Source organism: Dama dama, chromosome 19 (assembly GCF_033118175.1).
Source record: "Dama dama isolate Ldn47 chromosome 19, ASM3311817v1, whole genome shotgun sequence".
Classification (NCBI taxonomy): domain Eukaryota; kingdom Metazoa; phylum Chordata; class Mammalia; order Artiodactyla; family Cervidae; genus Dama; species Dama dama.
The window spans coordinates 2,726,708-2,798,796 of NC_083699.1; the positions used below are offsets into that span (position 1 = coordinate 2,726,708).

Here is a 72,089-nt window from a genome sequence, read left to right on the forward strand (position 1 = left end):
AGGATACAGAAATGATACCATCATCTTTAGCGATAAGAATCTCAAACAGAATATGGAATAAAGAAGAAATTCATAAAAATGATAACAGATTTGTTTGCAAAGGTCAGCAAAGGAAAACTATTCTTCTTCTATAATACAGTCAAAAGAAAAATACATTTCTTCAACAAATTATACAGTCAGAGAATAGGAAAGGACAGTAGAAGAAATTTAATTCCACAGCATTTTATGGATGATTAAATTGAGAGGACCAGAGAAGTTAAGCAGTCAGCCCCAGGTCACACAGAAAGTTGCTGGTATTATATGGAATACAAATCTAGTCTCCAAACTCTGCTTTGCTCTGGTGTCTTTTATAGATATAAATGGGAAGTATGCTATAAATATAATTTCTAATATATTTTGGTGCAAAACAATTTCTAACTTTTTTTTTTTAATTATTATTTTTTTTTCCAGTGGGTTTTAATGCAGCCATGAAATTAAAAGATGCTTGCTCCTTGGAAGGAAAGCTATGACAAACCTAGACAGCATATTAAAAAAGCAGAGACATCACTTTGCCAACAAAGGTACAGTCAAAGTTATAGTTTCTCCAGTAGTCATGTATAGATGTGAGAGCTGGACCATGAAGAAGGCTAAATACTGAAGAATTGATGCTTTCAAACTGTGGTGCTGAAGAAGACTCTTAAGAGTCCCTTGGACAGCAAGGAGATCAAACCAGTCAATCCTAAAGGAAATCAACCTTGAATATTCATTGAAAGGAGTGATGCTGAAGCTGAAGCTCCAATACTTTGGCCACCTGATGCAAAGAGCCGAGTCACCGGAAAAAGACTGAGGGCTTCAGGAGAAGGGGCAACAGAGGATGAGATGGTTGGATGGCATCACCAACTCCATGGACGTGAATCTGAGGAAATTTCGGGAGATAGTGAAGGGCAGGGAAGCCTGGCATACTGCAGTCCATAAAGTCACAAAAAGTCAGACACTCCTTGGCAAGGGAACAACAACAGTGGCTTCTTTCAGCCTCATAGGCAGAGTTGGGTAGTTATTGCTGAGGCAATATAGTTCAAAAAGCCTAAAATATTTACCATCTGGCCCTTTAGAGAAAAAGTTTGCATATACATTACTTAAACTCCCTCCAGACAATATGTCAGGATGCCTTTCCTGGTAAAACTCCTTCTCCAATAAGGGCCCCCCAGAGCTGCTGTGAAGATCACACACAACAACGTACTCAGGGCACCTAATACAGCATCTGTCCCACAATTTGTGTCTCAATCAATGCGAACACTCTTGTCTGCTAACTCCTCCCCCTCCATCTATCCCTTAGATGTGTGTTCCTCAAGATTCATCTTCATTCTGTGCCTCTTTTCTCTTCACATCCTTTCTCATAAACCTCATTTCCTCCCATGGCCTTGGGCATCTTCTCCATACTCATGACTTCCAAAACTACAAATCCCGGGCCACGTCTTGCTTTACTTGGATGCCCTTCAAGATAGCAAGCTGAGGACACCCAAAGTTGAGCCCATCCTTCCTCTGAAAACATGTTGCCTTTTCATACTCCTGATCTCAGTTAATAGCGCAGCCAGCCATTCACTCTCCCAACCCAGACATCTCATCCTTTCCTTTCCACCTCTCTCTCACCCTTCATTTTCAACTAGCCAATGAATCCTTTCCGCTGCATCTCAGAAGCTTATCCCACCATCCACAAAGTCATCATGCTAAGTCTTCTTCATTTCTTTTCTGGAATTTCAAAATCAGTAAGCGTGTAGGCTGGCCCCATTTGGATTTATCCTCTACATTTCCACCAGAATCACTTTTCATCTTCTTACACAACTAATTCAATTATAGGGACTGCCTGCTCAGTGACCCCTTCAACTCTTCCTACCCACAGGATGAATCCAAACACTTGCACCTGGACTTTCACAATCCTCCATTCATTCCGTCAACAAATATTTATTGAGCATATACTATGTGCCAAGTGTTACGCCAGACCATGGGCATAGCAGTGAATAAGACCAGAACAGTCTCAGCTTGCTGAGGCATTCCAATCCAGCAGATGAGATCAAGATTAAATTAAGTCCCATCGCCTCTCCCCCAACCCATTTTAGGAAAGGCACATTGCCGTAGTGCCATCTGCACGTGCTGCGATCTCTCTTTAGAATACCCTAACTTTCTCGGAATGGCTAAAATACCTCCTCTGGTGTGGAAACTTTTTCCAACTTGAGGATATCAGAATTAACGCTGGCCTTCTTTCTGCTCTCTGAGCTTATCTCTGTCATTTACACACCTTTGCTGCTCTTCCTTCACCGGGTGTGGACATCTTATATTCAGGGGCTGTGTCTTTCTGAGGTCCCCACGCCTAATTCAGCGGCATTATTGGTGCTTTGATTAATTAGTTATGTCTCTTCTGTGACTAAAGGCCGAAAGCTGGTTTAACTGGTTTTACAGTTAACTGTAACAAGCAATATCGGGAGAAATTACACAGTAAAATATACTTAGACAACATATATTGCTCGTGTATAAATAATATGAACAAAATCATATGCTATTTGCATATTTAAGTTATAAACTTTTAAAATTTTACTTTTATACTTTGTTCATTCAGAAAAAGCTAAATGACCTGCCAATAAAGACATATTTAGCTGTTAATGCTTAATCTCTAAATTGTTCCTCCTTTTAGTATCTTCAAAGCATATTTCAGTGAAATACAAATATCTTTGCTAAGAAATATTTGAGAATATTATTCTTACAATAAGATATTTGCTTTATATGAATAACACATCTATATTCTCTAGACCTTTAAGTCATAAACAATGCAGAAAATAGAGAAGGATGGATGGGCTGCAGAAAGATTCAAGAAAATAATTAAAACTACTCTCATCTTTAAGACGTGCCAAAGGGGAGATCCAGGAAATTACCAAGCAGTTAACATCAATACGAGGAAAGAAAAGAACAAATAATAATGGAATTGATCAGGAAGTACTTAGGCAAGAACAATTTAATGAGCAACTGCCAGCATGAATCCAGGCAGAAAGATCGTGAGATACACAGCAAACAAAAAGTGTTAGTGTAAGCAGAGTCAGCCAAGAAAAACCTGAATCTGTCTATAAAATTATACCAACAGTCAGGTGGAAAAGTGTTTTCAATTAAAATAAACCTATAAGGATAAGTATAAATTAACATTTGACTGCTATACTAGAAAAGACAGTACTTATTTTAAAAACTTGCTAACAGAAGATATCTTCAACCCAACCAAACTCCAAGTAATGCATATGAGTGCCAATGGCCTTACTTCAATATTCATACTTCATCTCCCAAAAAACAATTCGCCCAAATCCTGCTAATAAGTGGCTTTCAAGTCAGCTAAATATGGGCTTCTTTGTGCATGACTCCAGCATGAAAACTAGTGGAGACGGAATCCTGACAAGATGAGAGCAGCTAGCAATCCAGGTGAGTGCATCAAGTTTTACTTCTTGAACATAATTTGCCTGTGTGTTAGGAAATATTCGGACTGCAGGGTCAAGCTGAAAACTCTAAGCATTGGGCCAGGAGAAGCTTTATTCATTAGGAGTTCTCTCTAATCAGTGGAGCTCAGATCAGCTATAAGGATCTCCCTCTGTCAAACACAAGTCTTTCACTGACTAGGGCAGAACCTTCTGCTTGGACCAGGAATCATGCAGCCCAACAGCGGGGCAGAAGTGTGCCGTGAGCCAGCAGGGTGTTCTCAAGGCGGCCGTGTGCCAGAGAAGTGCCAGCCACAGCGGACAGTCTGTGATCGTGACCTCTGCTGTGAGTACAGAACTGACAACACGATTGTGTGAACAAACTATGTGACAGGAAAGAAGGAACCACTCACCAGAATTGAACAAAATAAGAAATACAGTGAAAAACATTTGGGTTGTATTCTGAAGACAATGGGAATTTAAATTAAATTGGGACAGCTTCCTCTCTGTATCTTTCCTCAGAAAGTTAAATTCAAACACAGTTTTGCAAATGTCATACATTTTTCCAGAATTTTTATATCTGAAAGTCTGTTGAGCTTTCATGTGGGTCAAAATATTAATATATCCTCCTTGCCATCCTATATACTGACCTTGCTTTTCCCAGATACTTCATTTTTAAGTATCTCCATTTTTTAGCATTTACTATATAAAACTTCCTTCTCTTAAAGTTAAATTCTAGGAAATTGATTCAGCTCTTAGTATGTCAGTCCCTCTATACAGAGTATGATGGATTTATTCAATGTTTATTAACAATGATGTTCATATACAAGAAACAGTCATATATTACAACTATCCAGTTGGGAATTATATTTGTGTAGCAAATAAAATGTTTCATTCTTTCCTATTATCTAGCAACACTTAATTGGTGAATATAGCAACCTTGCTTTTTTAGAAATTAATTCTATGCAAAATTGATCCATCTTCATTTGCTACCTCTTACTTCATTTCTAACATTAAGAATAGCTTTGTGCCTGCCACCTTTCTCCTCTTTCCTCATAAGCATTTAAATACTTTTTAAAATTTAATTCATACTTAGAGCAAAATTAACTTTATTAAACATATTTTTTTCTTTTACAGTCTTCCAAGCCTCTGCAAATGGTATCACATTTTCCAGTATTATTGGCTAATATTCACTGAATAATATCCTTAAGTTCTGGTGAGTTACAGAACCTTGAAAATATTCATTCTCCCTCTTTATAAATGGGGTGGTAAGAAAACAGAAAGCCTGTCTATGATCTATGGAATCCACAGACATGATCTATGAAGTTTAGAACTACTTTTTTAAAGCAGTGAGATTTATAAAACTTAGAAAGTAAGAGGGGTAAAGCAGTTGTTTATTCACTCCACACATCAGTTTCTGCAGTATACTATATGGACAACTGAAATAAACCTCCTGAGGCACAGATCCTCATTAAAATACATGGTATGTAAAATTCAGTTATTTTTAATGAGGCTATTGACATCCCCCAGTCAAGAATGCTAACAATGCTATTTGGTTGTCATATTCATCTTTTTATATTCCTGTAAAACTAAATCAGGGATATCAATTTTGGTAAAGTATATTGAGTAAGATAAATCCCTGTCTTATTAAAAGGATTTCCTAGACTAGTGACTGTTATTTGAATATTTGGACAAAATGCATATGTAGAATTATTACTGCTAACTTTTTTTTTGAGCTAATATGTATTGAGTACTAACAGAGCAGGTACTGTTCTATTTGCTTTACATTAATTAATTTAATCCTCATCTAACTGAATTAGATGCTATTAATACATTTTACTGATAAGTAAGTTAAAAGATAGGAACTTAAATAACTTGCCCAAGTTCACACAGCTAGTAAATAGGATATTGGAAAACCTTTTTTTTAAGGAGAGCTGTAGATGTCAGCGAGCTTAGCCTAGCTCCACTGATGTCTCTAGAGATGATGGAGAGTGGGCTCCAGGTCTCTGAATTCCAAGTTAACATACCATCCCATAAAGTCATGCAACTTTATATATTCATAAACAGTACAGGTATAGCATATTCACAGAGTTGAAGCCATGGGGCCTTCAAGTTTAGTGTCAGCAAGAACTGTCCCCAAGAGAGGTGCCCCTCAATGTTCCTGGATCTTCAAACCGTCCCTGCCTTATTGTTCATTCTACTAACTTTTTTATGGTAATTTAATTATAATGTAAAATTTGAGCAATACAGACAAACATACAAAGAAAATACAATTTTAAAGCGTCCATAATTATGCATTCTTCATTCAGAATAAACCACTGTACATATTTTAGTGACTATACATTGATTTTTTTCCCATGCATATGCGTGTGTATGTATATATGTGTGTATATGTGTGGGTGTGTGTTTTACTTAATTTGGATGCATGCAAGCATGCAAAGTCACTTCATCCATGCCCAACTCTTTGCAAACCCATGGGCTGTAGCCCGCCAGGCTCCTCTGTCCATGGGATTCTCCAGGCAACAATACTGGAGTGGGTTGCCATTTCCTTCGGAGGTTCTTCCCAACCCAGGAATCAAACCCAGGGATGGAACCCAGGTCTCTTGCATTGCAGGCAGATTCTTTACTGTCTGAGCCACTAGGGAAGCCCATGCAACAATCCTACAGCGTTGTATGTATATATGTGTGTGTGTGTGTGTGTATATATATACACACATACGTACACACATGTATATGTGTGTGTATATACACATACATACACACATGTATATATGTGTGTGTATATACACATACATACACACGTGTATATGTGTGTATATGCACATACATACACACATGTATATGTGTGTGCATATATACACATACGTACACACATGTATGTGTGTGTATACATATATGTTATATATATATATATATATATATATGTAATACACATTATACTTCCGAGAGTACCAACTAACCTACTACCTTGTAAAAATTGAATTCTGGTGTTATCTTTTCTCTTTAATCTCTGATGCTTTTATAGGCGAAAAACTGCAGCGTTTTGCTTTAAATTTCATGTTTATTACTTTGAAGAGTAATCACTTTTTCATGTTTATTGGGCATGGCACTTTTTTCCATGTCCTGTTGTGTTTCACTCCAAACTGAGCCTTCCTTGAAAGATCTATCATCTGACATGAGCCTAGCTCCGGCCTCAGCAGCAGGGAGGCTCTGCATTCTGCTTTTGCTCACCTAGCATTTCAACAGCCCACTACCCTTTCCTTCTGTGTTCCCACTTCCAGCTTCATGCTGATGGTTCACTGATTCTGCCTCACACGGCATAGACAGAGAAGAAAGAGGGAAAAAAGGCTACTCCTTCGTCCACTGTATGAGAAGATTTCATTTATGCAAAATTTCAAATTTTAAATACCAGAAACAAATTTAATCATCAGAAGGATATCAAGAGGTTTCTCTCTCTTTTTCAGAGCATCAAAAATACATCAGTACAGTCCTGACGGGCATGGACAACAGCCAGTTACTCACTGAAAATGACGCCAGCTTATTAAGCACTTTACTAGGTACCAGGCACAGAATCTGAAGCTTTTATATGTACACTTTCTCTTAATCCTAATCAGAGTTTCAAGAACATTATTACTCTATATAGTTTAAAAATCCATATCAGAGCATAAATTTGTGTACGAGGCTAACAAGCAGCAAAGCCGGGTTCAGTTTAAGTGTTGGGTGTTTAACCCATCCTATTTCCCAGCTGATTCAGCACAATAATAATGATGCCATTAATTTCTTGGAATCTTCTCCTTTTCATCTGCTTGTGTCTGATGATATAACATTCCAGCGAGTCAACCCCACCCTTTTGAGAAGTTTCACCCAAAACAACTGACTCTGTAACAAACTTCCAGTTCTCAAAACTATGATCATTTCTAAAATCAAGGTGGAATTTAGTACAGGTATGACTATGGTTAATGATTTATAACACTAAATACATTTGAAAAACATAAAGCTCCCCTGATTCTTAAAACAATAATCACAGGAACATTTCCTGATATCACTCACAAACTCTGGAATTTGTCACCTACTTTTGGCTTTTCTACAAAAAGTCTTAGGATAAATGATTCCAAATGTCTATGATATTATGAGACAAGTTATAGTCCTCCAACTTTGCGCATTCTCAAGATTATTTTGACTATTCTGAGTCCCTTGTGCTTTCCCAAATTTTAGGATCACCCTGGTAATCTCTTCAAAGACAACTTGTTCAGATTTTGATATAGTTGTGTTTACTCTGTATATCACTTGGAGGTTATTGCTATTTTAACAATACTAAGTCTTCCAACCCATGAACATGGAATGTCATTTCATTTATTTAGGTCTAATTTAATTTCTTTCAACAAAATTTTCTGTTTTTAGAGTACAACTTTTGCATCCATTTATTCAATTTATTCCTAAAAAGTTTAATATTTTTGATCTATGGTGAATGCAGTTTTTTCTTAACTGTATTTTTTGATTGCTCATTGCTGACATACAGAAATACAACTGATCTTGTATACTGCTCTTGTATCCTGAAGCCTCTCTAAACTTGTTTATTAGCACTAACAGCTTTTTAATTGATTCCTTAGGATTTTCTAAATACAAGACCATGCTATCTGCACATAAAAATTGTTTCATTTCCTTTCTAATCTGGATGCCTTTCATATCTTTTTCTTGCCTAATTGCCCTAGCTAGAACCTCTAGAACAATGTTTGATAGATATCTGGAAAGCAAAGAACTTTGTCTTTTTTCCTGATCTTGGATGCAAAAACATTTTTCAACATTGAGTATGATGTTAGTGAGTTTTCACAGATAGATTCCATAGTTTGAAGAAATTCCTTTCTATCGTAGTTTGCTGAATGATTTTATCATAAAAAGTGTTAGATTTTGTCAAATGCTTTCTAATTTATTAAGACTATCTTGTGGCTTTTGTCCTTTATTCTGTTGACATGGCATATTATAACAATTGATTTTTGATAAATTAACCTTGCATTTCTGGGATAAATCTCACTTGGTCATGGTGTATAATCTTTTTAATATGTTACTAGATCTATTTGCTAATATTTCACTAAGGATTTTTATCCACATTCATCAGGGAGATTTTCTCCTCATGTCTCATCTTGTTTTGGTATAAAGGTGATACTGACCTCATAGTGTGAGTTGCAAAGTGATCATCTCCATCTTCGGAAGAATTGAGAAAGAAGTTATATTAATTATTCCTTAAATATTTAGTCATATTTTGTTCTTTTAACTTTTTACATTTTAAAAAATGTAACTCCAACAGCACACCCCAATAGAAGGAAACGAATGTCCACCCTTTCACTTTGTAGCAACTCTGAGATTACAATCTATGGCAGCAATCTGTGATCAACAATGGTATTATCAAAGTTTGAGCTACATCCAGGTAAGAGAAAGAAGTTCCTTAATTCATCCTTAAAAGTTTCCCAAGTTTATCCATTCGTCTGCTGATGGGCATCTAGGTTGCTTCCATGCCCTGGCTATTATAAACAGTGCTGCGGGGAACACTGGGCCAAGTTTAAAAGGAAAAGGTGGAGTAGCCCGGATCTCGGCGTGAAGGACTGGTCCCGCAGCCTCGGCTCTCTCCCCGTCCTCCACTCCCGCGCCCGACGCCGGGTCCAGTACCGGGTACTCGCAGATCTAGTTAAGTGACCTCGGGGATGACTGCGGCATCATCCCGCTTCCGGCAGCATCTGGAGCGGAAAGGGGGTTGGGCCGAGAGGGTCTCCCGGGCGGGGCGGAGGAGGAGAGAGTGCAAAACACAGCCTCGCCCCTGGAGCCCTGGAAGCAGCAACGCCCCTCGCTATAAATTTGGAGCTGCCGCAGCGAGGACGGTTCCAGCGCCAGTCAGCCCAGGGCCCGAGGAGACTGCGCGCCCGGGCAGACGCGCGACCAGCAGCTCTGCCCACCCGCGGCGGCGATCCAGGGGGAGGGACCCAAGCGGACCCCGGCGGGAGCGCACACCCTGAAGCGGCGCCGCCGGCCCGCCCGACGCCGGCACAGCGTCCCGAGTGAGTGCGGTGCGTGGCGCGGACCGCCCGCCAGCCTGGGGGCCGGGGCGGGGGTGTCAGCTGCGGGCGCGGCGCCGGGAGGCTCCCGGGACGGTGCCGAGAGCGAGCTAAGTTCCATCCGGCGCCCGCTGGGAGGTGGGGGACCTGCCCCAAATCAGACGTGGGAAGAAGCCATCTGATCTTGTTTGCCGCATGCCCCAGACGTTTCACTCTGATTTGACCAAACTCTGTCGAGCACAAGTGAGGAGTCTGCAGAGATGGGATGCAACCAAGGAAACTTTCTTCCCGAGGCTTTTAGCTAACTCATGTCTTTAAACTGTGATCTGAGCATATGACTCCTTGAGGCGGGAGTCCCTTTAAAAGTTGTGCCACTTTAAAGGCGCACTTGATTGTCCCCACGTTCTGTTAACCAGGCCGGCCAGGCACCAGCAAGGCTCACCTCCCCACCACCCGTCTTTACAAATGATAACGTTGGGTCCTTGGCCCGGGATGCTGAGTCCGCCTCGAATTAACTGGGGAGAAGGAAAACGGGGCTTCTCCACACACGCCAATCCCCACAACCCTGGCCAGAGCACGTTTGTCACTGAGGGGGATTTTAGGAGAAATTCTTCTGCTTCCAAGACCAAGCAGAGCCTCTTGCTGACGCCTTCCCTTCATACACCCCTCTACCTAGCACCCCATTCTCCAGTTCTCGTAAAGGTCCAGGCCGATCTATCCACAGTGCCAGATGCTTTGTCTCCAGAAGAGTCTCCTGCCCTGAGTTATTGAACACATCGCGGGCCTCTTAACCTGATCTTTCTTTGCTGATGGTTTGATTAAGAATCAAACACCCAAGAGCCCTCTCTTCTTGGTGAAAGTTTGGGTGCTCACTTTCCCTTGGGATCACATTTCCCACCTGGGTACTTGTAGTTTCTTTCCTGGAAGAGAGTAACAATGAGGCAGGGAGGCAATCTGGCCCCCTGCTGCTCTGTTTTATGACTTTTTGAGCAACCTCTATCTCCTCTTCAAGTTGCTGTCATCCCCAATATGATTCTCTTGGTAGTTACCCCGCCCTGGGTCTCCAAGGTTTAGTCTCCTTAGCATAAGCTGTAACACCTTTATAAGTCTTCTTTAAAAAGGAAACTGCCTGTTTCCCTTGTTGCCTGCTCGTGTCTTCCTAGCTCTCAAGGCCCCACCACATGGATAAGCTCTCTGGAGACTGTGATGGATTCCAACACCCATCTGGAAGATAGAGCAGGGGCAAGGAAGCAGAGAGAGCTGGGAATGGAGACTCCCACATAACTGACCATGTGCTGTTAGAGTTTATTCACAACTCATACCTCAGGTCCCTCCAGTGATAAAACTCCTTGATTCCTTTTGTTTCCTAGCTATTGCTTTAAAAAATAAAGTCTAAAATAATTACCCTTTTAGCCCATGTTTGTGCTCCTCAAAACTGTCTAAATAGCTCTCCTGGTAAATTATCTGCTCTGGAAAATCATTAGGTCCAAGTGTCCATCCCCTAGATTACAGTTGGCAGTTTCTACAACCTGGCTTAAGGCTCAGGGCGTGGCCCCAAGTTGCTGGATCTCAACACTTTGCTAAAGTTTTCGTGATTAGTAGTATCTAGTCCATTATCTACTCTATTGCACCCCCCCCCCTTTTTTTCTTCCTGATTTCCTTGTTTTTTGTGTCCATCATGAGGCCTCGATTTCTAGCTCAGTTCTTCTTTGATCTTGAACTGAATCAACTGTCCCATCATCCAACCCGAAAGAAAGCTGGTTTGCTTCCACTGAAGCCAAAGGGAGACAAGTGTTATAAAGTGTCTTCCAGTCACTCTTGCTCTGGCAATGCTCTGCATCCCAAAAGCTCGGAGCTGAAATCTCTGTTATCCCCCTTTTACCCGGCTGTAGTGCTCAGACTGTGACTTTGTGAATTGTTCAGGTTTCGTCTCTGTTCTTTCTTTTCCTACTTTGAGTGAGAGTTGTGTGTGTGTGCTGGTATATAATTTGGGGTTATTTGGGGGCTGCTGCTGCTTATTACTGTTGTTGTGGTTACTATGGCTAATTCTTGTCCTATGCTAGATGAAAAATAATGAAAGAAAATTTGCTGCTTACCCAAAGCCCAGGTAAAATACTTGAGAGCTTCTCAGGTAGCTCAAATAGTAAAGAATCTGCCTGCTATGCAGGGGACCTAGGTGCGATCCCTGGGTCAGGAAGATCCCCTGGAGAAGGGCATGGCAACCCACTCCAGTATTCTTGCATACAAAAGTCCATGGACAGAGGAGCCTGGCGGGCTACATACAGTCCATGGGGTCTCAAAGACTTGGACACGACTGAGTGAGTTACACATCCGCACGTTCGAAAAGGAGTTTGAAACTCACAGTTCAGACGCACGATTCACGCCTCCTGTGGCTTTATCTGTCTGTCACAGTGTCCTTCTTATGCCGCTGACAGTTGCTGTGTTTTGTTCTCAAGTTTCCAAATTTGATGCAGGGACCAAGATCCAGACCCAGCACGCTGAGATGCTTTGGCTGCCTGATGCAGGCGCCTGGTCTTTTGCCCCAAGCTCACTAGTTTGCTTATTCCTTCTCCTGCTCGGTCATGACTGAGCAATGCCAGAGTCTCTCAAGAGCAGGCTGAAAAGCTAAAAATTTTATTTAGAAGTTTGAAGTACATCCAAGTGTTATAAAAATTAAAAAGCTGTTTTGAAGACAGACTGTGGCAATAAACAAATACAGAGGCAGAGCAAAAAAATATAATGAAGTGTCCAAGTGTAAAAAAGTGACCAAACACTTTCCACCTGTGTTATCCAGCAAATTGGAAAAGTCAGCTTCTTAACCCATCACTACTGGGAAGTACTATTATTTTCTTCAGAATGATTATAAATTTTCTCTTTCAAAACTGTCTGAAGTCATTGGATAACACAGTTTAGTGTCTATTAAAACAGTACACTAAAGCTTCCACAGCAAAAGTAAATTTTGTTCCATTTCCCACCTAAATTTAGCCATCACTTTACATTTTTTATTTTTAATCACAATATGAATTTCAGCTATGAAAAATCAACTTTTCAATGGCTTAATATACAAAGCCATCTTATCTAGAAGTATCTGTATGGATTTAAGGTAATAGGCAAGTGATTTGGCAAATTACTACTATTACCCTATTAAAGCTCTAAAATACGTCTAAAATACATCACAGCAAAAAAAAATTTCTAAAGAGTTATAAATTTGCCAGATGCTTTGTTTGGTGGTTACTTTAATGACAAACTTGACAATTAGAAAACAAAATGTATGTTTAGAACAATCATAACGTGACAAGTGAATCTTAGCTGTGGTTGTATTAACATTAAAAGTTTTCCATCTGATTTTGATCCTTTCTCTTCAGAGCAGATGATCACTGTGGGAAAAAATTTCCTTGACTATGAAAACCAAAATTTTTTTCAAAATATTTAACTAACAAAGAATGTATGTGTGTGTGTGTGTGTGTGTGTGTGTGTGTGTGTATATGTATATATATATATATATATATGAAGTAAGTGTCTAGAATCTAAGTGTCTAGTTATCATTTGATTTTCCTTCCTATAGTCAAGAATATTTTAAATTGTGTTGCCCATTTACTTCCCTAACACAAAATGGAAAAATGGGTAAGAAATAGGTATGCTTTATTTTTCATAGTCTAAGTCCCAATTCTACATATCCTTAATATTTAAAATCATAGCATTAATAACCATTCAGTTTGGGTCAGGTTTTATGGGATTTCTTGTTCTCGTCATATAATCAAAGCTGCTTTGTTCTTCATCAGATGATGTTAAAGTCTCATTTAGATCAATGAATTAAAGTACTTTGACTACATAGTTAAATTAACTTCAGAGTAAGAATACTGAAGAATACACATTTGGTTCTGTACTTTTTTAATAGAATAATTGTAACAATATACCATAATAAAAGTTATATGGATATGATTCCGTACTTTTAAAGAGAGTTAATGATTGCTCATTTCCTCTGTAAGTTTTCTTTAGTTATTTCTTATTTTAATCAAAGCTCCTCTTATCTGCCTTGGAAAAGGAAGAATTATATGTATGAAATATATCAACAATAGTAAAAGATATTTACTGAGGGAATGCAATGGATCTGACAGCCCTGAGGCCCTGAGGACACACCACAGTGTTAAAATGGTCTTTGTCCGAGAGATGTTGGTCAAGCTAAGCACGTATTTGGATACAGGTCTCGCCGTCATCGGTGCCGCTGGGGTCGGAGGCCATTTAAAACAGCACTCCCTTACTGCCTTTCAGACCGGGCGGAGTATCTAATGCGGTCGCGTGTTTGATTCTGGCCCCTTCCATAGTAACCACCGTAGAAATCCCCATGGGGTTTTACCTCCTTTTATAGTATGCACCACACCCAACTGCAACCTTGTATTCTGTTATTAAAGTCACTTTCTTGCTTGTTTGTCTGATTTTGGCTTAATTTGTGGAAAACATTAAATACATTTTCAGATCCTTATATTGTAGAAATGTTAGAAACCTTTCCTATTACAATAAATGACTTAAAAATGTTGCTTTAGTATTACTAATGGAATAACTAAGCATTAATACAGTTGCTTTAAATCTAAAGCTTTAAGTCTAAGGCAAGGAACCTCCAATTAAAATAAATAAATTAAAAAAAAATAAGACAAGGAAAAGGTAAAGAATAAGAAAAAGAGCTATGAAAAGAATAAAAGGTTGAAATATCAAAGCAGTGGTTCTTCAGGCATCAAAGAGCAGGTAAGGCAAGCATATGAAAATCACCTGGGAAGTGTTTTAAATCTGTACATATTGTCTGCAATTTCCCTTTTTCTCCTTTCCCCATTTCTTCCCTATTGAGAACCGCCACATTACCTCAGGTGTCAAGGTCCCCAGACTAGCGTCATGAGTATCACTTGGGAGCTTAGTAGAAATTCAGACTCTCAGACCTCACCTGGACCGACTGAATCAGAATCTGCATTTTAGCAAGATCTTCACATGATTCAAAAGGACTTTAAAGCTAGAAAAGCATAAGTGACCGTACCTCTGGCTTGCTCAAATGATTATCTAGAGGCTATTTTCTTGGCTTTTTAATAAAATAACATTTTTAACAAAACTAACATTTATTGAGCATATACAATGTGCCAAACAATGTTCAGCCTTTCAATACTGTGTTTTATTTAATCCTCACAACATCCCTATATAAAAGTCACTGCCTCATCTGCATTTTATAGATCGGGATGCTGAGTAATAATGCAATAAGTAGCTTACCCAGATTTGCCAACTGTTAGAGCCGAGATTTGAACACTGTTTTGATTCTGTGCTCTTTGGGGCCACCCACACTGTCTGCTCTGCATCAGGCTGTCTGCTTTTTAAGATCAGTTTAACCCACTCCAGAGTTCTTGCCTAGAGAATCCCAGGAACGGGGGAGCCTGGTGGGCTGCAGTCCATGGGGTCGCACAGAGTCAGACACAACTGAAGTGATTTAGCAGCAGCAGCAGCAATTATTGGACCAATTAATTAGTTATTAGTTATTGGATAATTATTGGAAATTTATAATTGGAAATCAAGTTCTGTTTTCCTCATAGAAAAAAGCAAGATCTATAACATTTTCCTGTCATCTTACCTTTAACTTTAACAATGAGGAATTTTAGGAATTCCTTCTTTAGTTGAGAAACAAGTTAGAAAACTATGATAGTTCATAATGTAAAACTTAAGATTTGATATCTCTATTTTCCCAAAACTTACCTGAAATTTATCTTTTTTACCTTTGTGTTCTGAAGAACTTTTAAAAAAAGTTCTTGAGTTGAACAACCCATATCCTACATATATAAACTGTTTATCTTTCCAACTCAAATTATATATCACTTTTTCAGCTTTTACTATAAACACATATTTATCTATAAGCATAGTTTTAATATAAACACATTTATCTATAAGCAGAATTTCTAAAACTTTAGTTGAATATAATACTAATCAGTCAGTCTGCAAACAAGGGTGCCTTATTTTTAAGCCAGTGACTCCTCAAATGATGAGTCTCTGAAACATTTTTCCCGGTGCACATAGACTGTCTGAGAGCTGTCAGTTGGATTGGGTCAAATGTCTGTTGTTTTGACAGGGGCTCATTGATGGGGGTCAAAAGACCGTGGTGAGTCTGGGCTCCCTATGATCGTGTTTTTTCAGAGAAGGGGTATGTCAACAGAACTGAGCAGCCACGATTTTCTCTGTGATAAAGGGACATCCTTGGGAGACAGAATGTCACCAGCTGCTTAGATCTAGAACTTTCGGCAGCACTAATAGTACAGTGTCTAACTTGTAAGTTATAGATGAGGGCAAAAATCAACTCAGGGATGCCATAAAACCACGCGGCGAGGGCTCAGAAGGGAACTTGTGCCCAGGAGACATCCTGCATACTAGCAGGCAGTCTCTTAGTGCTCATCAATGATAAAGCACTGGGGATTCTCCCGTGACTCTCTACCGTCCTGCTCGCCTCACTAACCCCAAATAGTGAGTGTGGCTGAATTTAATCAACACTAGGGTTTTTCCCCTAAAGAAACTGGGGGGGGGGGGAAACTCACAGCATTTCTTCTAAATTTCATCCATTTATAATTTCATCATCATATATGCTTTTCTTCCCTTTTGAACCCAAACTCTTCTTGCTATACAATTCAGATACATCTTACATACTTGTAAATTACGTGGTATGCTGCTAGAACAAGAACGTTCCATTAACCCAGCTTTAATCATCTAATTCTCCTTCCATTCATTCAAATGATGTCATGTCACATAAAATACATTGTACCATGATGTCTTCCAGCACTTAACCTTCACACAGTTAATTGCTGCCACTTTATCAGGAATGGAAAATAATCTGATGTGATTCCTATGTAATAATTTCCTGACTGTGTTCTAGCGTTTGATCTACTGGGTTAACAGAGTGGATTTTTGCAAGAAATACAAATCTATTCTTTTAAATTCCCATTACATTAAGCCATATGATGGAATATTATACAGTCATTGTGTATTTTATATGTATATATTTTAAAATACCTAGTGACAAGGGAAGATAATCACAAGTGAATACATTAGTGTATAAAACATAAACCCAATGAGAGTGTGTGTGTATGTGTGTGTGTGTCTTTGATAGATTCTTGTCAAGCTGCCATTAATTTCTTATTTGGGTCATTGGTGTTCTAATGAAAATAGTTTAGTTACACTAGCACTGGTTTGAGAGCAGAATCACTTAGAGGTTTTTTAAATGCCTGCGTATTTGCAGAACAGATAAGAAACACTAGGCAAAATATACAACAAATCGTTAAAGCTTTGAGGATTATTAAGATCAAGGCTAAGATCAAAGGTGACTTTTCTTCCCCTTTTTCGGCATGTACTTTCAGACTTTCCTATCGAGCGCCTCTGTTCATACTTCTGTTTACCTTGGACTTTCTTTTCCTTTCCTTCTAACTCACTCTAGATTTCAGATCATAGACAACCACTATTAACCCTCTGGAGAATGATCCTGGCAAGTCAACCCTGTCTCCATTTTTTCCCTAAGGTACACTAGAGCCCTATAAGAGTTCACAGATTTTACACGAGAGTGGCATTTTATAGGAAAAAACATCTCATGGGAAAATTTTTGCTATGACAACAAAACCACCAAAAAATAAGTTAAAAATATATTCTTCTAATGCCAAAATTCTCCTGTACCACAATGTGATAGTAAAACTCGTGTATGTTCTTGCTAGAAAAAAAAAAAAAAGAAAGAAACCTCTACACAGTCTGTTTGAGTAATTCATTAACTTTAAACAATTTCTTACTTAAAAAAATCCCCAAACCATAATGAAAAATATTGATGAATTTGGCTACATAAAAAATTTTAAATGGTTGTGTAGTAAAAAGCAGCAGAAACAAACACAAAAGATAAACAGGGACTTAGGAAAGGTATTTGCCACACATTACATGTAAAATGCCAATTTTCAACATGAACTTTTTATGAAACAATGAACCCAGTGGGAAAATGAGTGAAGGCCATAACTAGGCAAACTAGTAGAAAAATAACTGCAAAAAATAAAAAGAAGCTCAACCTCATTCATAACCAAAAAAATGTCAACCAAAACAAATATTTATTTTTCACTTATCAGACTGAGAAAAAAGTGTAAAATTTTATACAAGTCAGATTTTTGGTATCTTAAATACATATAGCCATTATAGAGGACATTTTGTAAGTATCTTCCAAAAACCTAGAGTGTATGAACAATTTGTATCAACAATTATGTTTGGAATTTATTCTACCAGTATAATCATATAAGTACAAAAATGCATATGTATAAATATGATCATTGAGGCTTTTTTTTTACATCCAGAAAAGGGAAATAGAAAAAAAAAAAAACCCTTAAGGCCCATGATGTGTGCTGAGTCACTTAGTCATGTCTGACTCTGCAACCCCATGGACTGTAGCCCGCCAGGCTCCTCTGTCCGTGGGATTTCCCAGGCAAGAATACTGGAGTGGGTTGCCATTTCCTCCTCCAGGGGATCTTCCCCACCCAGAGACTGAACCTGTGTCCCCTGAGTCTTCTGCATTGGCAAGCAAATTCTTTACCTCTGAGCCACCTGGAAAGCCCCCAAGGCCCACAATAGGGGCTGATTATATCAATTATCATATTTCAGTGCAGTGAATAGAATACTATATAGCTATCAAAATGAGTGAGATGGATTTGTGTATCTGATGTAGAAAGTTCTGCGAGCGATATGACTGTTCTTTTTTTTAAAGGAAAGCAAAGTACGGAACATATCATGCATAAAATGAGAAACTATGGATATACACATTTATATGCATGGGTGTACTTTTTTTTAAAAGTTCCAAAGGGTACATAAAAAAACTATTAGTAGTATGTATCTCTGGGAAGTAGATCTGGAGAGAATTAGAGAATAAAGAGATGTGTACTTTTACTTTATACATTTCCATAACTAGGCACTTGTACCACATACATATATTACTTCTATGAAAAATTAAAACAGAAAAAAAAACTTTTAAAGAGATTTCTTCTCAAAATTATGACACAACAACACTTGTATAAGCTTTATATGCAAAGAATTATACATCACACTACCTACATGTGTAAAACAGAATCACACCACCGTGCTATAAAGCAGAGGGCACTCAGCTCATTGTTCTGTGGTGACCTGGATGGGTCGGATGGAGCCGGGGGTGGTGAGAAGGAGGTCCAAGAGTGAGGGGGCTATATGTGTACAAATAAATTACTCACTCCGTTGTACAGCAGAAACTAACAGGACGTTGTATGGCAATTATACTCTAATAATCATATATCAAAGTTTGCTAACTCACAAGTAAAAATCTAATCTATAAGGATGTTTCTTATATTTAGTAGTTATACCTACAGAAATGCCTAAGAAATTGCATTATTGTTGACCCCAAAACTCCTTTTCTCCTTCTCGAGCCTTCACCTACCAGGGTGTGAGGGAAGATGTTGACTATAATCAGGACGAGGACGAGGTCCCTTGACAGATAGTCACCCAGCAGAGCTAAGTCTGAATAAGGAAAAATATGTTCTTGATGTTGACAGATGGCTTCATTCCATTCAAAAACATTCTTAAGATGTAGTGTTAATGTTTATTTTATAAATTAGAAAATAAAAATCTGACCTTTTTTAGTGAATCAATTAATCTTTCTTTTTTCTTTCTTTCCAGATTTGACACATGATAAGCTGATCTACAATGACTGAGGTTTTATCTGACTAAGTCACTGAAGTCATCCCAGAAGGTCTGCATCCAGGTAAATGTCTTACACCTGCAACACTGCATCTCAGTAATTTTCTCTAATGTGGCAACAGTGAAGGTAGCATAAAAAGCCGTACAGACTATTGTCAGGTGGCAGAAACAGAGGCAGTAGAAAAGAATGGCATTCTTAGCCCATTCCTTCCAATATATAAAGAACATACATATTATTAATAATATAAATTTATTGTTTTAAGATTTTTTTGATGTGGACCATTTTTAAAGTCTTTATTGAATTTGTTACAAGATTGCTTCCATTTCATGTTTTGGCTTTTTGGCCCCAAGGCATGTGGGATCTCCTCTCCCCGACCAGGGATTGAGCCTATATCCTCTGCAACAAAAGGGGAAGTCTTAAGCCACTGGACCACCAGGAAAGTCCTCCTAACATGATTTTAAGTATAAACAGTGTCAGAATCGGAGAAGGCAATGGCACCCCACTCAGGTACTCTTGCCTGGAAAATCCCATGGGCAGAGGAGCTTGGTGGGCTACCGTCCATGGGGTCGCAAAGAATTGGACACGACTGAGCGACTTCACTTTCACTTCTCATTTTCATGCATTGGAGAAGGAAATGGCAACCCACTCCAGTGTCCTTGCCTGGAGAATCCCAGGGACGGGGGAGCCTGGTGGGCCGCCATCTATGGGGTCGCAGAGTCAGACACGACTGAGGTGACTTAGCAGCAGCAGCAGCAGTGTCAGAATTACCAAGATATTCATGTACTGATGGTAAACCATGTGAGAGATTTGCAGCCCCTTGGCAGGGATCTCCTCACGGTCATAGGTGGCTGTTCTGAGCAGTGCTTTCTATGCGATGTAGGGCTTTAGGAGGGAAATGAGCATGCTTTCTCATCAGCCACCAAATGGGCCACTGGGGCTCTGTGATCCCAAGATCTCACTTCTTGAGGCATATGTCTGAAGACTATAAACCCTGAAACCACCTATTCACGTTCAGAAAACCCGAATGTCTCAGAGTTTCCTTCTTACAAAAGTCTCCCTTACTCCTATAAGGTATAGGGGAAAGGTCTCTGAAACTGGGTACGGAGGCACCCTTTAACTGCCAAGCAGTTTAACCCCTGGTAGACGTAAGGCAGTGGAGTCACACCGCGGGGCATTCCACTCAGAACCTCAGAGAGCAGCTAAGGGGGTGCTCTGTCGGTTCAACTCCTATCAACAGACCGTATGATATTTTTCATAGAAAGACTCCTTGATTTACCCAGCTGGCAGGATTTTTTCCTCCTGACATAAACTCAGCTCAAAGAACAAATCCTCAGCTTCCCAAATTAACAGGAGAGGCATTCCCTCGTTCCTCCAAGGAAAATGAAAAGAGTAGCTTGTCCCTTTCTGAATGTGTCATGGCTGGATTTTTTCAAAGTAGAAGGTAGATAAGATAGGTGGTGGGTAGGCAAACATATGTTATAGGTAACTAGTCTTTTTGACTGACAAGTAGGAAACACTTGCTGGAAGGCAGTCCACAGTGGTGTTAGAAAACTATTTAGGACTGCTTTAATCTTGGAAGACAAAAATAGTAACGTTCTGCAGAGTTCTGCCGCTGGAAATCTTTAGGGGTTTTTTTTATTAGGTGTAGTTGAAATTTCAGAAGCTGGGCTATGCACATTTTCAGCAAAAATCCAACTCTGGGAAAATATATTAAAATATATGTCCCAGTTAGGAAGATACAAAAACTAGAAGCTTTCTTTTACATCCTAAGAGTACTGGACAGAAGTAGCTCTTTACTTATTCACCCCCTCAGCCTTAAAGCAGAAGAATCAGGATAATAATGCAGGGGTGTTCCTCCTGGAAATGGTCCTTAGATCAGCCTCTCCTCCTGTATTTTGGAAGCCCCTAAGTTTCTGATTAACATTCACACATCTGTAGTAAAACTTTCCAAATAACCATGACATTTTGCTTACAAATAAGAAAACACTGAACAAAAACATCCTGTACAATGTTAAACGTTTTTAGACTTTTAAGTTTCAGATGAATGAGCAAAAACATGCTTAATTCTAAGAAGTTACTTTCCACTGAAGAACTAACATCATACAATTCTTCCACTAACTAGCAACTTTGCCTTTGGAAGAATCTCCAAGCCCCTTCCCAACCCACGGTCATTATATTGAAATACAAAAAGTGTTTTCCGAGGGCCTTCTGAACTTTGTATTGTCACTTTAAAACTTTCATCAGCTTACAACTACAGAACTTTGATCTTTTATTGATTTCAACCAGTAATGTGTAAACAGCATTTCAGAACTTGTTTTATATTGTAGAAACAAAAATACTTAGGCTGAAACCTACTTATGATAAATGGGAAAACGTGGTTAATACATATAAAAGAATAAAAATATTCAGGGGCTTAAAATCGATGGTAATCATCTGCCCCATGTAGCTGTTTACATTAATTATAAATGCGTTTAAAAACTGAGTTCCTCAGTGATCCTAGCCACATTTCAAGTTCTCAATAGACCCATGTAGGTAGTGGCTACTGTGCTGAATAGCACAGATATAGAACCTTTCTATCATTATGGAAAGTTCTACTGGACAGTGCTATTATAACAAAATTATTAATAATGCAGTAGACTTTCATTGCTACTTGGTAAGAAAGTTTTGGGCTCTTTTATATGTCTTCAGAAATTTTAAAATATTTTTTAAATGCTAATTTTCTTAGCTGTAGGTTATCTGGTGTCTGGCTCTCACAAGCCCCTTTTCTCTTTCCTATTTATTTGCATACTAAGATATGTGGAATTAAATGTTTTGCTTAAATGTTTATTTAAATATTTTATGTATTCTTACAAAATTAGAGGGCTTTGTTTCCTTAAAAATTGTGAAAAGTTGTACACGTAGTTATGTTGACCTAATATATGGCTGTTAGCTTTTTTACTGAATCACTGACGTCTCCAAGTAAGCAAAAGTAGAAAAGATGTAGGATCATTTTTAAAGGCCAGTATTTTTTCTTTGTTCTTTATATTCTGTAAGATTTTATTTTTCCTACAATGACAGATGGGTCTCAATCATACCGACTTTACTAAAGCTTCATTTTTTTAAGCAACTGAAGAACCAAACAAAATAACTATTAGATCATTTATTTCCATATCATTTATGGAAATGTGTAATATATTAATAGTCTCTGGATTTCCAACTAATTGTATAACAAAGAAAAATAGCTTGTTTATAATTTTAGTTAATATAATCACCCCCTCTACAGTGTAGACTTAAACTTCTTATTCACCATTGTTCCTCTACTATGATCCCATCATTTAACATCAGTTTCAATTATTTTCCAGTCACTTATATCTAGTAGTTCAATTAAATTTGGTTCCTGGACTAATGGTTATATGTTACATAAGGTAAGAAATTAAAAGCAAATTTATCTTTGAGTCACTGACACATCAAGGATTTGAAATAGCTATATAAAAAGCTATGAAAAAGACATAACTACTCAGCCAATATTCCTCTACACATTTAATAGCATCATTTTTCAGTGAAAGCATAAATAATAGAGGGTAGATCCAGTTTTGAATTGTTAAATATGAATCCAAATCTTACCAATGAAAAAAAGGCAGAGTAAAGGTTAGCCGTCTGTGGAGTTTTTGGGTTTTTTTAATAAACCAAAAAACAGCTTTTCTTTATAGAATAACAGGTTTACTGTAAATAACCTATTACCCATATAGTTTATTCACAGTAACATTCATCCTAGGTTTCAATAATATAGCTAGATATGCACAGCATACGACTATATAGGAGATTCTAATTTAAACTGGATTACCATTAATATTTTTAATAATTAAAAGAGCTCAGAGAATTAGCCTCTAAACTTCACGGTTTGGTTTTGCCGGCAGGAAGCACTTTTCACCAGTACTAGAAATGCTGTCATCCTCTCCCTTCAACTAGCTAGTCACTCCTTTTAAGGCTCTTAAAACGATTTAGATATATGAGTCATTTTTTTTTAAATTCAGGGAATATCTAAAATATCTCAGAAATGTAATAGTACAATACAAACTTGGCAGATGATAACCAGTTATCTAGAATTAGGTCTTTGGCACTTTTCCAGATTTGAAACAAAATATTGGACTCTCCCAGGGCGTCCCTGGGACAAGAAGAACAATGTCACATTGCAAGTCCAAAGTCCCATCGGAAGCAGCCTTCCTCCTCCTTTTACCCAGGCGAAGCCAAAATACTTCTGCACACAGCGCTGGCCACCATAAAAAGCAAATAAAGCCACTGTAGATAAAAGCAGGCAATGGATGAAGGCTGTCTTTTGACCTAGTGTCTGGACCTTGACTCCTCGGTGATGCTCCAGGCCAAGGGGGGAACAGGATGGGCATTTTGCTGCCTCATGGTCTGTCCAGTGCAGTCAGGATGCAGAGAAAGGATAGAACAACTGTGTCTTACTCAATGCAAAGAAGGAAATTCTCTGGCACCTGCTTTGGCAGTGTGAAAGCAATGTAAATTCAAGTCATTGATGAGAACAGCTTCTTATGTGATACAGAAGGTTATTCTGTAACAGTAATGGCCCAGCCATCGTTTATTCAACTCTAAACCATTAATGAATGCTCATCTTCATTTTATGTAGAACATATTTATCTACATATAACTGGACAAATAGGGAATGTTGAAAATGACCCTGTGAAAAGTACTGACCCACAATGCATCTGCTTGGTTTGGGGCAATTGAAATAGTTAGTATAGACTCCCTCTGGATTTATGCTAGAATTCTATTTAATTAGATTGGTGAATTAGACACGTAGCATCTGAACTAAAGAGTGAGAAATACAACATGAACCAGTTCAGTGATGAGAAATTTATGCTGTGAATAAAATAATACATGTCAAACAATTTAAAAATTGATTTTAGCTTCCTTTGTATGGTAAATGTAACAGATCCTAATTTGACATCTTAAAATGAAGAGATCTATGTACAACCTATTTTGTGATTTTTATCTTCTGAGGAGGATGTTTTGTTATCTTTAACCTTCATTTTTAACCATTTTCTTCTTTTTTTCCGTTACTATGGTATAAACATCCATCAATCCATATTTATATTACATGTACATGTATATGTATTTTATATGTATATATAAAGATCTCAAGAGAAAATAATGCTTCAGTCCTCCTCAACAATTCATTCTAACAATTAAGAACCCTTAAGCTAAATAGAATAATTCATTTCACAGGAAACTTCTTTTCAATATGTATAATTAGTTTTAGTTAACTTTATTAATGAAATGTCGCAAATCAATTAGGTTTGCAATAATCAGACGCTGAGGACCCAAGAGGGGCCATTTCCGTCACAAGAGGGGAAGGTGACATGCAATTTAGTTGAGAAGCAAATGTAATTAGATTTGATCAGTTGAGTATTCCTGGCCTAAAGTGGAATCAGGCACATACCCAAGCCTGAGTGAATAGCTGGAAAGAGGTAGAAAAAACAGTATGACTTAGAAATGTCTTCATGGTCCTATTGACCTTTAAAACCACAGGTAGACAGGTTCTCTTCTGACAGGGCTATGTTTAATTTTTTTTTTTTCAAATCTAAATGCCTTTAAGGAGAATAGTACATGAACTCGACTATTTGTCACAGCCCCCATCACTCCTTAGTGATGCTTCACACCTATATTTAACTGTCTAAATCCTGATGGCATTTCAGTTTGCAACTACTGTGACCCAGAAGTTTATTACTGAGCAGGTGTGGCGTAACCCTAAAGTTTCTTTCTTCTGATTCCAAAAATACGAAAATCAAAGAAATGTCATGAGAGTACAGTCTTCTAAATGAAAATTCTATTAAACACAAGGTATTCCTATTTAGGGCTGCAGTTTACAACAGATTCTGCTGTTATTTACTCAATAAGTATTTTCTTTGGACACCTACATGCCAGTTACTATTCCCAACATAAAGGACAAAATGTGAGCAAAGCAGACAAAAATCCTGACCCTCATAGAACATTCCAGTGCATTTGGACAGGAAAAAAAAGCTAAAGTATAGAATATGTTGGATGACATGAAGAATGGAAATAGAGTGTAGAAGCAGTGAGGGAGAAGGGTGCAGTTCTAAAAGGAGTTTAGGGAAAGCCTCCTTACTAAGAACAAAGGAACTGTGTGGAGGAAGATGGATCTATGCAGAGAGCAGCGCAAGTGCAAAGGCCCTGAGGTGGCAATGCATTGGCAGACTTAAGACACAGCAGACAGGCCAGTATCCAGAAAGCAAAACTTGAAGGGTATAAACTGACAGGTAGACTAGAGACATAATTTAGAATGGATGCTAGAAGAGGGGAACAAATGAAATTTTTAAACTGAAATGGTTTCATGATTGAAGCTGCTTTGAAACTTAGTGAAATATTTTCACAGGAGAGATTTTTGAAGAGAAGTCGGGTACATGATTCAATCCCCAATGACCGGTTCAGTAGCCATCATCATCAGTGTCTATGACTCGAACTCGAATCATTAAAAACCTACAATTGATGTCAGTTCCTCCTGGACCACCCACTGATATGTTTGGCGCCTTTGGTATACCTCAAGAATACTTTGCTATCACTGACCTGTAATCCTATGTCTGTGGGCCTGAAAATAAACCCCCCCATAACAGAGATTTAGTGACGCATGGCATCACCATTAGATTATTGTCAGTGAAGGTTTTGCCTTCTGACACTAATATACCGATGAACTTAACAATTCCTGGGGCTACCACTGAATGCAAAATGATTTCATACACTGGGTATTCCATTCAAATTATTTTCTCTTCAAGTCCAAGGAAAAGAAAATTCTAAATAAGATGATATGTTTGGGATTGTATACATGGCATCCATTCACATATAACTGAAATAAAATAATTTAATAGAAAACTTTAAATTCTACCACCTCTAAACACATAAGATAGTCTGAATGAGAAGGAACGATTCTGACTTTGTATTATTTTTTAGTGGTGGTGTTTTCTCATAACCCCCATGCCTTTTTTCCTGTCCTGCTATTCTTTAAGATTTCCTAATGAGGATTAGAGAACAGGCATATTTAACAATCTGTATTTGCAGGCTGGAAACAAGAAAATGAAGACGAATAGTTTCTCTCCTGCTAATTTGATTTTCTGCAGCTCCTCTCCTACCAGCTTAGACAAAGGACTTAGTTACTATTTCCAGCTGATAGGGCCAAGGACAGAATCATCTGTGATGTCATGCTTCCCCCAAATAGGCCCATGCCTTACAGGCGTCCATTAGAGAAGTCCCCCAGGTGAGAAATGAGAAGTGATTGTGGACAGAATGAGGGGGCAAAATGTGATTTCCTTTGTTCTAGAAAAACAATACCCAAGAGCGACAGTTCACAATGCTATAGTCAAATATTTTTGTACATTTCCCCTGTGCATGAGGAGAGTTATAGGGCACGCAGTTTGAAGTGGAGATGCAGATTTGATCTCCAAAGTTGTGGTGATGGAAGGAGGCTTCCGGAAACAAGGGTGTGCTGAGTTGACAGGAGATAAGGGACTCGGTCCTTACATGTTAATATGTGACCGGCTCTCTAAACTGAAATATAACCCCAGAAGAGCTTCTGAGACAATTCCAAGTCCCAGGGCTGCTGATGGGATAAACAATTATTTACAATGATGTAGGAATTTATTTCCCAGGACCCCTCATATCATTGACATCTCATAAAATCAGCCCTTGCCAAAGAACTAGAACATTCTGTGAACATACAACATGCAACTTTTCTTTTTTTTTAAACATGCAACTTTAAATGAGGAGCTTTCCTTTTCTCACACAGAAACATGAAAGTTGGCTTGAATTGACACGGACTTGTCCAGGCGAGGGCCTGTGATGTCAGGAAGCACGTATCTCTTTTGAAACTCAAGTGTGTCCTTGGAAATTGCTGCATAAAGGCCAAACTGCCAAAGTCTAGTCCTTCTCCTCTGAGTAAAACTTTTCAGTTCTATGTCAGGAGTTGGTCTTTGGGCTTGCCAGCGGTTGTTGCAAAATGCCTCAGTGTTCACACTAAACCCAAATAGTACTGGGAAGACAAGTTGAGTTAAAATAACACCTGAAACTCAATCAGCATTCTGTCCCTAATAAAAAGCTAGTTGGTCACAGCTTCCTTCAAATTCCTCTCCCTCAGATTTTTCTCCTGAAAGGAGACACCACACAGCATTTTAGGCAAAACTTATCTCAGTCCTGGGGGGTAAAGTAATATAAGGGTTGAAAATAGTATTTTAAGCATCACATTTTTTTTCTTTCAATTCCCTGAGGTAGAACCTATCCTTAACTTCATCTTTTTAACTGCCCTTCAAATAGTTTGTGGTTAACTCTTATTTCAGGGTAACTTTATATCTTCTCAGTCTAGTAGAGTTGCAAACTTAAGTCATCATCCTGAGCAGAAAAAAAAAAAAAAAAAGTGAGATTTATAAAGTAATCAAAATGGTACAATATTCTTACTCAAAAAAAATAAAAATTCAAGAATGAGTCATCTTTAAAACTCTCCCAACCTACAGTCTAGTTTCATGGGTGAAACTTTTTGGGGGATCAGTTTGGGAAGAGCTGTTTCATATATACTGTTTCATATACTGGGTCTTATTGCCTTCTTACAACACTTAAAAATAACTAGGATTATTGCTATTGTATTATATTGCTGGGTTTTTCATGCAGACACAAAGAGGATGCATTAGTTAACATCTATTAAATTGGATGCTTACTTGGTCAGGCACTGGGTCATTCACTTCATCTCCATTTTCTTACTTAATTCACAAAAACAAAGCTGCAAGTTAGGTTTTTCTCACTGGTTTCAATTTTTTACAGTGATTCTAAGGCGTCTATCATATTGCTAACCGCTACCAAGACAAGAACTGGAATCTGGGACCAACTCCAACATCCTAGTTTTCATTTCTCCCCCAGATGTAACTCATCAAATTCTCCAAAGCCTGAGATCTTCCTTCCTCTGTTTTTAATTAACTGCTACACTCTCAGCATTTATATGTGTGTGTGCATACAAGTGAGGACTTCCCAAGTGGCTCAGAGGTTAAAAAAAAAAACCCACCTGCCAATGCAGGAGACACAGGAGACGCAGGTTGGATCCCTGGGTGGGGAAGATCCTCTGGAGGAGGGCAAGGCAACCCACTCCAATATGCATGCCTGGAGAATCCCATGGACAGAGGAGCCTGGTGGGCTACAGTCCATGGGGTCGCAGAGAGTCAGACACGACTGAAGCAAATTAGCATTACCACAAGGAAACACTGTGTGAATATTTGATTAATATGTTTATACATCATTAGATGCAAGTATAAGCTAGCATAATTTTGAATAATAATAGAAGAGTCAGGAGGTCTGAAAGTAATGTTCAGGACTGGGTAAAGCAGATATTTTTCTGTCACATTTCAGTGAGAAAATTGTTAATTCATATGCCACCAGTCATACGCAGAAATGGAAGAGGAAATGAAAAGCTTAACCACTTTAAATAATGTGGTCTCTAGTATAACATATTGCACTGTGAATTACTTTCTTTCTGCTGTAGAACTGATCATTTGGGTTACATAGATACACAGTAGAAGACATTACAAAACTGTCCTTAAATCCTAGCTTTGAGATCTATAGAAAACACTAGGCAAGCTGCCTGAGAAGACATAGAGAACACTTTTTAAAAGGATTAGGATAAGTTATTGTCCCCTCTGTTAAATATTAGCCTTTGAAATGAACCCAGCGGATCTGCTAAATAGCACTTGCAAATTGTTGTGTTTTAATAAAGTGACAGACTGAGAGAGAAGCCACACAAGACTGGCTTATGCTTCTGGAGGCTTTCAGGCCAGGAACATCATGCAATAACGCCTTTTAAGATGGCAAGGCTTATAGCATTACACCTTGCCTGGCAACAAATGTATCCACTTACTCCAAATGCAGGCGTAATTAGAATCTATGAAAAATCCAGCCTCGAAATCCCAAACCCTTGGTGCAACACATACTCAGTAAATTATAGCTCCTTACCGCTGCAGTGTTTTCAACCGTTCCATTTAAGTGTGTGAATATATGCGTGTGTAGTGTTTTAGGAGGCCCACCCCATAAGGCTCGGAAAGGTTTCATCACTATTAATCGGGTGTCCTGTAAACATTCCCAGAAGGCTCAGAGTCAGCGCTGCTGGGGCAGAAGGCAGACCCAAAGTGGGCTCTGCTAGCGAAAACTCCCTGGCAAACGTGGAACCCAGCGAAAACGGGAGACTCAACTTGCAGTCAGGACCACTAGCTATACCATTAATATAGCTTCAACCAGGCTAGCCCAAGACTCATGCATTTGTCTATAAAATTGCAGCAAAGTCTTAGAAATTAAGCATGAAAGAGCATTAATTTTAGTCTAACATTGGGTCACCAAGAAAAGAAATTCTTATTTAAAAACCCTCATAAAAGTAGTAAAATTGGTGTTCTAAGAACTATTGGAGGGGCGGGGCGCATCTTGAACTACACTGAGAATTGAATTGCTTTGGGTAAGAAAACAAATGCTTTATATTTAAAATGAAGACAGAGATCTTAAAATATGCTGGGGGAAAAACTGTTTTCCAGAAAACAAACTTGTTCCCCGGATTTGTGACTGGCTGTTGATTCTGTTTCTGAGTATGAAGGCATACTCAGCTGTCTCCTAGTCAGAGGGGGAAACACCTGGCACCCTTCCGAATGGAAGGGTTCCTGTTAGATTTTCTCCTTCGTTTCCTAAAGTGTTGTGATTTTTATTCTCTGCTGTTATGTTTTTAGAAGATTTTAAATCTTAAAACACAGAAATAGGTGTTGAACTTGACACCTGAAGGACAACCAGTTGAGGATGATTTTTTTTAAATAGGTAATACAGACCTCTAGTGGTTGAACAGCTTGAAAACCTCTGCAGGGAAAGGAAATGGTACATCAAGCGCTTGCATTTTAAAGAGGAAAGACAGTTGCTAGTTAAAACTACTCACGTTGCAAAATTCACATATTTCCTACATATTGAAAAAAGGTAATAATGTGTAGCCAGGAAAGATGGAGAGCTTCCCATCCTTTTAGAGGCTCTCAGTTCTCTCCAAACGAGCAAGGATCCTCCCATCAAAGTCCCAGCAAGAAGTCTGAATCTATCTTGTTTTTCTTCTGAAAGGTTAATATCCAATTTACGTGTTACAGGTATGGAGCTAGCAGATAGTAGCTTTATGTAAAATAGATTTTATTTACCTTGGCACACAGTTTTGCCTCCATGAGCCTCTTCTTCCTCTAAACTCCAAGGGCTCCCTCTGAAAATGCAACAGACCGACTCAGCCACTGCTGGCCTGTCCCTTCCTAGGTTCTCTCCCCTGGGCCGGGGCTTGGTGATTGGGGTGGTTTGTCTATATGAGGGGCTAACTGTTAGATCCCTGCACGAGCTTTGGTGATTACTAAATGTCTCTCTAGACCAGTCCGTCTCAAACATGAATGAGTAAATCACCTGGAAAATCTTGGCCAAATTCAGTAGGTGGAGTGGGGCCTGAGACTGCTTTCCTAGAGAGCTCCCAGGTGATGCTAATGCTGGCATTGCAGGCCCACATGGGGAGCAGCAAGGGTACTCTATAACATCTCTATTTTTTTTTTGTATTAAACTTTGTGTTTTACTGATTTTTTCCATCTTTTTCTTCTTTGTATTTTATTGGACTCTCAAAATTTAATTTTTTACTTTATAAGACTTTTAAAGTTCTCTTTCATTCAACTATGTACACATATCTCTGGGAACTTGCTACTCGAGTAATGTAAAGTTGATCTTACATTTTAAGAATGGATTCGGTGTCATCTGTTTAGTTTGATGAGTTCATGGTGGTTGTGAGCACCTCGCTAGCACTTCAAGTCATTAGGCATTTGTAACTACCATTAAAAATCTGATTAGCCACACTTGGAGGGTGCGTGAGATCACGTTTTGTGCATGCCGAGAAACTACTAAGCGTCCAAAGCAACATCCACATCGTAAAATCAGGCAGAATAAAAAGCACAAGCTGAAACCATAAGAGTCAACGGATCAGAGTAAAATGTGGGAAAAATATTTTTCAGATAAAATCCATCGTCTAAATAAGTTCCTATCATAGCATGTTGTCAACCTTAATTTTGAAATCCTTAATTTTAGAACTTATGTCATGCAATAGTCTTGAAAGGCCTCTTGCAAACTTTTAACATCTAATTTCAAGTCAAAAATAATATATTAACAGGCTGTAGTATGGAGGGAGTACATAAATTATCATTGCCCTGCATGAACAGTAATTCACAGGTTTGGCTCAGACATGACTTGGATGAAATAATTAACTATGTACAGTACTTAACAGTATAAAAGTAATTAATCTAGCTGCCTCATACTGGTTTGGCCTAAATAAACATACAATAAAACAGCCATATGATTTTATTATGTCTTCACTCACGTTCAGTTCAGTTCAGTTGTTCAGTCGTGTCTGACTCTTTGCAACCCCATGGACTGCAGCACGCCAGGCTTCCCTGTCCATCACCAATTCCTGGAGCTTGCTCAAACTCATGTCCATTGAGTCGGTGATGCCATCCATCCATCTCATCCTCTGTCGTCCCCTTCTCCTCCTGCCTTCAATCTTTCCCAGCATCAGGGTCTTTTCCAATAAGTCAGCTCTTCCCATGAGGTGGCCAAAGTATTGGAGTTTCAGCTTCAGCATCAATCCTTCCAATGAATATTCAGGACTGACTTCCTTTAGGATGGACTGGTTGGATCTCCTTGCAGTCCAAGGGCCTCTCAAGAGTCTTCTCCAACACCACAGTTCAAAAGCATCAATTCGGTTCTCAGCTTTCTTTGTAGTCCAACTCTCACATCCATACATGACTACTGGAAAAACCATAGCTTTGACTAGATGGACCTTTGTTTACAAAGCAATGTCTCTGCTTTTTAATATGCTGTCTAGGTTGGTCATAGCTTTTCCTCCAAGAAGCAAGCGTCTTTTAATTTCATGGCTTCAGTCACCATCTGCAGGGATTTTGGAGCCCCCCAAAATAAAGTCTGTCATTGTTTCTATTGTTTCCCCATCTGTTTGCCATGAAGTGATGGAACTGGATGTCATGATCTTAGTTTTCTGAATGTTGAGTTTTAAGCCAACTTTTTCACTCTCCTCTTTCACTTTCATCAAGAGGTTCTTTAGTTCTTCTTCGCTTTCTGCCATAAGGGTGGTGTCATCTGCGTATGTGGGGTTATTAATATTTCTCCCAACAATCTTGACTCCAGCTTGTGCTTCATCTAGCCTGGCATTTCGCATGATGTACTCTGCATCTAAGTTAAACAAGCAGGGTAGCAATATACAGCCTTGACATACTCCTTTCCCGATTTGGAACCAGTCTACTGTTTCATGTCCGGTTCTAACTGTTGCTCCTTGACCTGTATACAGATTTCTCAGGAGTCAGGTAAGGTGGTTTGGAATTCCCATCTCTTGAAGAATTTTCCAGTTTGTTGTGATTCACAGAGTCAAAGGCTTTGGTGTAGTCAATAAAGCAGAAGTAGATGTTTTTCTGGAACTCTCTTGCTTTTTCAATGATCCAACAGATGTTGGCAATTTGATCTCTGGTTCCTCTGCCTTTTCTAAATCCAGCTTGAACATCTGGAAGTTCACAATTCATGTACTGTTGAAGCCTGGCTTGGAGAATTTTGAGTAGCCACTCACATTACTACTTTAGTAAGTTGGAATTGCAATATTTCAGAAGAAAGATACCTTTCCTTTTAAAAAAATGTTTCTTTTCAAATATTGATCCACTAACTATAAGCTGAATGAATTCTATATGCTAATAATTTGGGGCAAATATTTTCAACTAATAGTATTACGCATTCTGCTTCACAGGAGTTTGGTGAATATGGTCATCTATTTCAAATGAAGGTGTAAATAAGAAAACTACTTTTTAAATCCACTTTTTTAAACTATAAATCACATATACTCTGTTGAGGTACTACAGGTGTGTGGCAGTATAGCTTTTGCAAAGTGTTTCAGATAAATTTGCTTTTGCCCCATTGGTTCTGAGAGGAGACAAGTTGCCTTTGGCCTAGAGACCCTTCATCAGTAGGTCCACAAGGTGAAGGACAGGGTTATTAGTTCACATGTGGTCAAAAAAAAGGCTCATATCTGTGTTCAGGCAAGAGAGGAGAGCTCAGGAGATCCTGTGAGCATCACCCCACATGGGTCCTTTTTTCAGAGTCCACCCTCAATGTATGGCTGCCCCTTTGCCTAATCTTATAGACTGTAACATGTTCTACCCTATGTGACTACACTGATCAGTCATTATATTGTTACCCTTATTTCACAAATAGACAGAGGAGGGGACTGCATGTTTCTTCCAAAATAAAACATACAAAAAGTTGGTCAAACTCAAGCTGAGATGGAGTGAGAGGGGTTTACTTTATCACCTTAAACAGCTACTGAAATATATAGCCATATAGATAGCACTTTATTTACATGTATATATGAAACAATGATTTCCAAGACAGTGGGCATTAGCCATCAAAGGGCAGTGTTCTCTGAGTGGGGGGAGACGAGGAGTAAGCCTAGATCACTGCCTGGAGAAAGTGCCAGGCCATAACTCAGGAAAGGATAGTCCAGAAGGAGCTCCCAGGTCCCCCTGAGCTGAGGGGATGGAGCTAGTGTCCAGAGAGGCCAGGAGCTGGAGCTCACAGCGCCAAGTACCAGACGCTGGAGAGCCTGACAGAGAAAGAGCGTGGAGATCTGAAAGACCCGCCCTGCAGTGCTTGTGAATGAGTCATCTCCCAAAAGGATCAGAGGCAACAACCCCAGAGATGATCCAGAACCAGCATTTCCCACCAGCCAGAGGGGCAGAACTCAAAATTCATGGGGCATCAGGGGGCATACGTGGAAGGGTTTTGCTTCAGGAATAGGGAAAAATTAGACTAAATGCTACTCTAGGCTTCCCTTGTGGCTCAGATGGTAAAGAGCCTGCCTGCGATGCAGGAGACTTCCCAGTTCCTGGGTTGGGAAGATCCCCTGGAGGAGGGCTTGGCAATCCACTCCAGTACTCTTGCCTGGAGAATCCCATGTACCGAGGAGCCTGGCGGACTACAGTCCATGGGGTCGCAAAGAGTTGGACATGACTGAGAAGCAACTTACACACACAAATGTTGCTCCGGTCCTGTCTAACAAGCTTAAAAGCCAGAACTGAAGGAATCAAACTACAATTTAACTGCTTCCCAGAACATGGTTGGAGAATTTATGTAGCAATACAAGAACATCCAATACCCAACAAAGTAAAAACAAAGTTCACAGTGTTTAGTATCCATTGAAAGGTTACCAGGCATGCAAAAAGCATGAGAACAAAACTCCATAAAAAGAAAAAAAAAGTCAGTTAATAGAAACAGACCTAGTAATGACACAGATGATAAAATTCATCTACAAGGACCCTGGATGACTATTTAACTACATTCCATATGTTCAAGAAGCCAGAGGAATGTTTGAACATATTGAAGCAACATAGACAATATTAAAAAGTCTGAAATAGAATTTCTGGAGCTGAAAACTCAAACTTGGTTTGACCATGTTCCTTCCACTGCCCGCACCATATTCTTCCCTGTATCGTGAGTTTAATCCGAGCAGCCTCATGCTTCATACTTGCTTAGTACTGAAATTCCCAGGTGAGTACTCCCTTTAAGAGGGGCTCACCGTCTGAAGACAGCAGACTTCCTGCAGGGCTCCTTGCTGGCCCCTTCCCATCCCACTGTGACTCCCTGCAGCCTGTCTCTGGCTCCTGAGGCACAGGGCACCGTTGTCGGATGGACTGACACTCCACTCTGGCACAGATTCCTCAATAAAGTAGCGGCTAGAAGTCCTCAACATGGCATTTTCTGAATTATAGGAGTTTACATTATCGGTCCACTATTTCCTATCTTAATTTTCCATCTCACGAGAAAACTCTACAGCTTGAAAAAGCATGAAATTTGTTCTCTTCGCCCAAAATGAAATTAAAATGGAAGTTAGTACTTTCGTGGCTCTCCACTCTTCCCATCCAAGGCACTACGTATAACATCATGAAGTGTGTTCTTCCAGATCATGAAACAGTTAACCAAAATGTACGTGTTGCCTTGTTACAGAATTCAGAATATGCTCATGAGAATTCAACTATTTTTCCAACCAAGTTAAAAAATAAACTTACTTGTCTGAAAAGTTTTATTAGGGCTAGGACTTCCCTGGTGGCTCAGAATCTGCTGTGATGTAGGAGACCCGGGTTCAATCCCTGGGTTGGGAAGATCTCCTGGAGAAGGGAATGGCAACCCATTCCAGGATTCTTGCCTGGAGAACCCCATGGACAGAGGAGCCTGGAGGGCTATAGTCCGTGGGGCTGCAAAGAGTTGAAGATGACTGAGTGACTAACATTTCACTTTAAAGATCCCAGGAAAGGCATGTGCTAGCCAAATGTTACTATTCATCAGAAATACTCCATGTTCCTCCAGTATTAATCATGGGTAACCCTCAAGGTACTGACCTAATCAATAGCACATATAGTCTCTCTATGCACTTCTGTGTGTGTGTGTTCCTAAACCACAGTGAATGAATTTAGAAAATAGTATCGGAAACACAAATGCAGCCTTGAAACACAAATGTGTAGATAATTTCATGCTTGGAATATCACATTTCACTTTAAAAACATTTGACAAGGAAGTTTACAAAAATAAATATCTTCCAGTATTTACTAAAAATATTTTAAAATTTAACCTCATCACTAGTTATATAACGAGGACCATTTGGTCCTTCTGGCTCTATGAAATGGCATTGGGTGCTTTCACTACTGACCATCTTTTGGGCACTAGATGATATATTTGAATAAACGTTAAAATAACATTCCGTAACCAAATTTCACAGATTGTATGCTGTATTCACCTACATGGAGACATCACTTTAGTGAAATGCAACAGCAGCTCTAGAAAACACAACAGTATATTCTCCAAAATATAAAAAGGAAAAAGGAAAGATAAATTGCTACCAAGATCAAAGATTCAGGGAGATGCAGTCCTTGGCTGCCACTCTGCACTAGCTCTCAGCCTCTGCACCAGACCAGTCTCGTGAGAGTTGTTGCTTTTTCGTGCTTCTTGGTCCATAGGTTCTCCAGGCACGAAATCTGGGGTGGGTTGCCATTCGCTTCTCTAGGGGACCTTCCCAACCCAGGGATCAAACCTGAGCCTGCTGCATGGGCAGGCAGATTCTTCACCACTGAGCCCCCAGGCAGCCCCCTCACATCTCCGCGTCTTCCTGAAAACCCTCAGCCATGGGTTTTGTTGCATGTGGAAATGGAATTTGGGGAGGGAGTTGTCTAATGACGGTATACTTGAAGTATTTAGTTTATTATAAAAACACTGGAATGGGGGTCTGCCGCATGTTGCCAGGGCTTGAAATCTGTTTTCTTATTTGTAAATTTGGATCCTAAGTTGTAAACGGGCACTCCTAGAACTAAATTTGATCTGCTAAAGACTTCTTCTTAGTTCCACACAGTGTTGCTTTTTTTTTCCCATTTACTTTAGTTGAAAACATTTCAAAATAGGATATTCCATTTAAAGTTTGAAATTTCCAGCTTGCCTTAAAAAAAAACCCAGCCTGTGTCTCCCCCAATCACAACTGACACAATCAAGATTCCCCATGCCCACATCCTCTGAGAAAGGGGAAAGGTCCACCACCATGCCTGCCTCACCCATCTCTATTACTCCCAGCCCCTATAAGTATTTAAACATGTGAACCCCAGAGCATGTAATTTCCAGGGCCCACTCCAGCAATAAAATGTTATAAATCTCTAATTCAAGTTGTTTCAATGGAAGCACAAGACGGTAGAGCATTATAGGTTACAGGTTCAACTACATTATAGGTTAAAATAGACCTCCTTAGGAAGTCTGACAACGAAGACCCCATTGAGAATATAGCAACTGTGTATGTTTACAGGGATAAAGGGCATACATGCAGTTTATGGGTGGCCCACCTGGCAGGTATGGGATTTGACTGTGTCACGAATGCTCCCCTCCTACTCTCTCATGGCTTCTTCTTTGTCTTTGGATGTAGAATATCTTTTTTGGTATTATCTTTATTATTTTTACTGATGGTTCTTTAGCAATTCATTGTGATTTTGATGTTTTCATAAGAGGAGATAAGCTCCAGTCCTTCTCCTCCACCATTGTGTCTCTGCCTTCCCTGGTGTTTCTAAGGGCATAGATATATATTCCTATATTTCTCTCAAAAAGAAAAGCAATAAATTTGACCCCTATATTTACTCCTATAGCACAAATTTCTGTGACTTCCTGATCCACACTAAGATAAAGCTACACTCCAAACCTAAATCAAAAGTCCAGAGTTACAGAATGACTTTTTATGCAGAGAACATCTTAATTTGCTGGTATAACATGAACCATGTAATTTATCTAGAAAATGGCTTTAAGCTGATGGTTGGCATGCATATTACAATGCCTACTGAAATAGACTGATTTCTAAACATATTTTCTCTGGATTAGAACCTCTTCATATCCAAAATTATTATCATATTATGTTATGCTCACAAACTTCTAATGAACTTCACAAATCTGCCTGCTCTATTCTGAGTACAAAAATATTTAACCTAATTTGTTTTTCCATTATTTTATACAGTAATAAAGTAATATCAGAAATGTTATTACCAGAAACAATATAATGTTTTATAATTATTAGACAGTGAATCTTGTGAAGTCATATTAAAAAAAAAAGCAATTACCACATGTTAAATCAGATAATTCAAGGAAGAGACTTATATGAATACTAGGGGAACTATTGGCAAAGAAAGTTTTTCTTTGAATCCTGCACTTTGAAGGAAATTTTTGTCATTTAATTAGGTATGATTCACCAACCAAAGGTCTATAGAGTGATGTTTTCCCCCTCCCAGCTTAAAGTAAACTTAAAATTATCTGAACTTTAGATGTTTATACCTTCACTTATTTTAGAAATGGATCCTTCCTGGATCTTTTCCATTGCTTTACTGATTAATAACAAGTTGTATCACCATACTGGACTGGACTGACAGAGCTCTAACACTATTCCAATCTGTTTCTTGGCCATGTGTAATAATGTGACAAGTTATATACATATGCATAATTATATATATGAAGTATAATTTTATGGGGTAATTCACCTAGTATTTGATGGGGACATATGAATATATATTGAAAACATATAAAATGACAGTAATAACAGATAACATTTACTGAATGTTTAGTATATAGCAATCTCCCCCCTCTCCAAGTTTCATTTAACCCTCACATTAACAGCAAATTTTTATCCTGTTTTAAAAGATGAGGAGACTAAGGCTCAAAGAGGATGAGTAACTTAACCAGTTACAAGTATAGTCAGAGGCTGAGCCAGGATCTTAACTGACCTTTGTGACTGCAGAGCCTATGGTTTGCTTCCTATGAGGCCTGCCAGCCAGCAGACCCTGCTAACATTAATGTTCCCTTTTAAGAGTCTCAGTGCTGAATATATACCTCTTGACATAAGATTAGCTTTCCACTTCAGCCATATATTAAACTTGTTTTTATGTTATATAGTCTATTCATGTGTATGGGTTGTAACAAGATGTCTTTTGAGGAAACTATTTTAAATATAGAATCTCACAACGTTCTTACAAGGGAAGGTAGGAGTTTTAACAAGATAAATCTCATTCCCATTTATCAGAGCAAAGTCCAGTGATGGTTTAATGATTTGCCTAAGGTCTCGATTTCTAGAACAGCAAAGAAGAAGCCACGCAGTCCTCCATCTCTCAGTTCCAGACTAGTGTTAGTTCTCACTCCTTTTTCTCCCTCTGCTAAACCCTGCAATCAACTGATTTCTGCTCTTCAGCTTCTTGAATTATGTCACTTTTTACTCGAAGCTATTGGTTTTATATATTTATAAGACTCAGTATCAGTACTTACTGTATCTTTTACCTCCTAATTCTGAGTGTTTCCATCTGATCGCCTATTTTTGTACTTTATGGGGTTTTTGCTTTATTTCAGTTTTACCCCAATTATCCAGGAAAGGCTGCCTGCGTCTTTTGAAAGCTCTGATGTTCTCAATGAAAAGACCTTCTGAATGACCTTGCTTGTCTCCCATGGAGATGCATATCACAACTTCAAATACCCCACTAAAATGTTACCCGTTTGGCATCAGTATACAGAAAAGGCTGCATTCTGTGATAAGTGCAGTGGTGTTTTCCTAGTGAGAGAACAGACTTCTTAATGGGGAAAAGGAGAAGTATAATTTCCTCAGGTTTAGCTGGTATTTCAAACACAATGGTGCTTTTCTTGCAGAACTAGTCTATAAGAAATCTGTAGGGAAAGTACCACAGGAACCAATGCACCAATTACAATTTTGGTCATGGAATTCTATTAATATGGTTAATAGAGTTCCCTCTAGAAACTCTTTTTCCCAGAAATGTTCTTCAGCTACAGAAACAACTACTCATTGCCCTTATGGATCATAAAAAGCAGTTGGGCAGAGGAGACACGTGACAGAGACTCAAACTAAGTAATTGAAACTCTGGTTCACAGACTTGGCGAGATTATCGTTTGTAACTAGGTATGTTTATCCTCTCTTACTTTACTTGATTTAATTCTTTTTTTTTCTTCCATTTATTACTTGATTTAATTCTGAGAGCCTTAATGACAGGCTACATTCAGTGTATTGCTCCACAGAGAAAAAAAAAAGCCTAAGGTCCAATCCGAAGATGACATGACATTCAAATATTATAAAATCACAAAAAAAGCCTAAGGTCCAATCCGAAGATGAAATGACATTCAAATATTATAAAATCACAAAAAAGCCTAAGGTCCAATCCGAAGATGAAATGACATTCAAATATTATAAAATCACAAAAAAAGCCTAAGGTCCAATCCGAAGATGACATGACATTCAGATATTATGAAATCAGTTGGGACGCTGATGACTCGGATTGCCCCAGCAGTTGCCTATGGCGGTGATGCCACCAGGGGGCAGGGTGTGACTTCTGGAATCGCTTCCCTCCAGAGGCAACTGGGGTCACTATCTGAAAACAAAGTGAAGCTGCTCAGTCGTGTCCGACTCTTTGCGACCCCATGTACTGCAGCCTACCAGGCCTCTCCATCCATGGGATCTTCCCGGCAAGAGTACGGGAGCAGGTTGCCATTTCCTTCTCGAGGGGATCTCCCTGACCCAGGGATTGAACCCGGGTCTCCCACGTTGTAGGCAGACGCTTCACTCTCTGAGCCACCAGGGAAGTCATGATAGGAGCCAGCAAATCCCTTGAAGACCTTATGATGAATCTAAGTTCAAATTCTCTCTTCCATTGTTCTTGTACAGAATCCTAGAATTCTGGAAAACGCTCAAAGAGGATAATTTCTAGAAAGATCTGACATAACAGATATTTGGTCAGCTCACAATTTTGGACCCTCTACTAAGTATTCACCATGACCTTGAACCTTTGAAGGCCACTTGACAGAATTTTATCTTTTGAGGAATCTATAGCTTCCCTGGGAAGATATGAATATAATACATGAAATAAAAGCCACCAATAAAATATACTGTATGATTAACTCATTCCATGAAAGATGCGAACTACAGGTTATCAGGAATTGAAAAGGGAAAAAATAAGTCCAAACTAGAAAAGCTTCTCAGCAACAGCACCATGACATCTTAGACCAGATATTTCTTTGTTGTGGGGGCCTGTCCTGGGCCTCGTAAGAGTCTCAGCAACATCTTTGGTCTCTACTCTCTGGGTGCTAGTAACACCCCCTGCTCTCGCTCCCCCGGTTATGGGAAACAAAAATGTCTCCAGACACTGAGAACTGTCTCCGGAGGGCAAAATTACCCCTGATTAAGAAGCCAAACCAGAGTATGAAGAGGTGACTCTGCCAAAACAGAAAGAACTGAGCTTTGAAACACTAAAATGCCAAAAAATATAAGGATCTGCTCTCTAAGCCTCCGTTTCCTCATCTGAAGAGTGGGAATAACGGTGCCTTCCCTCATGGGCCTTGCCTTAGCTTGCCAGCTCTGCCACAACAAAATGACAACAGAAATGTATCTTCTCACAGTTTGGAAGGTCAAGGTCAGGATGCCAGCAGGGCTGGTTTCTGGTGATACCTTTCTTCGTCACTTGAAGACAGTCGTCTTCTCCCTGTGTTCACGTGGCTTCTCCTCTGTGCAAGCGCATTCCTGTCTGTGTGTCTCCCCCTTACAAGGACACCAGGCATACTGGACCAGGGCTCCAACCTTATGGCCTCCTTTAACCTTAATGACCTCTTCAAAGGCCCTGTCTCCAAACGCAGTCGCTTTGGAGATTCAGACGTCAACCCGTGAATTCGCTGTGAGCATTGATCAGTTGCTCAGTTGCTCAGTTGTGTCTGACTCTTGGCGACCCCATGGACTGTAGCCCGCCAGGCTCCTCTGTCCACGGGGTTCTCCAGGCAAGAATACTGGAGTGGGTTGCCATTCCCTCCTCCAGGGGATCTTCCCAACCCAGGGACTGAACCCTGCGCCTCTTGTGTCTCCTGCACTGGCAGGCAGATTTTTTACCACCGAGCCACCTGGGAAGTCCCATGAATTTGTTGCGGGGCAGGGAGAGACACAGTTCATTCCTAACAGGACTCTTACAGAGATGAAAGCAAGTAGCACAGTACTTGTAAGCACAATACAGTAAGCATTCAATGTCATAAACATTACTATTGTTAATATTAAGCCACTATTATCATAAGTCCTCTATGTGAATCAGATACCAGGAGAAATGGAGAAGAGTATAAAATGGTTATACATTGAATAAGTTTATCTGAACACTTGGGTGTCACTTTATGCTAAAGTTACACAGTTGAAAGGCTTAAACAGATATTTTCCCCACTGACATAGATAATTATCTCAAAGATGTGCTGGCTTCCCTTATGCAAAGGTCAAAGGGCAGTAGATTCAGCATCTCTAGCATTTGATGAGTAGTAAATGATCCAGAAATAAACGTTTAAGTGCTTTGGGAAATTTCTGTGTATAAAGAAATTCTATGTAAATATTTCTCCAAGAGGAGGCTTGAGAGTGATAATTCACATTCACCCCCTTAATTTGATTTATAGGCTTCACCAGTCTTACAAGAGATAAGAACAAAAATAAATTAGGAAAGAAAGGAAATAAACAGTTTCAAACAGTCATGGTCTTCAGTTGGAACCAAATAACTGTGGAGATTTTGAAACTGCAAAGGAACATGGGCCTTCTTCTGCCAAAAATATTTATTTATAAAAACTAGAGGTTAGGTATTTCCACCACACTGGCCTATCATATGAAATTTCTGCTGGCTCAAGTGGACCCATGCCACCCCATATCCTACTGTGGGGTTTTCTCCTTAACCACGAGTGCTTTCCAATTGGAGGCTTGTAGCTTCAAGAAACAGAACCAAGTCAGCTTAGCTAGCTAGAAGAACAAGAGGAGAGGTTTTATATCTTATGAAAAAAGGGAAGCGCTAACAGGGTTGTTGTTATAGCGAGCTCAGGAAGAATAGAGTTGATGTTGACAGTTGCTGAGCTGAACAGTTTTACTGTTGGTAATAAAAGCAGAAATTGCTTGCTGAAGGTGAAGGCAAGAAAAGATAGGAATTGCTGTGGCAAAGTTAAAAACAAGATGGTGTGGCACAGAATGTTTGAGGACATTCACCGAATCCTTAAAGGGTTGTGGCTGGGTGTTATGTGCAACTCACTGCATAGCTTTTGTGCAAAAATGCTATTATTCCCCTTTACAAACCAAGGGATGCATTTATTCTACATTTACAGGAGAAACAAACAACCCAACGCGAAGAAGTACTTTATCTTATGCAACTCTCGGAAAGAGTTCGTTTTTCCCTCCTGCTCAGACTGCACACAAATACTGGGAATATATTTTAATTTCAAATCTGATGTGTGACATCTGGTACCTCATTTATGGCTAATGAAGTTTTCACAGGAAGCAGCAGCCACCTCATCGTATTTTTCAGTTGGCAAAGTGTTTACCTTTCATTGGCCCAGCATCTATGCCTCTTATCACAGGCTGATTAATGAGAAAACACAAGTAGCCCCACATAGAAATGAATGGAGAGGTAAATAATGGGAGATAGGATGGTCTGAACTTTTCAATTAAAACCAGTGGTGTAGTATCATTGTAATTTATATTTTAAAATTATACAGGTATTCACCTGTGGCTGATTCATGTTGATGTTTGGCAGAAACCAACACAATACTGTAAAGCAATTATCCTTCAATTAAAAATAAATAAATTTAATTAAGATAATTTTATAGGTATTCAAGAGAATGATGAGAGCTGGAACAACTGTTCAAGAAGCTTACCAGCAGTGCCTTTTTAGACCCCCTCTTTGGGTCTTTCCACCTCTTTCTGGTCCTTTAAGTTCTTCTAGTTTCAGAATCACACGCAGCTTTCTAATCCTTCTTACCATATTTGCTTGCAGGGGAAAAATTAGTCACTTACACCACAGTGTGATTTTAACAACGCTAATGAAAGTCTTAAAGCTACAGGACCTCATAGCATCTCCACATACATGACCTCATCTGATTCTCACAATGGTATTGTGAGCCAGAAGGGACAGGTATTTTTTGCTTCATTATCATCATCGTTATTTATCATTTATTATAACATTATTATCATTTATTATTATCATTATCATCATGAACTTCACTATCGTCATTTTCCAGATGAATAAGATGAGTCACAGGTTAAGTACAAAACTAAAGCTCCATAGCTCACGAGAGGAAAATTGTGGACTTGATTCTGACTTTTGACTCCCAGCCCCACAATCCTCTACAACCTTAACTCTGACTCTCACCTGAGTCAGCGTGTCTCCTCCCCCAGGAAGATCTTGGTTCTAATGACAGTACAGAAATGGGTATCACCCAATCCAGTTAAAGAAACTCCTAGGAGTAGGTCCGAGAGTTATTTGACTAGATGACCTCCTGTTGGGCTGCACTTAAGCTCCACTAGTCCTAAATGTTTAAAAGAAATACACAGCTTAATGAGTAATTCTCAAGCTGCATTTAGGAAGCTGTTCTATTTCTTCAGGTTTTAACACCTTGAAAGGGTCAAACGAAAATATTTTAGCTGACGGTGCTTTCATTGTGCATTGGATTTGATTTTGCCTGTGAATCACGAAGGGCTTCCCAGGTGGTTCAGTGGTAAAGAATCCACCTGCGGATGCAGGAGATGCCGGAGACATGGGTTCAATCCCTGGGTCAGGAAGATCCCCTGGAGAAGGAAATGCAAACCCAATCCAGTATTCTTGCCTGGAAGATTCCATGGACAGAGGAGCCTGGAGTGCTGCGGATTACAGACTCATTGAGTCGCAAAGAGTCAGGCACAACGTAGTGAGACCAGACAGCAGCAGTGAGTCATGAAAGGCACAGAGCCTGTCAGCAAAGGTTGCCAAAGACGCCAATACGGCAGTGGGGTTTTTTGTAAATTAATTTATTTATTTTAATTGGAGGCTAATTACTTTACAATATTGTAGTGTTTTTTGCCATACATTGACATGAATCAGCCATGGGTGTACATCCTGAACCCCCCTCCCACCTCCCTCCCCATCCCATCCCTCTGGGTCATCCCAGTGCACCAGCCCGAGCACCCTGTCTCGTGCATCACACCTGGACTGGTGATCTGTTTCACATGTGATAATATACATGTTTCAGTGCTATTCTCTCACATCATCCCACCCTCACCTTCTCCCACAGAGTCCAAGAGTCTGTTCTTTACATCCATGTCTCTTTTGCTGTCTTGCATATAGGGTCATCATTACCATCTTTCTAAATTCCATATATATGTGTTATTATGCTGTATTGGTGTTTTTCTTTCTGACTTACTTCACTCTGTATAATAGGCTCCAGTTTCATCGACCTCATTAGAACTGATTCAAATGCATTCTTTTTAATGGCAGAGTCATATTCCATTGTGTATATGTACCACAACTTTCTTATTCATTCATCTGCCGATGGACATCTAGGTTGCTTCCATGTCCTAGCTATTGTAAACAGTGCTGCGATGAACACTGGGGTACATGTGTCTCTTTCACTTCTGGTTTCCTCGGTGTGTATGCCCAGCAGTGAGCTTGTTGGGTCTTATGGCGGTTCTATTTCCAGTTTTCTAAGGGTTTTTAAAACTGTGCGCCAGAATCGTCTGGAGGGCTCATTAAAATAGCTTATTGGACACCACCCACAGAGCTTCTGATTCTGTAGATCTGTGATGGGGCCTAAGATTTGCATTCCAAAGAAATTCCCAGCTGGTGGTGCTGCTGCTGTTCGGGGGACCACATTTTCAGAACCACTGTTAGAAGGGTCAGGTAAGTGACTTCTGGGAGAGAAGCACCTACGCTCTGCTGTCCAGTTCGGTGGCCAGGCCCAAGTGGTCACTGAGACCTGAAGTGTGGCTAGCCACATTTGAACTAGAATGTGCTGGGGAAAAAAAAAAAAACTATACTGGATTTTGAAAACTTGGTGAAAAATAAAGTATCTCAATAATTTTTAGATTGATTACATGTTGAAATGACAATATTTTGGATAATCTGGGTTAAATAAGGTTTATTATTTTTAATGTGGCTACTAGAAAAGTTTTAATTGCATATGTAGCTAACATTTTTCTTTTGAACAGCACTGGCTGGAAGAATCAGAAAGTAGAGAATGATAGGGATTAGTGAACCACAGAACATTTAAATCCCAAAAGTTATAAACCCTTTGGGGGGGGCGCCAAAGAAAATACATCTGTTGGTCAGACTGAGCCTGAGGGCCTCACTCTGTACCCAGACATTTGCTGCTACAATATAATACAGATGCTATGCAATATCATTTTACCTTTCTCTCAGCATTAATCAAGTACCATGTTATAATCACTGAAGTAAAAGCATTAGATTATAATAATGAAAAATATTTCTGTTGAACTTCTGAATGAAAAAACCCATCAGTCTTTTGAAGTTCTCAGTTTTCTTTCATTAAATTCATTTCACTTATCCTTGCATTATAGAAAGGTACCTTTCAAAGTACCTTCATTTCTTCCAAAGACGTAACTTTTTAGCAATCTATGAAACAGAAGTGAGAACTGGTGTTGGTATTCTTATACAAAGTATTTTGTAATATTTAAGAGATAATAAAGTAAGAAACTAAATTACTTATGAAGTGGTTCACACAGTGAACAATCTGCCTGTGGGAGCCATGGGTGCAATGCCCAGGTCGAGGAAACCCGCTAGAGAAGGGAACGGCCCCACGCTCCAGCGTTCTTGCCTAAAGAAATCCCATGGACAGTGGGTCCTGGCGGGCTGTAGTCCATGGAGTTGCAGAGTCAGACACAACTGAGTGACTCACGCTGAGAATGCCGAGTTTCAGGACAAAACCAGCCCTTGGACTATTCTCTAGCCCAGGCCTTTCTCTGCCAAGCCACTCTGCATCTTTACTTTCCATCTCTACAACATTGTAATGTAAAAATAAATTAAAAGTAGCAAACTGAAATGTATTTGAAAAAAAAGACTGTGATAAAATCAAAATGTAACGAACATCACCCTTTGTCGTTTAGTCACTCAGTCATGTCTGACTCTTTGCATGGATTGCAGCATGTCAGGCGCCCCTTTCCCAGAGTGTGCTCTTTGTCCACTGAGTCGGCGATGCCATCCAACCATCTCATCTTCTGTCGTCCCGTTCTCTTCTTGCCTCCAATCTCTCCTAGCAGCAGGGTCTTTTCTAATGAGTCAGCTCTTCACATCAGGTGGCCAAAGTATTGGCGCTTCAGCATCAGTCCTTCCAATCAACACTCAGGACTGATTTCGTTTAGGATGGACTGGTTGGATCTCCTTGCAGTCCAAGGGACTCTCAAGAGTCTTCTCCAACACCACAGTTCAAAAGCGTGCATTCTTCGGCTCATTTTCTTAGCACAGAAGTCCATTTAACTCTTCAAAGTATTAACTAGTATAATACTTTGCAGCACTATACTACACAGTATATTACTGTGAGGTTCCTTTGTAATACTCTGACCTCACCTCTATGTTTTACCTAGGCAACTGAACCACTGTAAGAAAGTGCAAGTGTTAGTCACTCAGTCGTGTCCGCCTCTTTGCAGCCCCATGGATGGTAGCCTGCCAGAGTCCTCTGTCCATGGAGTTCTCCAGGCAAGAATACTGGAGTGGGTTGCCATTCTCTTCTCCAGGGGATCTTACCAACCCAGGGATCAAACTCAGGTCTCCTGCACTGCAGACAGATTCTTTACCATCCGAGCCACCAGGGAAGGCCTGAATTACTGTAAGCATTTGCTAAACTTTAAAAAGTTGTGTTTTCTCCACAAATAATTTGAGAGTAGGTTCGTTTCAAATAAGTTATTTTAATAATAACACATTGTGCCGCTTTTTTCATATTGATGTTATCTTGGCTCCCTAACAGCAAAGTATGCTTTTAATTTTGTCTTGCAACCATGAACCAGTCTGTCTTTACCTCGCAACTGGAACTGCCAGTGAATAACACAGGGGTGCAGGAGAGGTTCACAGTCTTTGATCATAAATGGAGTAAAAATAGCTAGTCTAGATCATGCTCTTGTTGTTCCGTCGCTAAGTCGTGTCTGACTCTTTGAGACCCCATGGACTGGAGTACGCCAGGCCTCCCTGTCCCTCACCATCTCCAAGTTTCCCCAAGTTTATGTCCATTGAATCAGTGACGCTTTCCAACCATCTCATCCTCTGTCTAGATCATGTCCAAACCTGTAATCTTGACTTCATCAACCTAGAGTCACAACCAGATATCCAAATGCTCTGCTGAGGAAACCTTTCTTTGGGTAGATAATTAATCTAAAAAAAAAAAAAAAATTGGAAGAAAAACCCACTATCACTATAACATAATGAACTTATGTTATTTAGTTACTCTGTCATGTCCGTCTCTTTGCAACCCCATGACTGCAACACGCCAGGCTTCCTTATCCTTCATTATCTCCTAGAGTTTGCTCAAACTCATGTCTATTGAGTCAGTGATGCCATAGTACCATCTCATCCTCTGTCACCCACTTCTCCTCCTGTCCTCAATCTTTCCCAGCATCAGGGTCTTTTCCAGTGAGTCAGCTTAACTCTGTTTAGTGATCTTAAGTAGAGCTTATTTATCTTCAGTAAAAGGTAAAATTCTTTTCATTTCATTTTTAATAAAAAAAAGAGTTCTTAGATTTAGTTATACAATGTTATTAAATCATTGTGACACTAATAATACCTATATCAACAGATAAATAGTTGGATGATTTTATGATTTATCAGGTAATTTCTACTTGTCAAGCCATTATTGCCTTTGTCTTCAAAAGATGCATACCTATTCAGAAGAAAGATTATGAAATTTCAGTATTTCAGGAGGCTTTTTGAAGCATGACAATAGAGAGGTCTGGAGAAGCTAAGTGGCTCATGCAAGGTCACCTAGCTAATGATCTGAAAAGCCAGAATTAGAACCCAGGCCTCCTTACACATTGTGCAGGACCAATCTGTAGACTATCATTCAAAGAATATTCCTGCTGCAATCAGGAAATTGGGCACTTTGGGGGAACATGTATAATATACTGAATATTTAATCCTCCTAGCTTCATTAAAATTTATGGCTATGTGATTTGCATAACATTAAAAACTTTAATCTGCAATGAATTGTCATGTGGCCAATAATCTCTACCATAAAATTCATAATACATGGAAATTCTATAATATTATCATCATTTCTTAGGGGTATAAATTAATTAGTGCATCCTTTCCTTCCCAATAACTTTCCTTATGCCTCTTAAAGTGGAATTTGAAATGAAGTAAACAGTTTCTGCTCCTGATTTAAAGTCTCAAAGATGCAAATATGGAATGGCTTCACATATGAAATCTGGGGTTTTGTTCACAAAGTTGGATAAATCAGCTGTTGTTGACTGAGATGCCTACCTAGGAACTGCCTCTTTCCTCTGTTGAAAAAGAGGCTTGTAAACAGTCACCAAAAGCCATAGTGTTAAAATGATGTTGCCTCCTCCTTGATGGCTGAGATACTGATCTTCTGAAATGTGATTATGATTCCCTGGGGGGAAATTCTGTGAGTCCATAAGTTTGAGGAATTTGGGAGTATTAAAGGACAGGGGTTCATTTATGTACAAGATTTCTTCCAAATTAGATGTTATTTTCCTTTTCTCCTAGTCTCTGGGGAGAAGGCAATGGCAACCCACTCCAGGACTCTTGCCTGGAAAATCCCATGGTTTGAAGAGCCTGTTGGCTGCAGTCCATGGGGTCACTAAGAGTGGGACACGACTGAGCGACTTCACGTTCACTCTTCACTTTCATGCTTTGGAGAAGGAAGTGGCAACCCACTCCAGTGTTCTTGCCTGGAGAATCCCAGGGACGGGGGAGCCTGGTGGGCTGCCGTCTGTGGGGTCACACAGAGTCAGACACGACTGTAGCGACTTAGCAGCAGCAGCCTAGTCTCTGGAATACTCCTGTTTCTCTACTCACTAGAAAACCTTCCATGACCTTCTATATTTAACATAAGAATATTTTTCATTAACACCAACATACTAAAGGAAAATTATTAAGCACCTGATTAGACTTAATCACATATCTTTCATCCCTATGTTTTCTTTTTGAACTTAAAAAAAAAAAAAAGAAAAGAAAACTCATACAACAGAAATACCCAAGAGTTTAGGACAGACAAGAGTGGGAGAAAATACCATAGGAATGAAGAGAGTTGTTTGGGGAGATTGGGATATTCATCACAACCATCTTGTTTAAGCTCCTGATAAACAGGAGCTTCTCAGGGGGAGAGAAATTTAACTGTAGACTAGTGGTCCGTTCAGGTCAGTTCAGTCGCTCAGTCGTGTCTGACTCTTTGCGACCCCATGAATCGAAGCGCGCCAGGCCTCCCTGTCCATCACCAACTCCCGGAGTTTACTCAGACTCATGCCCATTGAGTCGGTGATGCCATTCAACCATCTCATCCTCTGTCGTCCCCTTCTCCTCCTGCCCCCAATCCCTCCCAGCATCAGGGTCTTTTCCAGTGAGTCAACTCTTTGCATGAGGTGGCCAAAGTACTGGAGTTTCAGCTTCAGCATCAGTCCTTCCAATGAACACCCAGGACTGATCTCCTTTAGGATGGACTGGTTGGATCTCCTTGCAGTCCAAGGGACTCTCAAGAGCTTTCTCCAACACCACAGTTCGAAAGGATCAATTCTTTGGTGCTCAGCTTTCTTCACAGCCCAACTCTCACATCCATACATGACCACTGGAAAAACCATAGCCTTGACCAGATGGACCTTTGTTGACAAAGTAATGTCTCTGCTTTTTAATATGATGTCTAGGTTGGTCATAACTTTCCTTCCAAGGAGTAAGCATCTTTTAATGTCATGGCTGCAGTCACCATCTGCAGTATTTTGGAGCCCCCCAAAACACAGTCAGCCACTGTTTCCACTGTTTCCCCATCTATTTCCCATGAAGTGATGGGACCAGATGCCAGGATCTTAGTTTTCTGAATGTTGAGCTTTAAGTCAACTTTTTCACTCTCCTCTTTCACTTTCATCAAGAGGCTCTTTAGTTCCTCTTCACTTTCTGCCATAAGGGTGGTGTCATCTGCATATCTGAGGTTATTGATATTTCTCCCGGCAGTGTTACATTATTAGATATTAAAGTATTGAATAATATCCAAGAAGGAAAAGTTTTGTATTAACATTATACTTTCCTTGAAGTTTATACCCTAACTTGGAAAGAGCTTCTGAATTTCCTTTCATAACACTGAGTTCTTCAGCTTCCTGGCCTATTTTGGACAATGCAAAGGGCAGGACGGGTTGAGGATGACACAACATTTAACCACTGTCATCAGAGTTGGTTACACTTGGTATGAACAGAAATAAGAAAGTAGTTTGCACTGCTTTCATTTCTTCTGAGGGCAGGCCATGGTGGATGATACTGATTTTGTAAGAGGGTCAGAAACCACTATTTAACCATTTAGACATACCACACTTGTCTTCATTAAGTCTGAGAAGATTGAATCTTAAGTATTTAATTAAAATGACATTAAAACTTTTACTACATATTTTTGTATTAAGAGAAAGATTCATCAGGGAATTGCAGAGGGCAAGCGAAATCATCTCCAAGGAAAGTAACAGAGAAGGAGTCAGGCTGGGATTACCAACCAGAAGCATGGCATTCTCCTGTGTATCTGACTTGACAGTAGGTCACATGCCTTATAATATAGACTTTCTGCCATGCTTTCTTCTACATGGCTGCGAGGAGTCCCAGCATAAATGAGAGTGTCATCCAGAAAGACCTGGATGCTTCATCAAAGGCCATGATGGAGAGGGTGGAGCAAGAAGGACAAGACTATGGTCTAACGCTTATTGGATCCAAGCAACTTAACTATTATCACCAAATAATGTGCAGAGCAACTTCCAGTCAAGATGAGGACAATGGATTAAGCAATTATGGATATTAACCTCTTTTCTCTACATTAAATATCACGTTAGGGCACCGAATAAGAATTAAGACCACATGGGCCAGGGACAAACCAACACCAGATAGACAGTTGAGATAAAGTTCTAATGACTTTACCAGAATGGACGTAAAGACCATTAGACTCACGTACTGAAGGCAACTGAAACTGGCTTTCCTGGTTAAAGCCAGGAACTGGAAAACTACTGCCCACTGTGATCTAAGACTAAAATAACTTTTGTAGACCAGTAAAAATGCGAGAATTTTTACCTCTACCTCTAGGGTAGAGGGCCTAATGGCTTCCCTGGTGGCTGAGTTGGTAAAGAATCTGTGTGCAATGCAGGAAACCCCAGGTTCCTGGGTCAGAAAGATCCCCTGAAGAAGGGATAGGCTACCCACTCCAGTATTTGGGTGTGACTCAGATGGTAAAGAAGAGACCTGGATTCGATCCCTGGGTTGGGAAGATCCCCTGGAGAAGGGGATGGCAGCCCACTCCAGGATTCTTGCCTGGAGAATCCCCATGGACGGAGGAGCTGACGGGCTGCAGTCCATGAGGTCGCAAAGAGTCAGACACGACACAGCTGAGTGACTAAGCAGAGCACAGAGGGCCTAACACGCAGCATCTGCAAAGTAAGGGGTCGCAAACCAGGCTGAGGACTGGCTCCAAGAGCTTTTCCAATCAACTGAGTGTTGTATGTCCAAGCGGAAATTTCACCCACCACCACCATCCGGACACTCAGACCTCCTAAAGAAGCTAATCTTCACTAGAGATGGACTCACAGTCAAAGACTACAAAACCTAAAATGAAGGCAAATGCCAAGAAAGAATGTCTGTAGATGAAACAAATAGAATTTACATCTGAAGAACTGCAAACAGTAAAGCAATTGCATAGGGGCTCTTAACATACAGATGTTCAAAATGTTTAAGGAGGTAAGGATTGAAATAGACCCCATAAAATAAGAACAGAAGGGTAAGATATAGGAACAAGTGGCTTTGAAAAAGAAACAAGTAGAAACTCTAAAAATTTTAGTGCCAGCTTCTATGATTCAATGAATTCACAAATAGATACTGACTTAAAGTTGTTCCCTGTAGAATGCCTCACTCATTACTGGGGGAAAAACACACAGGAGCAAAATCAGTTGCTTTCTAATGTCTGAATTATAACATAAGATCAATAAAGGGAATGCCTTTTGAACAGGATGGTTTATTGAGCTCTCCATCACGACAAGAAACTTACAAACACTGACCTACTCTTTCTGATATTTAAGAAGATACTTTGATAGATTATCCTAAAATATAATTACTTAGTCTCTTAGTTCTTTCTTTATTATCATAGGAAACTTCAGGGTGGTTTTTTTTCCCTTCAGATTGTAAACTCATTTAAAAAAGGAGCTTCTAAAAAAATAAATAAATAATTTAAAAAGGAGCTTCTAATGGACAATTTAATTAGATTGGTTTGGGCTTGAATAAAAGCTTAAGGAGGTATTAATATTCTAATCAATTTTTAGGAATGTGGATGAACCTAGAGACTGTCATACAGAGTGAAGTAAGTCAAAAAGAGAAAAGTGAATATCACATATTAACTCATGTATGTGGGATCTAGAAAAACGGTATGATGATCTTATTTGCAAGGCAGAAGTAGAGACACAGACATAAAGGTCAGATGTATGGATACCAAAGGGGAAGGGTGGGGTGGGGAGAACTGGGAGACTGGCATTGACACATATACGCTATTGATACCATGGAGAAAATAGGAAACTAATGAGGACCCACTCTACAGGGAAGTCTGAGCAGTGCCCTGTGGTGACCTAGATGGGGAGGAAATCCATGAAAGAGGGGGTACATGTGTATGTGAGGCTGATTCACTGGGCTATACAGTAGAAACTAACAAAACATTGTGAAGGAACTATACTCCAATAAAAATTAAGGAAAAAATACAAAGCTGTTCTTGAAAAGTCAAAAAAAATATTCTAAGCGAACGTCTTGGGGAAATATTCTTAGAATTAAAAAAAAAAAGATAAAAAGAAAATCTTTCTTGGGTTTATTTTTAAGAACCAGGGAAGCTATCAAGGATTGCAAGGTAATTCCTACTAAACAACCCATAGATAAATGTGGTGTGGCCACCATGAGCCAACTTTCTGTTTGCAGCAGCCTGAGAGTTTCCACCTGACTCATGGAAAATGTCTTCAGCTGCTTAAGATTAGCTTTTACTCATACTTTGTTAGAACAACCGCTTGGTGTTTTTAGCCTTTTAATGGCCAGAAAAAGAGCTTACCAGTGATAAACTTTTTTTTTTTTTTTTTAATCTCTCATGCTTTTTTGACTCATGGCTTAACCAGCCCTTGCTTTGCATTCAAAATAATAATAGTAAAGATCCACATAAAACACACTTATTAAATACTTACTGCTTGAGAGATAGACCCAGTACTTTTAAGTTATCTCATTTAATTACAACAATTTAGTGCAATGAGAGGCATTGCTCCCATTTCTTATAGATGAGGAAACTGAGACTTACGTACATCCAGAGAAATGGGATGACTTACTCAGAGCTCCACATACCTGTGCGTGGTAAGGGAAGATTCACTGACAAGCATTTTGACTCTGAATTCCATCTTCCTTCCCCCAAGAGGAGATGATGTTGTGGAGCTCATGTAAAGTGCAGAGCCTGAGTAAAAGCTACAGCGAGACCCAGAAATAGAGAGGGCCCCCCCCTCCAACGTTTTCACTCAGCATCCTACCCGCCTGTAACCCTACTGGGAGAAGCAGCAGAATGAAACAAAAAAATAGCTGCTTTCCAAGACTCAAAAGTTTGGAGCCCACATCTCTTCCTCCTTCAGCTGCTCACCAAAATCGCATCCTCTCAAGCTTCAAAGAGAAGCAGCCTAGTCTTCATTTGTTTATTATCAATCGAAGGTGACTCCAGTCACGGGAGTTCCATTTTTCTCTCCCTAGAACCAGCTCTCTCCAGGGAAGGCTACAAGCAGTAACAGCGCAGACTAAGAGAACAATATTTTTTACACACCCGCATGGCCCTTGGCACCCTTCCATCCAGGACACATTCATACACCATCCATGCCCAGAAGGTTCTGCAGTATCTACAAATTTACCGGAGCCGTTTCCCGTAGATGAAGCTGAAGGCATTCATAAAGAAGGAGAAGTTCAAGCGATGACAACATCTCTAGTCTACCCTAGCTGGCCAGATGCTTGCCTTTAAGTGCTAACCACTCTGATTTCCATACATCCTCCAAAGCCTACGCGCCATCTCTGGGAAGCGTCCCTGATCACTCTCAGAAATCCTCACCACTAGGCAGGGTCGGTAATAAATACAGAACATTTCACATGCCTACGGTATGGTATAAGGATTCAACACATTAGAGACAATTCTGGCTTTAAGACTCCTGATCCCCCAGCTAGACTATGGGGAGGAGCAGAAGGACTGTGATTTTATTAACTTGGCACTCCTTACCCCAACACATAACAGGTGTTGAGTGAACATGGGATGAAAGGATAATGGCCTGATGAATGCACCGTTTGCATTTCTGCTTCCTTTTACTTGTTCCTGATGTTTTCATCACTGAAGTTCCTCTCCCTCTCTCCTCACTAGGTAGGAAGTCTTGGTCATTACTTACATAAACATTTATATAAAAGGTTCTTCCAATTAGTATACTCAGTGCTATGCTCAGAGTTTCTCAAGTAATATTCATTAAAACAATAGATGCCTCACTCAAATTTCCAGGGATGTTGCTCTAGCTGCTCAGAGCAACCTTTTATATTAGTCAATATGGATCAATGGAAACTTATGAAAAGGCTGACCTCACAATGTGAAAGAATTGGACTATAAATCCATGTTTATAAATTGGTCCTTTCAAATACAAAATTTTCCACAGGGATTCTTTTATAAATGATGGTTACAGTGCAGGCCTACTCAATAAAATTTTACCCCCTCTAGACAAAAATTAATGGAACCAACCAGAGTTGTGTGCCCTCAAAGTAAGATGAAGAGAAGAAAGAGAATTTCCTTCCCGCTCTTGGGCACCCAACTCAGGGCACCCAAATTTATTCCTTCCTTTTAGTGCCCTTATGCCCAAAGTGAAACAAATATTTAACTCTCCCTATATTCAGTTACAGAGTTATGGAGTTCAACCCAGGACACTTTTAATCTTTGAGATTCTATAACCTTGACATTTTCAATTTTTCCTAGGCAAAATCCAACTTATCTCAACTAGATATTAGAAGAACAAATAATTAATCCACATTAAGGTGTAAATGACTGCTAGCCATTTATGAAGTATTTACTTTTTAATAGAGAATATTTGTTTACCTAAATGAATATATACTTTTAAATTGGCATAATTTTAGTAACTATGACTTTTTTAAAAACTGAAAAATCAGCAAAGTGTAGAGAAATCCTTCTGGGTGAAAAAGAAATAGGTCAAACCTCCCTGGTAACTTAGCCCTAGTTTCTATTAAATTATTCCTTATTTTCATCTTCTTTTGTTTTGTAAACTACAGATTTCTAAAAGTGCCAAGGGTTTATTTTGTCAATTTAAATTGGGTTGGGTTTAGGTTTTAGCTTATTATCAAAGGTGAGGCTCAGGTTGACACTGAGCATTTTCTATCAGATTCTTTGGGAGCAGAATGTGAATTGATTTCATTAGCCCCCTAGAAATTAGTCTCAATACTCTCCACTTACAGTTTTAAGTGATATAATATTCACCCATTCATGTGTCCACCTGTTTTCTTACTCATCAGACATTTACTGTCTGCCTTCTGGAAGGTATGAGGGTTTACACTAGTGAGCAAGATGATTGCCAAACAGGCCTTATCCTCAAACTGCTGACAGACGGGCGGAGAAGACAGATAAGTCAACATGTCGTTATCACACACCGGGCGAAACCTACATCCAAAGTGCACAAAACAAGGGAACAGCCAATTGCCCAGGCAAGTTAGGAAGGCCCCACGGAGCATGTGGCGTTTGCTTGTGGGTGGATGCTGAGACCCCTGCGAATGAAAAGATAAGAAAGGGATTTAGTTCATACAGTTCTGACTACAAAAGGAGAAGAGCCAAAAACCTCAGGTAGGGAGAATAAGTGCCCCCCAGGGGGAGGCAGAGAGACCACTTAAGACCCTCTTCTTCCCAGTGTTACATTTTATAATCTGGCTAATTGAGACTCATCCTTCTCACAGCACCACTCCACTACTGCCTTAGGTGCGTGTGCTCAGCCAGCTCTCCCAGACACTAGATGCAGCTCTCCTGGGAGACTGCTGCTGCTGCTAAGCCGTCTGACTCTGTGCGACCCCATAGACGGCAGCCCACCAAGCTCCCCCGCCCCTGGATTCTCCAGGCAGGAACACCTGGGCAGCCTAGAAGTGTCTTATTCCCATTCCTCTTCTTACCCTGGACACTTTGCTACAAAGTGAAGCAAATCTAGGGACCCATGCTCTTCTAGGGACACACTCCTGGTGGAGCAATGGGGTCTTTAGCCAACTTTCCCCTGCCTGGCCAGCCTTGCCGATGCCTGGGGCTGTCTTTCAACTCAGAGCATGCCTGTGCCCCATCCTGCCATGTGACCCTCACAGCACCTTCAGCTTCCCTCCAAGGGTTTTTAGATAGACTCTTGTCTACGGCAGAATATGATGCTTCTCTAAATCACATCAATGAGAAGCTTGATTGTTGATTATGTAAAATATTGGAGCAAATATTTGCAGAGGTCTTTATGGAGCTCATTTCAGAGTATCTGATTCTTCCTAAAATCCTAAAGAACTGCTGCTGCTGCCTTGAACCCTGACAAAACACATTTTATTGTTAATCCTGACCTAATCTATTCATTTTACATCCTTTATTAAACAAATGGTTAATTGAGATTAAACTCCAGAAATGGCTTGTGGGCACAAAGTTAGGAGATTCAGGCCCTTTTGCTACACTGAGTTGGAAGTTAAAGAGTAAGTGGTGACTGCATGTAATGACCTGGAAAACCATACAGAGAATGCTGTTCCCCAAAGCCTTCAGCCTTCCCTTTTATCCCCTCTTAAATCAATTCCTCAGGCAAATCCTTCCTCAACCTAGAGGCAGGAATTCCAACCACTTAAGAGAGGATGCTAATCATCTTTATACCTAAGAATGTGAGATGAAAGGAATGGTTCAAAGAATAAGGTACAGATATGTCACATTTCTGAGGTTTAAGACAATTAGCTTTGCTTACCTAAGGAAAATCTCAAGTCTTTCTGAATAACTAATTCAGTAGTATTTTCTGAGATTTATCTTATGTTTTTTAATCTAGGATTCACTCTTAGAAAAAAAGGCAAAGGACTTATGTGAGTATTCACCTAGGAACCCACTCCCACTGATCTGGGGGATAGTTATCATTCCCTAGAAAAGCAGTGTGTTCTGAAACTTAATTTAAATGTGCAATCTTAAGATTTTTATCTGCTCACAGCTTTTCTCCAGAAAATATGATCTGATTTCTTTTCCTAAAACTAAAGTTAAGGTATTTATGAATAAGACATAAAACTATTTGTTTACAACTGGAAATTTCATCTTTTTCATTTTTATTTTTTCTAGGTGCATTTGGCATAGTGTCTGAGACTGACTAACCCAAGAGATCAAAATGATCCTCAACTCTTCCACCGAAGATGGTATTAAAAGAATCCAAGATGATTGTCCCAAAGCTGGAAGGCACAATTACATATTCATCATGATCCCTACTTTATATAGTATTATCTTTGTGGTGGGGATATTTGGAAACAGCTTGGTGGTGATTGTCATTTACTTTTACATGAAACTGAAGACTGTGGCCAGTGTTTTTCTTTTGAATTTAGCTCTGGCTGACTTATGCTTTTTACTGACTTTGCCACTGTGGGCTGTCTACACTGCTATGGAATACCGCTGGCCCTTCGGCAATTACCTGTGTAAGATCGCTTCAGCCAGCGTCAGTTTCAACCTCTACGCCAGTGTGTTTCTCCTCACATGCCTGAGCATTGACCGCTACCTGGCTATTGTTCACCCAATGAAGTCCCGCCTCCGGCGCACAATGCTTGTGGCCAAAGTCACCTGCATCATTATTTGGCTGCTGGCAGGTTTGGCCAGTTTGCCAACTATAATCCACCGCAATGTATTTTTCATCGAGAATACCAATATCACAGTTTGCGCTTTCCATTACGAATCCCAAAATTCTACCCTCCCGGTAGGGTTGGGCCTCACCAAGAATATACTGGGATTCTTGTTTCCTTTTCTGATCATTCTTACAAGCTACACTCTTATTTGGAAGACCCTGAAGAAGGCTTATGAAATTCAGAAGAACAAACCAAGAAAAGATGACATTTTCAAGATAATTTTGGCAATCGTGCTTTTCTTTTTCTTTTCCTGGGTTCCCCACCAGATATTCACTTTTATGGATGTGTTAATTCAGTTGGGCCTCATCCGTGACTGTAAAATTGAAGATATTGTTGACACAGCCATGCCCATCACTATTTGCTTGGCTTATTTTAACAATTGCCTGAATCCTCTCTTTTATGGCTTTCTAGGGAAAAAATTTAAAAAATATTTTCTACAGCTTCTGAAATACATTCCCCCAAAGACCAAATCCCACTCAAACCTGTCAACAAAAATGAGCACACTCTCCTACCGCCCCTCGGAAAATGGAAACTCTTCTACCAAGAAGCCTGCCCCATGCCTTGAGGTTGAGTGACACCCTTGAAGCCTGTCTGCGAAGTCACCTTAAAGAAGGAGCAAGAAAAGCATTCTTGTAGAACACCTCACTGCCGAGTGAGCATGGGATACACTTCAGAATAAAGGAGAAATAGATCATGTGGACTGGACTGATGCATCTACAGCTCTGAACAAACGTTCTGCCCTTTGCAACTCAACAACACGAAGCCACATTCTGCCATGTTTTGCATTAGACAGGTGATGCCCACTCAAAGAACTGATGTCAGAAACTGGATGAAAGTGTTGATTTGGAAATTTTACTGGGAGAAGTGTCCTCTCCCTAGGCTGCTCTTGTTCTGTTATTTTTGATTTCCACATGAAAGTACTTAGAATATGTTAAACCTCAAGAGGAGCAACAGGAGAGAAGAGCTTAAGACTGCCATGCCCAATTTCCAAAGGGCAGCAAAGCTTTCATGCCTATTTAGCTATTAGCAACTGCGGCCCACTTGTACCTGCTACTACACATTTCATACAAAGACTCGCTAAGCGGTAGTTGTCAGGTTTCAGAAGCTTTCGTGAAATGCAACCCGTGTCTTATAGATTCACACTGCCAAAATATGCCAGCTGAGTGGCTTATTTGTATAATGATGTTACTATAGTCATGTATAAAAATTAAATTACTTGTAAAGGTGTTATTCCAGTCCCAGGTAGTCGTTTTAGTTTTATTTCAGATCTGAGAAGTATATATATTTTGTGGTGAAAAGATTATATATCATAAAATATGCCTTACTGTTTTAAAAAGTATATATTCAACCTGTGCATGTATCTCTCTAAACTGCTGTTATCTTATTAAAATTTGGCAAAGTTATAGTCACATTAAAATAATGTTATTGCAATGTATTTAATCTTCATTACTTAAAGTAGATTGTTGGTTTATTTTTAAAACAAGACAACTGTGAATAAGTATAAATGTATTTCCATTTAATTAAATCTTGATACAACTGATAGTTTAATACTGTTGGTTTTAGATTTAATATCCTGCTATTGAAAATACAAAGAACACACTTTCTTCCACTGCATGGAAGAAACATGGAATAAATATACCATTTTGAGTTTTCCAAAGTTTGTCATGCAACAAAGAAAAAACTCGTTCCTTATAACACTAAAATAATACATTATTTTACACAAAATTTTAATAGGGTTTTTCTATTCACATGCATGATAATTGTAACAAATATAGAACATATAAGAATATATAAGAAAAAAAAGTCATATTTAGTTCTCCTGCTCAAAAATTACCATTTTAACATTTGGGTACCTTATTCTACTTTTCTTGTATTCATTATACACACATACATGTTTAAATCATGATATAGAAATCATAATGTATTTTGTATGCAAATTTTCCATTTAATGACATAGCATAGTAGTTTGCTACACCATTAAATTTTTTTTTCTAAAACAATTTAATACTTGTTTTAGAAAAACAGTTACTGGGTCTTTATTTAGGGGACTTCCCTGGTGGTCCAGTGGCTAAGACTCCATGCTCCCAATGAAGGGGACCCAGGTTTGACCCCTGGTCGGGGAACTAGATCCCACAAGCTGTAACTAAAGATCCTGTGTGCACAACAAAGACTGGGTACCGCCAAACAAATAAATGCAAAAATAAATAAGTAACTGTATAACATTACAAATATAGACACATCAGTTTCAAATTTTTGAGCATTTAATTTTTTCTGATTTTTCAGTATCATGAATTGTATTGTACATAAACATTCAAGTACATGAATCTGATAAATCCTTTCTGATACACTCCTAGAAGCAGTATAAATGATTATACAGATATGAACATTTTTAATATTCTTAACATACCTTTTGCCAAATATTTTCCAGAAAATGTAACTGTTTTCAATGCTACCATATCTCACCATAGCCTCAGCAGCAAGGAATGTTCAGTAGAAAAGGAAAATTTACTGGAAGGATGCAAGTGCCATGTGCGAAAGCAGGGGTGCAACTGCATTGAACAAAGTGCGGTAATGCTTCTCCTGCCCTTGGCAGCTGCCTCATCCTAGAGGCCATTGTTCTGGAGAATCCGCAGAGAGCAGGTGGAGGTACTCATCTGACTCCATCAACAGTGGCCAAAGACTAGTGTGATAAATAAAGGAGCTGATGGGAGGTGTGGTGGAGGGAGCATTTACAGAGGCCTTGGGGGTTAGGCAGAATTCATGAAGCATCATACTATGTTCACATTCCCAAGGGTACAGTTATTTAGTGAATAAATGTGGTTACATGTGCCTTGTTTTCCTTTTACATGATTTTTTAAGTTTCACTGATATATAACACCAGCCACTAACGCCAAAGATCCTCTACTATTTTCACAATCACTTCTAAAAAATAAATTCTAGCTGGTCTCAAATTATAGCCTGCTGCTGCTGCTGCTAAGTCGCTTCAGTCGTGTCCGACTCTGTGCGACCCCGTAGACGGCAGCCCACCAGGCTCCCCCCCCCGTCCCTGGGATCCTCCAGGCAAGAACACTGGAGTGGGTTGCCAGTTCCTTCTCCAATGCGTGAAAGTGAAAAGCGAAAGTGAAGTCGCTCAGTTGTGTCCAACTCTTCACGACCCCATGGACTGCAGCCCACCAGGCTCCTCCATCCATAGGATTTTCCAGGCAAGAGTACGGGAGTGGGGTGCCATTGCCTTCTCCGAATGATAGCATAAACTTACCCTATTTGAGTTCCCTCCATGTCTGCTGTGTAACAGTTCATTTTTTATTCAATAGTCATTTAAGCCAAATGATTACCAGTACTTCAAACTTGCTAGAACATTTTATAAGTCATAGCTGATAAGATTTCTGGTACATATTAATAATTGTACTCAGATACCCTCTATCTCACGTGTTGATTAACTGGTGTAAATAAGTTTCAGGTCTTGTTTTCACTTTTATTTCATCAAATTATACAGTGATTTTCCCCACCCCATTTTGTGAAATAGATATTGATAAGTTCATGATTAATCTTGCTTTTTCAGTGAGACCAACTTAATATTGAAGTTGAAACTACTTAACCTAAATCTTAAGATGGTATGCCATGGTTTATTATTTATAAACAAATTTAGAGGTTAGGTGGATTCATTATTTCTTAGAATATTCTGTAAATTAATAAGAAAGGAATATTCACCACGAGGATCTAGGTGCTCAATGGAACTCAAGTGCAATATATGTATTTGTATATTCCTATTTACATTTCAATCCTAGTTCCCCCCCCATGATAAATTCATTTTTTCAGCCAATAATTGATCAATTCATGGATTCAATAAATTTTGTATGGTTACCTAGTCTATAGGGGACTAGAGTTATGTAACATACAGCTTAAAATGCACAGTAAACATTTCAACCAGCTGTTATGGGGAGTATGAAAGGAAGCCAAGTGAGAAGTAGCTTGACTGCCAATCCACAGAAAGTCTCCAAAGAAGGGAAAATAGATTCAGACAGGTCACAAAAGTGAAGTGAAATGAGTGAAGAAATGGAGTCCCAGAGGATTTTGAACACTAGTATAAAGGATGATTTCCCTGAGAGCAGTGAAGAAAATTAATCAAGAGCAGATGAGATAAAAAATTGAGAAGTGGCGGAGGCCTGGGTGCAGCCACAAACTGCCTCAGAAGTCAGGGTGCAAACCTCCAGGAGAGCTGCATACAGACGCTTAAGTCACTAGAACCACGGTGGATCCACTGGATCCAGACCAACCAGAGGAAGAAAGAATCTAAATACCAGGAAGGGAAGCAAGTGATAAACAGCAGACAATGGTATGGGGAAAAATTCAACAAATTTTATATATTGCAGGCTGCATTTGGGGAAAGAAAAAGTCCTCTGAATTATCCACTGTTGGTTTTGATGAGACTGAAAATGAATGTAAAGGGAAATGGAAGAGTTGGGATATTGGAGATGACAATCAGAGAGCCAGACTCTCCAAATTTAACAATGTGACTAAATCAGCTAAAATATGACATCCATAACGGCAGCCACTCTTGCTGATGGATTTGTGTAGAGGACACTGTGGAATTGTCTGTACAATGTCCCTCTCCTCTTACCATGGGGATTTCCCAACTCACCCAAGAATATGTCCATTTTCCTACCTAACTCTATTCCCAGGCCATAGTTCATCAATAAGGCTTGAAATGAACTATTCACAGCCTTTTCCCTAAGGACTTTTTAAACAGACACTGATGAGTTGGTCCAACTCCAGTGTTGAAAGTTACTGAGAGAGAAGTTGTGTGATGTAAGCTTGGGATCTAATAGCAACCATGTTGCCACTCTGGATAAATCTAGTCTCTACTGAGAGTGAAGTTAACAGAGCAAGAAAGTTCTAGAGATACCTGAGTCCCTGAATCTTTCTGTGCTATATGCCCAGCTCTGTCTCTGCCCACCTTATACTTAGAACCAGCATTCACGTCTCTAATTAGGACAGAATATAATATTCTGGAGCTGAGATCTACATGGGTTCCTTCCTACTTCACCAAGACGAATCTCCATTCTGTTACGGTCAATACATCACCCACTGACGATCCAGCAAGAAGATACCAGTCTAGGCCCCAAATACCTTGACCTCTATCTTTAATAAGGGATCATGTGGATTGTCCTTTTTTCACAAGTGTCCTTGTGAAAGGGTGAGGACCAGAACACCCAGTAGTGTGTCAGAGGGGAAGAGGTGTGCTGATAGAGGACCCAAATTTAGCCGGGACTAAGGGTACTACATACCCACTAGTGTAAATGATTATAAACGGAGATCTCCCCCTCAGGTGTCACACTGATAAAACACCCTTCTCTTGGCAGAGAAATCATAAGTATTAAGCGAACCATTAAATATAAGTAAAGAGAGGAAATGAGCACCCTGAGCCTCCTGCTCAAATATATGGTGAACACGCTACCTGGCCCCTGCCTTCCCTCCATGATCTGGATGTTCTCCAGATCTAACAGACCTTGTGAACACTGCGTCCTACCCTGTCCAAATAAAACAGCAAAGGCCTTCATTCAACAAGTCCACCCACCTTATTTGAGAAATAAGATAACTGAATTTTCACAATCAGAAAGAGGCAGAATTAGATTACTGTCTTTCCCCCACCACCACCAAAGAAAAAACAAAATAACCTTAGAATGAGAGAACTTAGCTTTATTAATATTTAATTCTAAGTCATTCATATAAAGAAACTTTGCATAATAACTCTCTAAGGGTTTAAACACCCCGAGATTTGCCCTTCAAACAGCATGATAGGAAAATATTTATCTATGTGCCCAAGAGTTAAATTTGATAAATAAATGATATCAATTTTGAAACTATTAAAAGCCAGTTTGCTGTTATGATTGCTTTGCTTCAAATATCAAAATAATGATGAGGCATATATGCCCTGGGCCCATTTCTTGATTCTTTTCATGTCTTACAAAGCTTTTTTGAAAAACTGAACAATAGAAGAAATCGGAATCCTGGCTGAACACTCCAGTTCAGTTCAGTCACTCAGTCGTGTCCGACTCTTTGCAACCCCATGGACTGCAGCATGTCAGGTGTCCCTGTTCATCACCAACCCCAGAGCTTACTCAAACTCATGCCCATTGAGTCAGTGATGGCATCCAACCATCTCATCTTCTATTGTACCCTTCTCTTCCTGCCTTCAACCATTCCCAGCATGAGGGTCTTTTCAAATGAGTCAGTTCTTCACATCAGGTGGCCAATTGGAGTTTCAGCTTCAGCATCGGTCCTTCCAATGAATATTCAGGACTGATTTACTTTGGGATGGACTGGTTAGATCCCCTTGCTGTCCAAGGGACTCTCAAGAGTCTTCTCCAACACCACAGTTCAAAAGCACCAATTCTTCAGCACTCAGCCTTCTTTATAGTCCAATTCTCACATCCACACATGACTATTGGAAAAAACATAGCCTTGACTAGATGGACCTTTGTTGGGAAAGTAATGTCTCTGCTTTTTAATGTGCTGTCTCGGTTGGTCATAGCTTTTCTTCCAAGGAGCAAGTGTCTTTTAATTTCATGGCTTCAGTCACCATCTGCAGTGATTTTGGAGCCCCCAAAAAATAAAGTCTGTCATTGTTTCAATGTCTAGTTCCAGTTCTGGACATGGAGCAACAGACTGGTTAAGGCTGTATATTGTCACCCTGCTTATTTAACTTATATGCAGAGTATATCATGAGAAACGCTAGGCTGGATGAAGCACAAGCTGGAATCAAGATTACCAGGAGAAATATCAATAACCTCAGATACGCAGATGACACCACTCTTATGGCAGAAACTGAAGAAGAACTAAAGAGTCTCTTGATGAAAATCAAAGAGGAGAGTGAAAAAGTTGACTTAAAACTCAACATTCAGAAAACTAAGATCATGGCATCTGGTTCCATCACTTCATGGCAAATACATGGGGAAATAGTGGCAGACTTTATTTTGGGAGGTTCCAAAATCACTGAAGATGGTGATTGCAGCCATAGAATTAAAAGACACTTGCTCCTTGGAAGAAAAGCTATGACCAACCTAGACAGCATATTAAAAAGCAGAGACATTGCTTTGCAAACAAAGTTCCATCTAGTCAAAGCTACAGTTTTTCCAGTAGTCATGTATGGATGTGAGAGTGGGACTATAAAGAAAGCTGAGCACCGAAGAACTGATGCTTTTGAACTGTGGTGTTGGAGAAGACTCTGGAGAGTCCCTTGGACTGCAAGGAGATCCAACCAGTCCATCCTAAAGGAGATCAGTCCTGAAGATTCATTGGAAGGACTGATGCTGAAGCTGAAACTCCAATACTTTGGCCACCTGATGTGAAGAACTGACTCGTTTGAAAAGACCCTGATGCTGGGAATGGTTAAAGGCAGGAGGAGAAGGGGACGACAGAGGATGAGATGGCTGAATGGCATCACCAACTCAATGGACATGAGTTTGAGTAAACTCCAGGAGCTGGCAATGGATAGGAGGCTAGGTGAGCTGCAGTCCATGGGGTCACAGAGTCTTGACACGACTGAGTGACTGAACTGAACTGGATTGATTGTTTCCACTGTTTCCCCATCTATTTGCCATGAAGTGATGGAACCAGATGCCATGATCCTAGTTTTCTGAATGCTGAGTTTTAAGCCAACTTTTTCACTCTCCTCTTTCACTTTCAACAAGAGGCTCTTTAGTTCTTCTTTGTTTTCTGCCATAAGTGTGGTGTCATCTGCATATCTGAGGTTATTGATACTTATCATCATACAGAACTTATTAAGTAGATGTGAGAAGCAGATGTTGCATCTGGTCACTAAAAAGGCAAGGCAGAAATTTTCTGACGTTTTCACAGGGAACATAAGAACAAAGGCAACATATGAGACCAAAATAATGAAAGAATGGACCAAGAATTGGAGAGGAACCAAGCCTTTAAGCTGTCATTCAAGAACTGACTTTCTGTACAAGAAGCCAGCACTAGCCTCCAAACTTCCCCTTTTTTCTCAAGCTGGTTGGGGATGAGCTTCCTGTCAAAAAAATCCACTAAAATCCAATCTTCAGCAAAATCATTATAGCCACCATTTATCAAATTCTTAATATAAGACAAAGTTTTCTGCTTATCTGCATTATATTATGTAATCCTAACAACAATTGGTCTTATCAGTTCTGTTATCATCCAATGAGACAAAACAGGCTAAGAGGTTTTGTATAACTGATCCAAGGTAACGTGACTAGCAAATGCCAGAGCTGAAATCTGAACCCAGACACTTTGACTCCAAAATCTGTGTTCTTATTTGTTAAACTATGCTGCCGCCTTCCAAGAAAATAGCATCACAAAATATGAATCATGTGGGTACCTTCCAAAATATTGCCCAAGTCTGTTTACACAAAATCAACATGTGTATTACTTTGCTTTGCTTTAAACATAGTTACTAGGTCTCAAGTTAGAATTTCAATAATATGTCCTTGAAAGTTTGGCTCATTAATGGAAAGCACTAATTGACCTTATACAGCATAATACTGGATTTTACATTTATTGTAATTTGATTTTGGATGAGTTTATATTGAGTCTAGCAAATAAACAGGCTATGATTGCTAACTGCCACAGTTTAGTTCAATGCTCTGGTCATTGTTGCAGCCAAGAATTTAGACAGCATTTACTAAATGGAAGGGGGAAGTAAATTCCTAAATTAATTTTTAATGTCAAATTTTATCTTCTTACAACTTAATGGAATGATGTTCTTTTGAGAAAACATTCTGGAGAAATTACATTCTGAGAGATTTCCTTTTAAGTTATACAGCTTAGATTTAGCAATAAATTTAGATGAAGAATATACCTGGAACAATGAAAACAGAAGTGTAATTTATCTCAACTGTGTCCAGAGACCAGAAGAATAAAGGCAGTAAGATCACAGCCACGAGTCTTGAAGACAGTTCTAGCAGTATCATTGAAAATCATCTCACAGTGGATACTATTCAGAACAGTGAAAGCTAAGAAGAGAGCTGTAACAGTTCAGGAAACGGATACTCACTCCTTCACCTTTGCTTCGGGTGCAGAACAGGTAAAAAGGAGTGGTTACACAGAAACACTTAAAAGCAAGGCGATTCAACCACAGGCTGAGAGGACGACCATGACATGACGAACATCCCAACAGCCAGTGTGAATCAGAAAGTAGAAATAGAGGAGATGAATCAAGATGGGCAGAGTAGGACATGGAACTCATCTCCCCCCATGAACATATCAAAAATAAATCTACATGTGAAATAATTCTCTTTGAAAACTAACTCAAACCTGAATAGCACGGGGAACTCTGCTCAATATTCTGTAACAACCTAATTGGGAAAAGAATTTGAAAAAGAACATATACATATATACGTATTAATGAGTCACTCTGTGTATACCTGAAACTAACACAACATTCTTAATCGACTATACTCCAATATAAAGCAAAAAGTTTGATTTTTTAAATTTAAAAAGATTTTAAATAAGTAATGAAAGAGGAGAAATAACAAATGATACCACAGAGACACACACACACACAAATAAGAGAATATTATAACAACCTAAAAGAAACGGACTTTTTTCTAAAATCATATAACTTGCCAAGACTGAATCAAAGAGAAACAGACACTCTGAATAGATTGATCATTGGTAGTGAAACTGAATTTGCAATTTAAAGAAAAAAAAACTAGCAAATGGAAGTCCAGGACTGGATGGCTTCACAGGGAAATTCTACTAAACATATAAAGAAGAGTTAATACCTACCCTTCTCAGCTATTCCAAAAAAAAACTGAAGAGGATGAAACACTCCCAGATTCATTCTACATGGCCACCATTACCCACATACCAAAAACAGACCAAACAAAAAAAAAAGGAAAATAAAATTAAAGGCCAGTATCTTTGATGAATATAAGATGCAAAAATCCTCAACAAAACATTAACAAACTAAATAGAACAATACACAAAAAAGATCAGAGACCATGATCAAGTTGGATTCATTCCAGGGTCACAGGATTGTACAATATATGCAAATCAATCCATGTGATACATTATATGAACAAAAGGAAAGACAAAACCCATATGGTCATCTTTATTGCTGTAGGAGAAATCACTTGATGAAATTCAACATCCATTCATGATAAAAAAAACTCTTATCAAAGTATAGTGAGGACATATTTCAACACAATTAAGGTCATTGTCAACAAACCCATAACCAGCATAATACTGAAGAGTGAAAAGCCAAAAGCCTTCTCACTTTATTCAGGAGCAAGACAAGAATACTCACTCCCATGACTTCTATTCACATAGTATCAAAGTCCTACACACAACAATCAGACAAGAAAAAGAAATAAAAGATATCCAAATTGAAAGGAAAGAGCTAAAACTGTCTTTACATGCAGATAACATGATATTCTACATAGAAAGCCCTAAATACTACACACAAAAACAATTAGAACCAGTAAATGAATTCAGGAAGGTAACAGGATACAAGACTAGCATACAGAAATGTTTGCCTCTCTTTACACTAACAATGAAATATCATAAAAATAAGGTAAAAAACAATTCCATTTAAAATCATGTCAAACAAATAAAATACTTAGGAATACCCCTAACCAAGAAGGTGAAAGACCTGTCATCTGAGAACTATAAAACACAGATCAAGGAAAGAAGACAATTCAAAGAAATGTGAAGATATCCCAGGCTCTCACATTGGAAGAGTTAATATTATTAAAATGACCATGCTACTCAAGGCAATCTATAGACTTAATGCAATCCTTATCAAAATACCATGACATTTTTCACAGAACTAATATAAGTAGTCCTAAAATTTCTATGCACCTTCAAGAGACACTTAATTGCCAAAGAAACCTTGAGAAGAAGAAAAACAGACAAAGCTGGAGGTATCACACTCCCTATATTCAGACTATACTACGAAGCTACAGTGATCAAACCGAAGTGTACTGGCACAAAAACAGACGTACAGATCAGTGAAACAAACTCCAAGAATAAATCCACTAACTCATAGTCATTAATCTATGACAAAGGAGGCAAGAATATATGATGGAAAAGCGACAGTCTCTTCAACAAGTGGTGCTGGGGACAGCTACATGTAGAATAATGAGATTAGAACATTTCCTCACACTATATACAAAAATAAGATCAAAATGGATGAATGACCTAAATGTGAGACCTGAAACCATGAAAGTCCTAGAAGACAACATAAGCAGACATAAATCGTAGTGATATTTTTTGGATCTGCCCATAAGGCAAAAGAAATAAAAGCAAAAATAAATAAATGAGACCTAATTAGACATAAACCCTTTTGCACAGCAAAGGAAACCATCAAAAGAACAAAAAAACAAACCAACAGGATGGGAGAAGATATTTGCAAATGAATTGAAAGACATGTGGTTAATATCTAAAGTATATAACTGCTCATAAAACTCAATTTAAAAAAATCAAAAGTGGGCAGAAGACCTAAATAGTCGTTTTTCCAAAGAAGACATACAGTTGGCTAACAGGAACATTAAAATATGCTCAACATCACTAATTATTAGACAAATTTACAGCAAAACCACAGTGAGCTATCACCTCACATTTGTCAGAATGGTTACCATCAAAAAGTCTACAAATAACAAATGTTGGTGATGTAAAGAAAAGGAAATCTTTGTACACTATTTGTGGGAGTGTAAATTGATGCAGTCACTATGCAAAAATAGTATACAAGTTCCTCAAAAACCTGAAAATAGAACTACCGTGTGACCCAGCAATTCCACACCTGGGTATGTATCTGGAAAAAAATGAAAATAATAATTCAAAAAGATTCAGGTACTCCAATGTTCATAGCAGCAACATTTACAATGGGAGCAACCTAAGTTTCCATCAACAGTCGAATGGATAAAGAAGATATTGTGTGTGTGTGTATATACACACATGGGCTTCCCAGGTGGCTCAGTGATAGAGAAGCCGCCTGCCAATGCAGGAGACTCAAGTTCAATCCCTGGTCAGGAAGAACCCTTAGAGTAGGAAATGGCAGCCTATTCCAGTATTCTTGCCTGGAGAATCCCATGGACAAAGGAGCCTGGCGGGCTACAGTCCACGGGCTCACAAAGAGTCGGACACGACTGATGGACAAGCGTGTGAACACAGGGAATGACAGCCATTACGCTGAAGTAGCTTTTAGTAGTGTATCATCTATACACAGAGTCACTGTGCCGTGCATCTGAAACTAATACTGTAAATCAACCGTGCTTCAATAAAGAACGAGACAGAACTTGCAAACATCCAGAAAACATAGCAATGAAGAAAGTAATATAGCATATCATGATAGAAAAGTTGAGCAAAGAGGCAGACCCGTGATTCTCAGCTGGGAATGATACACGCCCCAGAGAAACATGGCAACGTCTGGGGACAGCTGTGAATGTCACAACTTAGGGGAGGAAAGTGCTACTGGCGTCCACTGTTTAGAGACCAGGGAAGCTGCTAACCATTCTTTAATGCACAAGATAGTCCCATATAGCAAAAACAAACAAAAAAAAGGATCTAGTTCAAAATCTCACTAGGGTCAAAGCTGAGAATCCCTGGGGTCTGGAAGGAAGGGGAGAGCAGCGTCCCAGCAGTGTGAATTACCTGCCGTGCGTGGAATCCTCTGAAAGTACTGGTCTCCTGATTTCCATGCTCCATGAGATGTAACCCACCTCTTTTCTGTGCTCCTACTCACCTTCTCCACTGTCACTGCATGTGAACGTCACCCAAATAATATATCTCATGGAGAATCGCATTAGAAAGAGCAGCGTCGTGTGGTGGGGGACAAGCAGGCAAACCTATTAAGGCTGGTGGAACACGTTGCATATTTTATTTTTTTTATTTATTTATGTTATTGGATGCACTGAGTCCTCGGCAGCTTTCCTCTAGTTGCAGCGAGCAGGGGGCTACTCTCGGCCGCAGCGCTGGGCTTCGGCGTCTCCCGTGGGGCGGCAGGCTCCAGGCGCACGGGCTTCAGCAGCCGCAGCTCGCGGCTCTAGGGCGCAGGCTCAGGAGCCGTGGCGCCCGGGCTTACTCACTCCGAGGCGCGTGGAATCTCCCGGGACCAGGAACCGAACCCACATCCCCTGCACTGGCAGACGGTCTCTTACTCATTGTACCACCAGGGAAGTCCCCGCGCTGTGTATGTTAAATTCACTCGAGTATTAGGACCAAAGGCCAGCTTGTAGCACGATGTAAAGCCAATGGTTACATCCTCACTGCCATGGAAAACAAAACGAAGGTGTGGGTTCCACTGGGCAGTTAATCCACAGAGAAGACGCTAAATGCAGAAATGAAACGACGGCGCGGCGGTGCAGTTGGTGGCTCCACC

The 72,089-nt window shown here is 39.5% G+C and overlaps 1 protein-coding gene across 2 annotated transcripts; it reads left to right on the forward strand.

The window, feature by feature from the left end:
- Positions 1 to 9,309: 9,309 nt before the first annotated feature.
- Positions 9,310 to 60,394, forward strand: AGTR1 (angiotensin II receptor type 1). 2 transcript variants are annotated; one of them, XM_061168073.1, is made up of 3 exons: positions 9,310 to 9,490; positions 19,166 to 19,250; positions 58,176 to 60,394. In XM_061168073.1, exon 3 carries the CDS (start codon positions 58,222 to 58,224, stop codon positions 59,299 to 59,301), a length of 1,080 nt encoding a protein of 359 aa, XP_061024056.1. In that variant the 5' UTR covers positions 9,310 to 9,490; positions 19,166 to 19,250; positions 58,176 to 58,221; the 3' UTR covers positions 59,302 to 60,394. The 2 variants fall into 2 exon arrangements, with proteins under 2 accessions (XP_061024056.1, XP_061024055.1); XM_061168072.1 differs by having other exon boundaries at positions 9,310 to 9,481.
- The last annotated feature ends 11,695 nt before the right edge of the window (positions 60,395 to 72,089 follow it).

What these genes read in the sequence shown, in the direction of transcription:
- AGTR1 (XM_061168073.1), top strand. Translation starts at nt 58,222, where the DNA reads ATGATCCTCAACTCTTCCACCGAAGATGGTATTAAAAGAATCCAAGAT.